Source organism: Cryptomeria japonica, chromosome 3 (assembly GCF_030272615.1).
Source record: "Cryptomeria japonica chromosome 3, Sugi_1.0, whole genome shotgun sequence".
Taxonomy (NCBI): Eukaryota; Viridiplantae; Streptophyta; class Pinopsida; order Cupressales; family Cupressaceae; genus Cryptomeria; species Cryptomeria japonica.
The window spans coordinates 750,853,640-750,925,728 of record NC_081407.1 but is presented as its reverse complement, the minus strand read 5'-3'; the positions used below and the strand labels follow the sequence as shown (position 1 = coordinate 750,925,728).

Genomic DNA, 72,089 nt, shown 5'->3' with positions numbered 1-72,089 from the left:
GTCCAATCTTTCTTATTATCCAACAAAAATGTACATCAACCTTACAATGCCTTAAGCATCCCAGCCACTTATAACATGCGTTTTTAGGGGAACAAACAAAGTCAGCCTTTTTAGGGTTTTATTACAATGTCAGTTTTCATCAATTGAGTGTATAGCACTTTGTTGATCAGTCGCCACATATCAAAAGAGTCTCCATCAGAATATTTCATACTCTCTAATTTGATCCATCAAACATCGATATATCTTTTCAAAAGATAGCTCCAGAAGAACTGGATGAACTTGAAGTATTAGTGTCCATAGGATCTTCCTCAAGTGGTTAATCTTTTTGTAGAGAGGACCAAATCTATCATACCAATTGTTAGACAATTCAGATAATTGGAAGACAACTTAGAGGGGGGGGGGGCGGTGAATCAGTTATCATAGATTACCAGAAGCGTTAAGCAATTTAAACTTTAATACCAGAACCCAAAACAATAATACCAAAATATTAGTTAATCCAATTAAGCATAAACAATAATAACAAAACAAAAGCCATTCAAACAACAACAAGATTTATACATGGAAAACCAAGTAAAGGGAAAAACCACGGTGGTAAGCCTACCCACAATTAGATAATACTTTTGCAGTAAGTATGTGATTCACAATGAAGGGGTTTTCACTTGTAGGAAGGCCAACAGCCTAGAGCACATTGCTCATTACAAAAGGAGTCACACTGACTACAATCCAGAGAAGTGCTGAACAGCAAAAGATAGCATCTTCTATGCTTGAGTACAGTTCTAGTTAAGTTCATTACCGGAGGACTAAATCCTCATACACCCAATTTGATCTCCAATGATCAACCAACTCCTTTGCCTGAATGATATTACATTATTCACACATTAAATTCTTTGACCATGACCTCTTACATTAACCATGATAATTTACAATGAGATCTTACATCTATTTATACAAACCCTCCACCATAAACAATTAGGTCGGCCACAAGACAATAAACCAATTACATAATTACAAACTATGACAGCCTAAGACCAAACAAATAATATCCAACACATAAGACATCCCAGAAATACAAGAATAGGTCCTATCCACACGTTACTTGAATGTCGATCAATAACCTAGATACACCGAGACCAAGTATAGGTCCACGCGCTTCAACAATGATCTCTAAATGCCAAGTCTCAAAAATGATCACCAATAGCATCTTGAAAAATTATCAGAAGCTACACCAACACAACTTATGCAATTCATGGAATACCTCCACCAAAAGCTCTGCCGGTGAAACCCTCGTTGGAACCAGAAACCAAGCTTCTCAACAGGCAAGGCAACATCCAATCACCAGACTAAAACCATCTGACCAAGTATGAGTATAAGTATCATGAATAATCCAATTCCATCACCAGATAGTACTGAAGTCTACAAGATCATGCCGGATCCAAGTAAACTAGAAAACCACTCAACCTACCAGAACTAGAAGGGTGTCGGTAAAGCATCCAAACAGATAGTGTTGACATCAATGCAGCACATAATCAATTCCACCAAATGGCCAATAGTATCCTTAGACTTGGTAGATCTCAACAAGATTTCAATGACTAGATTGATCGAAATGGAGTGCTTGAGGTGGAATTTAGGGAGAATAATTTTACTTGGAGCAATAGAAGACTAGGGTCCATCAACATTGTGGAGAAGATTGATAGGTTATTCTGGCTGGGTGATTTCTTCAATCTTCCTTTCTATCTCGATTGTAAAATCCTTTTGTGCTTAGGCTCAGACCATTATCCTCTGCTATTGAATTCTCAAGACTCTTCCTCTTTGGCCAAACCTCCCTTCAGATTTGAGAATATGTGGATGAAGGATCCTAATTTTCTCTCTCTCATTGAGCTCTAGTGGAAAGAAGCTATCTTTCATCGGTCTAAATTATACTATTTTGTATCCAAGCTGAAATAGACCAAGAGGAAACTCCTTCAACAAAATGTCAATCATTTCAAAGACATCTTTGTAGCTAAAAGGCTTTTAGAATTCCAACTGAAGGAGCTAAATGAAAAATTCATCCAAGATGGTATGACCTAGACAAAGTTTTTGAGATAGAAAGAGCTATTAGCTAATTATGAAGATATATTATCCAAAGAGGAGATCTTCTGGAAACAAAAATCAAGGAAAAATTAGTTGCAAGCTGGGGATAGGAACACAAAATTATTTCATAATGTGACACAACACAAAAGGTCTGTCAATAGAATTGACAAGATTTAGATTTCAAGCAATCAAATTATTGAGGATCCGATCATCATTCGGTTAGAAATCTATTATTTTTTCTTCAATCTTCTCAATAACAAGGAAGGCTCTAACCTTGGAGATCAAAATAGATTTCTTTCAACCATCCCTAAAGTCATCACAAGTGCTCAGAACCAAAGGCTTAATGAAATTTTTACTATGGAAGAAGTGTCATTGTCTTTAAGTCAGCTCTGTTTTGATAAATCCCCTGACCCAAATGGGTTTCCTTCAAGTTTTTTAAAGAAATGTTGGCATATCTTGGGAAAGGAACTAGTAGAGGCTCTTGAATCTACTAGGAAATCAGGTCATATCCTAAAGGAAATCACTAATACCTTCATAGCTCTCATTCCTAAAAAAGAGAAAGCAGTTAGCCTAGGAGACTTTAGAGCAATTTCTCTATGCAACACAATCTACAAAATTATTTCCAAACTGCTCACCAATAGGCTCAAACACCTTATGGATAGAATAATTTGTAAAGAGCAAATAGGCTTCGTGGTAGGAAGATCAATTTTAGATGGGGTCATTTTTGTTAGAGTATTCGTGTATTTACTTGATTAATTAAACAATATTTGTTTAATTATTTAAGTTCCCTTTATCTCTTTTACACTTAAGCTAACTTTAGGTGCATAATAATTAATTCTTTTATTAATTATTATGTGCAAACATAGGTTTTCCCTTTTAGGGTTTCTTGACCTATTAAAGGTTGAGTGAGTTCTTTTCATTGTAAGAAGGATTATTATTGACAATACATTTTTGGAGATTATTGAGCTCTCATCTTTTGGAGCATATTTTTCTTGTGTTTTTATTTCTTCTGTGATTTGCTTCCTTGCTTCTCCTTGCAACAAGTTTTTCAGCTTGCAGAGATCATTTGGGTTCCTGTGGTGTTGTATTTTCTCAACTCCAACATGGTATCAGAGCTTCAGATCTGTAGCTACTTGTTCTTGTTTTGAGAATTTTTGCTTTGGAAGCAGATCTGGGTTTTCAGGATTTTTTTTATGCACCTATGGATAGGTCTTTTTTTCTAAGCACTTTGGGCCTAAATGGACCTCACCAACATGCTCAGAAGGCCTAGAAATCCCTATGGTCATATAAAATTTGACCTATTTTGGTTCTTGAGCCTCTGCGAGTATTTTCTTCTCAGATCCAAGTTGTATGGCCCTGACACGCAGTTTGAGAAAAAAAATTCAAATTTTTTTTTTTGCCTTTTTATGGCATGCAAGCCGAATTTTTGATTTTGTAAAAAAAAAATCACAAATCAAAATTTTTTTGTTGAAATAGGTGTAAGTTTTTTTTGAAAAAAAAAATATCAATAGTTTTTTTGGAGGGTACCTCGTACCCCCCCCTGACAGTTCGGCTGCTAGCTGTCAGTTCGACTGACTAGACCTATCAAGGTGGGCCCCTTCCCACTGGTCCCTTCTGGTCCTTGCCTTCCTGGCCCTCGATGGCCACCCAACAGACCTTCCAGCATTACCCGGCCTACCGGCCCCCGCCAACTCGGCCCCCTTCAGTAGCCATGCTACTATCGCCGGTCGCCAGTGTCTCCACTGCCATGACCCGCTTAGCCTAGTTTGGCCAGCTCCACCATCAGTAGTTCAGCCCCTACCGCCACTTCTCCCCGATCGCCGCTCGGTCCGCCCAACCCGCTTAGCTAACCCTGCTGTCGTCGGCCTCCCTACGGCCCCCACCACCCAACCATGCTCCACTATCACCGGTCTTCCTCTGGCCCCACCAAAATCCACCGCCTAGCCACCGTTGCCTACCCCTGGCCATTGGAGCTTTGCCCAACTACCACCAGAGCACCACCCACTGGCCACCGGAGCACTGCCCAGCAACCAGACTACCTTTTTTGCCTCTTTCAGGGGGAGGTTTAGTTTTTTGGTCATATCTTGGGCATAAGGAATCATTTTTTCAAAAACAAATAGGCTCGGAAAGCTGGTTTCGAGCCGGACCTCGTCATGTCGGTAATTTTTTCCAATTTTCCTATTTGACTTTGTTTTTTTTTAGTCAAAGTGGGGTCTCTTTTTTGCACTCTGGGAGACGTAGAATGAGTATCTGAACTCCATTTTTTGAAAACCTTATATCGTTGGAAATTTTGTTTTGTGTAATTTCTAGCCATATGAGGTTTATTTCCAGATTCTGCTCCATGCATATTTTATTTAGTTTTTTGCTTTTCAGCACTTTGGTGGATATCTTGGTTGTTTCATGTCCTAGGATCTCTTCTCTAGGTAGGATGTCTCTATTTTGGTTCTCGTTTCTATTTCTAGTCTTCTTATCAATGTAGCATTATAATTATACAAACGCACTGAGATAAAGTGCCATCATACATTGTTTACTTGGAATCTTGCACATCTTGTGCCTTGTTGTACATGTACTATTGATAAAGTGCCATGAGGGGGTTGATGTTTGCCTATTGTTTGCCATCTTCCTTTGTCCAGTGAGTGTTCCTTCCATGACATTCACCTCATGATGTATGTCAAGTGAGTGTTCCTTCCATGACACCATGTACTTTTCTCAGCACCTTTGATGTTCCTGGTTCTTTGTCATGCAGTTCTTCTTGTCTATTCTTTTCAGTGTTCCCATCCCTCTCCCTCTTCCCCATTATGTGGAGGTTTATCCTATTGGTTCTAATGCTTCTATGGTTCGATTGATCAACTCTTCAGGCTTTGGTGTTTTCATGCCATATGTATCTTTGATTTCAGTTGTTTTCCTTGTTTGCCTTCTGATTCGAGTATGGCATTCGAGGGCACTCATACAGATTATAGTCTTCTCTACCTAGTCATGTTCTATTTCAATGGAGGTTCTTCAGATCAGTAGTTATTCTTCGACAAAGTTTGTAGGTTCTTCATGCTTCAGTGGTGTTATTTTCCATCTCTTTTTGGAGTAGAGTTTTGTTCCCATGTGGATTTCTCTATTTCTCCAGTTCATAGAGATTTCATTGTATTTGGGTACCTGATCAGGCATTGTTGTTGGGACCCATCTTTATTGCTTTCAGTAGCTGTTCTAGGTTTTAGCTTCTCCCTAAGTCTAGCTTAAGGGGGGTTGTTAGAGTATTCGGGTATTTACTTGATTAATTAAACAATATTTGTTTAATTATTTAAGTTCCCTTTATCTCTTTTACACTTAAACTAACTTTAGGTGCATAATAATTAATTTTTTTATTAATTATTATGTGCAAACCTAGGTTTTCCCTTTTAGGGTTTCTTGACCTATTAAAGGTTGAGTTCTTTCTTTTCATTGTAAGAAGGATTATTATTGACAATACATTTTTGGAGATTATTGAGCTCTCATCTTTTGGAGCATATTTTTCCTGTGTTTTTGTTCCTTCTGTGATTTGCTTCCTTGCTTCTCCTTGCAACAGGTTTTTCAACTTGCAGAGATCATTTGGGCTCCTGTGGTGTTGTATTTTCTCAACTCCAACAATTTTTGCTCAAGAAGCAATCCATACTCTTTAGAACACTTACAAACTAGGGATGATCATCAAGCTGGATATCACTAAGGAATATGATAATGTGGATTGGAGTTTTCTTTGCAAGATTATGCAGGCCTTTGGCTTCAACAAGTAGTGGATCAGCTGGATTTTTGAATGCATTTCTACTTTGAGGTTCTCCATCCTCATTAATGGAAGTCCAAAAGGATACTTTCCATCTTGTAATGGTATTAGCAGGTGGACCCCCTTTCTCCATTTTTTTTCATAATAATGGTAAAAGGCCTAGGTAGGACAATCAAAGATGTGCATATAAAAGGCACAATAAAAGGCATTAAAATAGACACAAACTTCTCAGCAACACACCAACAATTTGGTGATGACAACCTCCTATTGGAGGAGACCAAATCTAGGGAAGTTTCTCATTTCCAAAGAACTTTATCTTCCTATGGGAAGGCTTTGAGTCAGGTAGTCAATATAGAGAAGTCTGAAATATATTTTTTCTCCACCTCCCCCAGCACTGAAATTAGAATTATGAATATCTTCAAATGCAAGAAGGGGAACCTTCCTTGTACCTATTCTGGAATCCCGATAGAAAGAGGTTTGTGCAACACTAAGATTTGGGACCCTTTAAAGACTAAATTGGGGTGGAGTTCTAACTTTTGGAAAGGTAAATGGTTGTCTTGGATGGGAAGATTGGTTATGTTGTAGAGAATCATTTCATCCCTTTCCATATATCTCCTCTCTTACCTCACCCTTATAGCAGCCATGAACTCCTTTCTTATTCAGAAAATGAGTAATTTCTATTGGCAAAATTCAGAGGATAGGCATATAATTGCTCTTATAGCTTGGGATAAAATTTCTAAGCCAAAGAATTTGGGTGGCCTGAGTACTAAAAATAAAATCTTACAAAATCAAGCCTTAGGAGCTAAATGTAGTGTCATAAAATTGTGACTTTAGCAATTTTTTACTACATTAGGGTCCTCACACACATGAGTTTGAATCCTCTGGCTTGATCGAAGACCGGATATTGGTCATCCTTCAGAAACAACTTCTTCCTTGGCATCTACATCACCCCGTCTGCTCTCTGCCCTGGAGAAAGGGGTAGGACAGGGGTGTGGAACTACTGTCCCCCCTAGGAAAGTGGTGTGGTGCCCTTGTTCTTGCCCTATTTTGGGGAAAGAAACTTCCCAGAGTTGCATTGTTCGTTGTGCATCGGGCGGGACACTCCCCCGATGTCTACCCGTGATGAAAATAAAATGCACTAACATGTATTTAAGGGGCATTCATCCTCTCATTTGTAGAAGTTCAATAAGGTTAAGCTGGATAAGATTGGATTGTGCACAAGCGATCAAGCAATCAAGAGCATTCAAGCATTTAAGCATTCTTTTCCAGCATTGAGCATTCTCAAGTCTCCCTTCAAGGCTAGGTGTTGCACTCAAGTCAAGGATTCGACCATTGAAGAGGACATTGATTTCAACAATAAATTCCATACAAGAATTTCTATCAACATTGCTACTACAACCTCCGTTTAGGTAATTTACAATTCAGTCTTTCATTTACAGCTACTTGCAAGTACTTTCTTTCATCACTTGGTTAATTCCAAAACAGGGGTTTGACCTAAAAGCAAAACCCCAATCTCAATCTATTTTCCTCTCTTTTTGTGTGTAGGATGTAGGTGCACAACTGTACTTTCAGATTCGAGCTTCATTTGTAGAGGCGGAAAAACCCTTTTCGTTTCACATATTTTTAGAGGACCATGTACATTCCCACCATGGTTTGGGAAACTTTTCCTCAAATTCAAAGGGTAACTTCATCTTGACATATTACTGCTAGATTCAGGTGCACAAATTCATCCCATTATCCAATCTCAAGTTATAATCAATTCTTTGTCACTTTTGTACTATATAATTCAATCAATTCCTTTCCATTTCAAACAAGGAAGAGGGGATCAACTTAACATTCCCAATTCATTCAGAATTCAATCTAGGATCTTCATGTCGAGAGATTGAATCTAGTGAATTATTCTTTCCTCTTTCTAATGTAACATGGTGAAAAGTGTTTGAAGGATAATCAATAGCGAAACTCTCATCTCTCTTTGAGGGAAAGGGTAGTTTTTCTCTTGATATATCATTCACCATTTTTCACCATTACACTAAACTAGTGTGGAAGATAACCAAAGATACTTTAGCAAGATAGGTTAGGCTAATGTATGCAAAATACATTATGGTGGGTCCTCCTTCCAATTTCATGAGAATGAATAATCCACCCAAAGGATCAAAAATTTGGAATTTCATTATCAAATGTAAACCTATAGTGGTTGAATACATATCTTGGGGTGTCTATGAGGACTCATCTTGCTTATTCTACAAGGATTCATAGGGTAGTTACCCAAGTATTGATAGCCAAATTGATATCCAAACTACAAGATATTGGCTAAGACACAATTGGGGAGCATTCATAAAGGACTATATTGTTCTCTCCAAAAATGAACCCATGAGATGGCATTGGAAATTTTTTGAGGGGCTCCCTCTTCCACAACTGAAGTTGATCATCTCTCAAACATCTTAAAGAATAGCCAATTATTTTCAGAAATGGCCAAAACTCTTTAAATTGGATTCCATCCAAATTAGGTCAATATACAACCAAGGATATACCCTTCTAGCTAACAAAATGGAACATTTTGACCTCCAAATCAATGCTAAACTCTTTTGGAACAATAGAATCATCCCAAAAGTATGGGTGTTTTCTTGGCTAGCCACGGAGAAGAAAATTCTTATAGTAGAAAAATTTAAGAAAATAGGCTTTCAAGGCCCCTAAAGATGCGTACTCTGCAAGGCTCATGAAGAATTAGTGGACCATCTCCTTCTTAATTTCTCTCTTTTGGCTAGGTGTTGGAGGTGGCTCTGTGCTAAATTAGGATGGATCGCCACCCTCCCTAAAGACACTGTTTCCAATTTTTAAAGATGGCCAGTTAGACCCAAGGATGGAATTCTTAGTCCACTATGGAAATTCAGCCCCTCTAGTCTAGTTTGGCAAATATGGAAAGAGAGTAATAGGAGAATCTTTGACAATAAGGCCAGAAAACTAGAATTAGTCATTAATTCTATTGAAAGCTCCATTTTAGAGATTGTCAATTACAAATTGGCTCTCCGCCCTAATCATAATAGGGACTCCACATATTGGGATGGCAGGATTAGACTCAGATATAATGGAATCAAAATTCCTCCCTTTACAAGTAAAAACAATGAAAACTAGAACCATTAACATCTACAACTTTGCCTCAATAGGAAATGAGCCTAAACCCATTTAAAAATAAGTCATCTTGGTTTAATGTAGAGATTATAGGTAAATGCAATTGTAAGGTCACCACCAAGTGAAACACAAATTTGGTATGTTCCTCAAAGAAATTGGTTTCATGGAACACTATAAAAGGTAGAGATTGGATATTCATAAAATGGAATTACTATAAATTCTTTAAAAACTAAAAAGAAAATTGTAGAAAAAGAACATAAATATATAACCTCTAATAGAATTATTTTTATGTGAGTTTTTGTTTCAACTTTTCTAATCACACTTTATGATATATTATGAAGAAGAGGAAAACAACTCCCACAAAATACTTTACACAACCTTCCCAACTTTAGTGGATTCATATTGCATTGCTATTAGTGGTTTGATTCTCATTAAACTTGAAAACCAAGTCACTTTAGTCTCTTGTGGCCTAAAACCTAAAGCACTTTCACCCTCCTCACACAATATTTGAGGATTGTTTGCATCTACAAATTTAGATATTTTAAACTAATGCATTTCTTGAAATATAATCACTTAAGAACATATAGTTTTAGTTAAATATATAAACTAGATCGTAAAATTTTCAACTATGATTTATAGTGACTTTTCTATATACCAATTTACTTTGATGACATGCTTCTTTAAAAATACATGAATATTTTCTAAAATGACAGTCAGATTAAATTCTGATATTAACACGTTATCCTATATTATCTTATTTGAAATAATTGAGTTAGTTATTAAAATCACAGTACCATTAGTTTTCTATTTTTATTCATATTCATCTTTTCCAATCTAATTTACTTTGCCTGTTTGCATTAAAATATACATACATACATACATACATACATACATACATACATACATACATACATATATATATATATATATATATATATATATATATATATATATATATATATATATATATATATATATACATACATACATATACATACATACATTTATATATATGTATATGTACATATATGTATATATATGTATATATATGTATATATGTATATATATGTATATATATCTATATATATGTACACACACACACACACACATATTGTAGACACCTAAAATTGTCATGTCTAATTAAATAAATATATTTTTTATTTAATTATTTGAACCTAATTGTTCTATTAATTAAATAAATCTTTATTTATTTAATTAATTCATTTATCCTCTTCTAGCCTTATTTCTCATTTAAATAAATACATTTATTTATTTAAATTATCCTTTTTCTGAATTAAATAAATATCTTATTTATTTAATTGATCCCACTTCCTCTATTAATTAAATAAATATTTATTTAATTAATTAATTCATTAGCCTTTTCTACCTATGACACATCTCATTCATCTCTTAATTCATACACTACCTACCCTCTCATTATTTTATTATTTCTTTTACCTACCCTTTAATCATAGCCGACCATTTATCTTTTACACCTCTCAATCTTATCCCTCCATTTCATATAGTGTCTTCTATATAAGAGGATACCTCCTTCATTATCAACCCTAACTAATCAATCTATGCATCCTGATCAATTGACTACACTCTTTCATATGCAATCAAGCCTACTTGCAACCACACTTCTGTTCTTTGTTGAGCTCTTGTGCATACATAAAATCTAAGAGAAAATTTATCAAGCAAGATCAATGGAGATAGGAAGAATGGAGATCCAAATCTTATTGGACATGTGATGGTATAATCTTTGTGATTTCATTTGATTTGCATTGTCTTAGGTAATCTTCATATGTTATGGTGGATCTTTGTTGTTGTTAGGCTAGGGTTTTGTGGTTGAATTCATTTAGTCTTTCAGTATTATTATTATCCATTTTCCAAATACCTACTATCACTTAAATATACAACATAAAACCTAAAACATTCAACCATGATTAACAATGATATTTCTATTTTCTAATTTACTTTTACTATATACATGTTTCAAAATTCAAGAATTTTTTCTAAATGGTTAGTAAAATAATATTCTCATATTAACACATTATCACCTTTTATACCATTTTAAATTAATTTGTTTTCCATTCAAATCAAAGTACCACTAATCACTTTTCTATTTTTGTATGTATTCCTCATTCCCAATCTAATTTATATTTATTGTTTGAGTAAGAATACAAAACAAAAATTGGGTGCAATTGTGCACATTAAAAGCAGACTCCAAGTCCCCATAGATTCCAAGTCCTCGTATATCCATGCCATTTTCCTAACATTGAGTATCACTTAAATATTTTCAATCATGATTTACAATAATTTTTCTACTTTCTAATTTAAATTGACTATATGCTTCTTTGAAAATTCAATTCAAGACACTTTTCTTAAGGGTTAGTAAAACCGAATTCTCATATTAATGAATTATCTTCTTCATATTATTTTAAATTATTGAACATGTATGTTGCAACTATGCATATTGCAAGTAAATTGCAAGTCCCCATGTATTCATTCCATTGTCCTAACATCTAATATCATTTAAACATGCACTCTACAACCTAAAATTTTCAACTATGATTTACAATAAATTTTCTATTTTCTAATTTACTTTGACTATATGCTTGTTTGAAAATTCAAGCAGTTCTTTTGAGGGGTTAGTAAAAGCATATTCTCATATTAATGCATTATCATATTTCATCATATTTTAAATTATTGAGTGTGTCATTCAAATAATAATATCATCATTTTTTTTATTTTTCTTCACATTTGTCTTTCCCAATATAATTTTCTTTGACTATTTGTATAAGAATCCCAAAAAATTATGTGGTACAATTATGTATATTAAAAGCAGAATTCAAATCTCTATCATTATAATTGTCCCAACATCTAGTATCACATAATTAGGCAGTCTAAAGGCTAAAATTTTCAACCATGATTTACAATAATTTTTATAAATTTTCTAATTTACTTAGATTATATGTTTGTTTGAAATTCTATTGTTTTTGTGAAGGGTTAATAAAATCAAATTCTCATAGTAATTTATTATCCTTTTTTGTCTAATTTTAAATTATTGTGTGTGTTCAAATGATCCAAATATTTTTATATGGTACAACTATCATATTAAAGGAAGATTCCAAGTCCCCATCTATCCACACAATTGTCCTAACATCTAATATCACTTAAATATGTATTCTAAAGCCTAAAAAATTTAATCATAATTTACAATGACTTTTCTATTTTCTAAATTACTTTCAACATATGATTGTTTGAAAATTCAAGAATTTTTTGTGAAGGGTTAGTAAAATTAGATTCTCATATTAATGTATTATCCTCTTTTTTCTTATTTTAAATTATTGTGTTGTTCAAATTAACTTACCCTTGATCTTTATTTTTTTCTAGATTCCTCTTTTCCAATTTATTGAATTTGACTAGAGTCCAAAACAATTGTGTGATGCAAAAATCAAATTTCAGGTTCCTATCTATTCATGTCATTGTTCTAAAATCTAATATCTCTTAAATATATAGTCCAAAATGTAAAATTTTCAACCATGATTTACAATGACTTTTCTATTTTCTAATTTATTGTGACTAAATGCTTATTTGAAAAATCAAGAAGTTTTTTGAAAAATGTTTTACAATGGCTTTTCTATTTTCTAATTTATTGTGATTTACAACCATTCCCTTTCTAAGTCTAATTTTCTTTGATTTTTGTCTAAGAATCAAGGAATTTTGTTGGTTTCAATTGTGCATATTAAAAGGAGATTCCAATTCCCCATCTACGCTTACAATTTTTCTAATATCTAGTATCATCTAAATATAGTCTAAGGCGTAAAATTTTCACTAATGATTTACAATCACTTATCTATTTTCTATTTTCTTTGGCTATATGCTTGTTTCAAAATCCAAAGAGTTTTTGTGAAGGGTCAATAAATGAGATTCCCATACTAATGCGTAATCTTCTTTTGTCTTATTCTAAATTATTGAGTGTGTGATTCAAACCAACTTACCATCACTTTTGTATTTTTCTTGGCAGTCCTCTTTCTCAATCTTATTTACTTTGATTGTTTCCATAAAAATTCAAAAAAATTATATAATTCAATTGTGGATATTAAATGCAGATTCCAAGTCCCCATCCATCCATGTCATTCTACCTTAAAATCTAGTACCTCTTAAATATATAGCCTAAAACCTAAAATTTTCAATCATGATTCATAATAAATTTTCTATTTTCTAATTTACTATACCCTTGTTTGAAAATTCAAGATATTTTTCTCAAAATAAATAAAATTAAATTCAAGATATTAATCGTTGTAATCTTGTTTTAAATTTACTAAATATACGGTTCATATCAAAGAACCATCACTTTTCTATTTTCCTAAACTTTAAGCTTTCCCTATCTAAATTATTTTGATTGTTTACATATAAATCCAAAAAAATAATATGATACAATTGTGCACATTAAAGATAGATTCCAATTTCCTATGTATCCATATCATTGAGATATTTACTACACGAATTTATTTCAAATCGCCAGTTTCTTCACGTCTTCCACTGCCCCCACACAGAATATCTTAGTTTTCTGTCTAGACTTGAAATGTGTTATCTGACTTCTTTCTACATTCACCATGTTCCGACAAAACATTACATCCATTCCTTAAATACTGATTTTGAAAGGCAAACATAAGTTATTTGGAATTTGTGCACACAAACATAATGTTTGTTTTCACGTTTCTTTCAACAAAGGAAAAAATGGGCACCACTAAATATTCCTCTTCATCCAAACCACGTGATTAGCTTTTGTTCCCCTGAAAATGAATTGTCCTACACTTTGGAATTACATGCAAGTTGTCAAGCAAATAGAGGGAGAATAAAATATCAATTCTATATTCAAAGCACACATTACAAGGGAACACAATTTTTTATATTAATTTAATAATAAAGTAAAGTTTAATTTAATTTACATTAGGTAGTTGGATTACTAAATGATTAATGATTCTGTTGATAAAAAAGAAAATCAAAAATTTTACTCTCAAAAATAATATACAATCTATTGTTGATGTTAGGCAAAAAGTAATCTATGATTGAAAATCTTAAGCGTCTGGAATTCGAACCAAAATATTTTTGTCTTAGAAATATTGAGAACTTAATGTACCTATTATTGTGAATGTCTCTTTGCTTCCCTTACTAGTACTCTCACCTAGTCTCTATGAAATACAATTCAAAATAATTGAAAACAATTCATCACATACATTCAAACTACTCTTCCTCATGATTTGTTCATATTTCAAAAAATTGGAAATGATATTCCAATGGTGGTTGAGCTTTTCATGAACCTCCATTAATTTCAACTAGAAATCATGACATTAGGATTCGTTGTTCACACATAACTTTATCTAGAATGCATCATGTCCATGCTTCTTCCACTTTCTAATGAAATATGAATGGATTCTTTTTATCTATTTTATATGATATTCCATAGTTTTGGGACAATTGAATATGAGTTGTCAAGAAAATAGAGGCATAACAAAAATAAAATATAAACAAATAAATGTAAATAATAATTACATTAATTAATTTAGTTTAATTTAATTAGTTAAAACAAATGATTAATAATTATTTTAATTAAATAAGATGTTAGGATTACTTTAACACATCAATAATAAGAGATATTATATTAATAATAATAGAATTCAATTGTTAAGGTATAGAAAATTATTACTATCTGTAACAAACCAGGAACTAAATAGATTTAAAAGAAGAACAACATTACACAAATATGACCAAAATCGACTAAATGTATTAGCTTATGAGCACATATAAATAGGAAGTAGAAAAGGCACCTGATCTCAATGAAATGAGGATAGGACTCATCAAACATGGAGTGGTGGTGGGTTTCCTACCACAAAGGTAGCATGAGGTGTCGAAATTGAGTCGACACGTCTCTAACAACTCCTAACTGACTTGACATCTTGCATGGACAAGTGTCAAGAATAAATTCATGACTAAGCAAGCTTAATAAGCCTGTTGACTGTTAGAGTAGAACATATGTTGACTGTTACAACGTATACTTTCTTATACAACTGGCCAACAAAAACAAAAAACTCACATGGCTTTACAGCTTTTCAATTCACGACATTTGTCATTATTAGAGACTTTGATCACTTCATTCATCAAATTTAATCATCCATTTTTAATTTATTTAGTTAAGAAATTTTATAGTGATTTTAATGAACCATTACTAAGTAATGATAGCAAGATCATTTCTGTCAGAGTAGATATGGTGGAAACCAGAAGGGGTTCGATTCTCATAATTGTATCTGAAATGGAGTACGGATGATAGGATACCATTAATGCGAAAGAACCGTGAGGAGTAGATTTCATTCATTAGCAAGTTGGAGACGATGGAGACGATGGAGAAAGGCTAAGAAAATAGAGGTTTGGTGAAACGTTTGGAGGGAGTAATCTAACTAAATTTAAATGGATAAATTTTTCAAAAAAATCATTAATGAAGGAATGCCGGTGCAGCGGGAATGATCTGCCATGGGTCGTTCTTAACTCAATGATATCGGAGGCTTGGGATTCTTAAAGAATTGGACTAATATACGAGAACCCAAACTGGGTCACAGCTCATATATCCGTCTGGAAGGACTCGAGGAGTAAATACAAGTGGATGAACGAGAATTGGTGATTTCGTTAGATGACGAAGACATGGATTGAGCATAAAGAGGTTAGAAGGCTTTGCTTTTTAGGGTTTGAGTCATATATAATAGATGTATATCTTTACAATAGAAGATGTATCTAAGTTAGTTAATCTTTTTGGCTTCTCTGCTTTGAATTTTTACACAAACAATTATGAATTATATAGAATATAGAATAGAAGAGTTTAGTATATGATGACATAAGGGCATCAAGCTTTGAAATTATGTTTTCATTTAGAATCATTTGTAGACAATGTTTAAGTTTTCATTTAATAAAAATGGTTACTAGTTCTTTTAGTAATTTAATTATCAAAATAATATTTTATTACATCGAGAGGCGTCCTACTATCGCAGCAGGGGAGTGAAGGCATCCGTGTACACACTAAAGATTCTGGAGTAGTTGCAATGGCAGATTCAACATTGGATACTATTGCAATTACAATGCAACGTGGATGGTCTACAGTTATAATCGTATATTCAATACTGCATGCTCTACAGTTACAATCCAACTTCGATGGTCTGCAGTTACAATTGTTACAATTCAACGTTGATTGCATGGGTCATGAAAAATATAACTAAACATGAAGTGACTCAAGCGACTTGTTGATGAGAAACGAAGATGAAGCGACTTGAAACGAATTTTGCATGCACGCTACATATACATCCTCGGGGGACTTTCTTCCATTTCATTTTTCAACTATATCCATTTTATTCTTACATTAAACTTCTAAAGTCTCTGCCAATCGTCTGCATATTTATCAGACATCTTCCTAAGCGAATTGAATCGCACTTGTGCTTTCACGGCTCAGCAAGACTTGGCTTTGTGGTTCCGCGTTCGAATTTTAGGGTGTGACACTATTTCTATTACTGGCAAGATCTATTTCAGTGATTTATGGATTTCAATGATTATTTTATAATTTTGAATCATTTTCTAACATGCTGATAGCACTATATTGACTATACATTAGGAAAGAGTTATATTTAAGAAAAAAGGTGATGCCAAATGGAAAGAGTTATATTTAAGAAAAAGGGTGATGCCAAATGGAAAGAGTTATATTCCAATACACGCAAATTTTCAAATTTATTGAAAAATATATATACATAACAAATAGTTAAAAATATATTTTTGCACTAAAGTTTCAAGTTATCAATATACACAAAAAAAAATTAAAGAAAAATGGAAAAATTTATTATATAAAGTGTGACGCCTCATGTAACTTCAATTTCAGCATTTTATGAGCAACTAGATTATAGTGTTTACTTTATAAAAAAAACATATTAAAATTATTTTTAATTTTTGTTTTAAATTAAAAACATAAAATACACAAAATATACATTTTATTAGTTCACATCATTTCAAAATTTAAAACATATATTTCACTTTTTGTTGATTCAATTTAAAAAGTTGAATCAACATTGGCCATTTCACTTGTAAAAGTATGTCATTGCTTTGTGCTTTCACCCCATGATGTAAATCCTAACCCTAATCCTAACCATAGACATGACCCTAACCCTAACCATGATGTACAGCCTAACTATAATCCTAACGCTAACTATTAATCTTAACACTAAGCCTAATATTAATCCTAATCCTAACTACAACCATAATCTCAATCATAACACTAATAATCTTAATCATAATATAAACCTAACCATGATGTAAACTCAAATGATAATCCTAACCCTAGCCCTAATTCTAATATTAAATGTTTGAAATATGTTGCAAATATATATAAAATATTAAATGCGTGGTTCATTTTTAAAAATATTTTTTGACAAATATTTAACATGTAAATTAGAAATATTTACCAAATTTCTTTGAATTATTTTATAATATAAAAGATATAATACCATTTAAAACAAATTTGAAGTGGATGTGTGGAAATGTATAAAACTTCCACTACTAATATTTTGAATTTTTATAACATATGTTGTGCTATTATTTATTTGTAATATACATGATTTTCTAAGATTGTGACATTAAATAATCATACATCAAATTATAATCCTAACCCTACCCTGAAATATAATTCTAACCCTAACCCTAACTATAATTATGGTTACACTAATAATAAACCCTAACCCTAACCATAAACTTAACCCTAACACTAAACCCTAACCATAACCCTAACCATAATTAAAAACCTAAAGAAAACCCTAACCATTATCATAACTCTAACGCTAACCCAAACAATGATGTAAACCTAAGTAACCATAACCATAATATTAAACTTGACCCTAACACTAAACCCTAATCATAACCCTAATCATACATTAAATAATCATAAATCAAATCATAATCCTAAACCTACACCCAGTTATAATTATAACCCTAACCCTAACCCTAAATTGTATAAAAATTCTAAATATAATTTTAACACTAATAATAAACCCTAACACTAAACCCTAACCATTATCACAACCCTAACCCTAACCCTAACAATGATGTAAACCTTAACCATAATCATAATACTAAATTTAATCCTACCACTAAAACCTAATCCTAACCCTAACTGTACATTAAATAATCATAAATTAAATCATAATCCTAACCCTACCCCCAGGTATAATTATAACACTAGCTCTAAATTTGATATAAACTCCAAACATAATTGTAACACTAACAATAAAATCTAACCCTAACCATAACCCTAACAATGATATAAACCTTAGCCATGACCATAACGTTAACCTTAACCCTAACACTAAACCCTAAACCTAACCCTAGCCATGCATTAAATAATCATAAATCGAATCATAATCCTAACCCTACTCCAATTATAATTATAACCCTAGCCCTAACCCTAAATTTGATATAAACTCTAAACATAGTGATAACACTAACAATAAATAGTAACCCTAACTATAAACTTAACACTAACACTAAACCCCAACCATAACCCTAATTATAATCCTTAACCCTAACCTTAACCATAATCCTAAACTTAAACCAAAACCTAACATTGATACTAACCCTAACCATGATATAAACCCTAACCATTGTCATAACCTTAACCCTAAAACCTAAACCTAATCATAACCCTAACCCTAACAATGATGTTAGCCTTGACCATAATAGTAACCTTGACCCTAACCCTAATTGAAATCCTAATAGTAATCCTAAATCTTAACCCTAACCATAATTCTAAACCTTACTTGAACCCTAACCTTAATGTGAACGCTAATCATATCCCTAACAATGATGTAAACCTTAAGTCTAAACATAATACTAATATTAACTGTAACCCTATCCGTAACCATAATACTGATTATTAAATAATAATTTATACTATCATTAAATAAAGTCTAATATATATCTTACATTTTAGTACATGCTTTAATCTTGCAAGACATATATTTATTAAAAAATAGTCTAAATGGATATTTTTCATATATCTCTACATAATAATATAATAATATTATAATACTATAATATAATTCAAATCAAGAAAAAGATACTATATAATTATATATTGCATTTATTTTATATTGTTCATGTCACGTCACGCGACTACCACTAGCATATATACCTGAAATTTGAATTTAATCTATATAAAATATGCTAAGAGATATCCTTCTCGATGCACCTATTTGACTTTATGGTGTAAAATTGATTAGAAAAATAGGTACCTGTATTATACTATAGAATTATATATATACCTAACCCTAACCCTAACCCAACCCTAACTATAACCATAATCCTAACCTTATCCCTCAGCCTAATCATAATCTTAAGCCTCAATCCTTAGAATAATCCCAACCCTAACCCTAACCATGGTCTAAATCCTAACCTTAATCACAACCCTAACCCTAAACTTGACCCTAACCATTATGTAAACAATAATTATAATCCTAACGCTTACCCTAACCATGATACAAACCATAACCATAGCCATAATATTAATCCTACCCCTAAAGTATAAGCCTAAACATAATCCTAATCCCAACTAACCCTAACCCCAACCCCAAGAATGATATAAATCCTATCCCTAACCATGACCACCTAATTATAATCTTCAACAACAACCCTAACTACAATCCTAACCATAACCATAACCCTAACGATGATGTAATCCCTAATCCTAACCCTAACCCTAACCCTAACCCTAACCCTAATCATAACACAAACCCTAACCATGATGTAAAATCTAACCCTAGATATAATCCTAAACATAGCCCTAAACCTAAACCCTAAGTATAACCCTAATCTTAACCCTGGAACCATGATGTAAACTATAACCCTATCCATAATCTAAACCATAACATAAACCTAACCCTAATGATAATCCTATCCCTAACCATAACCATAACACTAAACCTTAACCCTAACCTTAATGCTAAACTTTACCCAAAGATCAAACCTCAACCATAATTCTAACCCATATATGTTTTAATCTTGCAACACATATATGTTTATTAAAAATAGTCTAAATGGATACATAAAATTTCATATATCTCCACATAATAATATAATAATACTATAATATAATTCAATTCAAGAAAAAGGATACTATATAATTATATAATGCATTTATTTTATGTTTTCCATGTTGCATCATGTCATTGCTACTAGCATATATACCTTAAATTTTAATTTAATCTATATAAAGTATGCCGAGAGATATCCTTCGTGAGGTGCCTATTTTTAATCAGTTTTACACCCTAAAGTCAAATAGGTGCCTCGAGAAGGATATCTCTTGATGTACTTTATATAGATTAAGTATATATGCTAGTTTATATCATCTATGAGAGTAAAGGATGGTTATAGATTACAGATAATATATTGCCACATGCAAAGGGAGTTGTCTAAGTGATATTCATGAGTCAATTCAAGCTCCACATAGAGCATTATGTCAACCACATTTTTGGCTTCATGGTATATGTGCCTATCATTTGATTCCTCAAATACATGAAGGACACTCAATATATTGAGAGGGGGGGGGATTAGTATATCAAATTTCCACTCTTAATCAAATATTTATTATCATTAATAAACTTCTTCAAGTAATTATTAGAAATCATTCAGTCTACTTAACTCAAATTATTAAATGATGTAACATTTAAGCAATATAAGTGAGAATGCACTCACAAAATAAACAACAAATATATGTGGAAACCTAATATGGGGAAAACCACAACGAGAGTAGCTCTTTGGATCTATTGTCCAAATACACCATTACAAATATAATGATTCACATACATAGATTAAGTAGGCACCAAGCTATTAGAGACACCAGTCCCCTTAATGCATTTGTGAGCACCAAACCACTAAAGACACCAATCTCATATGCCCAAATTTGAGAAACAACTCACCAGGACTTCAATATCAACAATATGAATGATATACAATGCAGACCTTTCTATTGCACAAAATAGCTTTCTCTTGATTTTATCACTATCTAGACACTTTTTCATAGAACTTATGATGTTTTGATAATGGCTCACATGAATTTGGATACAATTCTCACCAAAACACTCAAATTTGCATGATAATTACTTGTAACCTCAAAAGTATGCACTTACATAGAGAACAACACACAAAATAACCTAGAACACTTATATATGTGTAACAACTACAATAACAATTAAAAGTTGGTACAAATACATAATTGGCCATTTTCAAGTTGGCCATGTAAAAATTACGTCACCAAACATGTTGTAGGCCAGATCCAATTAGCCCACACACTACAAAAAATAAAAAATATGTCACATGCTTCACATGAATCTTAATTTGTTCCCAATGGTTGTCCATGCATAATTTCTAATGGAGATACATGCTACAACTCATCAGCAAGTAGGACTCAAATGATACTTCATCAAACATGTGATAGATTTGATCCAAATGTACAAAGTTCCACATAAGGAAACACATCTTGTAGATCCTATTAACGATCTATATGATCTCAAGGAACACCCGCCCTTAATCTCCAATAGCACAAACATCAAAATGTTTCCACATCATTCCAAAACACACACCAAGTTCTATAACAACATAGGAACCATCAGTTTTCTATTTTTCTTCACATTCCTCTTTCCCAATATAATTTACATTGATTGTTTGAGTAACCAATAAAAAAGTTGTATGGTTCAATTATGCACATTAAAATTAGGTTCCATGTGACCCCCACATATCCATGTCATCGTCCTAAAATTGAGTATCTCTTAAATATACATCTTAAAGCCTAAAATTTTTAATCACAATTTACAATGACTTCTATTTTCTAATTTAATTGACTATATGCTTCTTTGAAGATTCAAGAATTATTTTAAAGGGTTAGTAAAATTAGATTCTCATATTAATTCATTATCCTCTTCAACTTATTTTAAATCATGTAGCATGTTTCATTCAAATCAAAGTACTATCACTTTTCTTTTAATGTCAATATTTATCTTTCCCAATTTAATTTACTTTTATTGTTTGTCTAAGAATTCAAAATAATTGTATGGTGCAACTATACATGTTAAAAGTAGATTCTTAGTTCCGATCTATTAGTTTCATTGTCCTTACATCTACTATCACTTAATTATGTAGTCTAAAACCTAAAATTATCAATCACGATTTACAATAACTTTTCTATTTTCTAATTTATTTTAACTATATGATTACATTTAAAAATTAAATAATTTGTTTTAAATTGTCCTATTAATGAAATATCATCTTTTCATTCAAATAAAAAATACAAAATACTTTTCTATTTTTTTCCACATTCCTCTTTCCCAATATAATTTACTTTGACTATTTGCCTAAGAATCCAAAAAAATTGTGTGGTATAACTATGCATATTAAAAGTGGAATCCAAGTCTCCATCTTTCCATAGCATTGTCCCAACATCTACTATCAAATTATAATATATAGCCTAAAGCCTAAAATTTTCAACCATGATTTATGTATTTTTAATTTTATTTTGACTGTATGCTTGTTTAAAATTTTAAGAAATTAAGATAATAAAATCAAATTCTCATATTAATTCTTCATCCTATTTTTTCTCAATTTAAATTATTATGGGTGTCATTCAACTCAAAGTACCATCCATTTCTACTACTTGGCCAATCCTCTTTCCCAATACAATTTATATGGTGCAATTGTACATATTAAATGATATTACAAGTCCCCACTTATTCATGCAAATAACATCTAGTATCACTTAAATATGTAGCTTAAGGCCTAAAATTTTCAACCATGATTTACAATTAATTTTATATTTTTCTAAATTACTTTCACCGAATGATTATTTGAAAATTCAAGAAATTTTTGTGAAGGGTCAAGATTCTCATATTAATGTATTATCCTCTTTTGTGAGTGTTCTATTCAAATGAAAGTACCATCAATCTTCATTTTTTTACTAGATTACTATTTTTCAATTTAATTTAATTTGACTCTTTGCATAAGGTTCCAAAAACATTTGTATGGTGCAAAAATCAAATTTCAGATTTCTATCCACTCATGACATTGTTGTAACATCTAATATCACTTAAATATTTAATCTAAAACCTAAAATATTTCATCATGATATACAAATATATTCAATGAATTTTCTATTTTCTAATTTATTGTGACTATATGCTTGTTTGAAAATTCAAGAAGTTTTTTAGAGCACGATTTACAATAAATTTTCTATTTATTAATTTACTGTGACTATTTACTTGATTAAGCACATCGCTTTGAATTTTTGTCAAAGAGTCCAAAATTTTTGTTTGGATCAATTGTGCATATTAAAATGAGATTCCAATTCCCCATCTATCCTTATAATTGTTATAAGATCTAGTATCATTTAATTATAGCCTAAAGCCTAAAATTTTCAATCATGATTTACAATGTTTTTTTGTTTTGTATTTACTTTGACTATATGCTTGTTTAAAAATTCAATGATTTAAAATATCTTTTTTGTTTTGTATTTATTTTGACTATATGCTTCTTTAAAATTCAAGAATTTTTTTGAAAGGTCGATTGAATGAGATTCTCATGATGATAATGCATTATCATCTTTCATCTTATTTTAAATTATTCAGTGTGTGTTTCAAATCAAAGTACCATCACTTTTTAATTATTGTTGACATTCTCTTTTCTCAATCTAATTTACTTTGACTATTTGCAAAAGAATACAAAAAAATTGTATGGTGCAATTGTGCATATTAAAAAAAGATTTCAAATTCCCCTTCTATCCATATCATTGGACCTTCACATCTAGTATCTCTTAAATAAACAACCTAAAATTTAAATTTTTTACCTATGATTCACAAGGAGTTTTCTCTTTTCTAATTTATTATGACTATATGTTTGTTTTAAATTCCAAAATATTTTTTTAAGGTTAGTAAAATCAATTTTTTAAATTAATACATGATTCTCCTTAATCTTATTTAAAATTATTCTCTTTAATCAAATCATAGATCCATCACTTTTTTATTTTTTGAACATTATTTTGTCTATTTTTCTTCACTTTCCTATTTTTCTTCACATTCCTCTTTCCCAATATAATTTACTTTGACTATTTTCCTACTAATCCAAAAAAAATTGTGGTGAAAAGTAGAATCCAAGCCTAAATTTTTTAACCATGATTTACAATGATTTATGTATTTTCAAATTCACTTTTACTATATGCTTGTTTGAAATTTTTAGAATTTTTTTTTTGAAAATTAGATTTGCATAATTATGCATTATCCCATTTTGTCTTATTTAATTTTAAATTAATGTGGGTGTCATTCAAATAAAAGTACCATCACTTTTCTATTGTTTGGGCTATTTTCAATTCGATTTTTTTTAATAGTTTTTTTAAGAATCCAAAAAATATATATGGTGCAATTGTGTGTATTAAAAGGATTTCCAAATCCCCACCTATCCATGCAATTGTCCTAACATCTAGTATCACTTAAACATGTAGCTTAAAGCTTAAAATTTCAGCCATGATTTACAATGACTTTTCTGTTTTTCTAAATCACTTTTACCATATGATTATTTGAAAATTCATGAATTTATAGTGAGGGGTCACTAAAATTAGATTCTCTTATTAAATGTTTGTCTTATTTGAAATTATTGAGTGTGCTATTCAAATCAAAGTGCCATCAATCTTTAATTTTTACTAGATTCCTATTTTCCAATTTGATTTAATTTGACTATTTGCATAAGAGTCCAAAAAAACTGTATGGTGCAAAAATCAAATTAAAAATTTTGGACAATGATTTACAATGACTTTTCTATTTTCTAATTTATTATCACTGTATGCTTGTTTGAAAATTCAAGAAATTTTTTAGACCATGATTTACAATGAATTTTCTATTTACTAATTTAATGTGATTATATACCTATATGAGAGCATTGTTCAAATCAGACTATCATTATTCTCTTTACCAATCTAATTTACTTTTATTTTTTGTCTAAGAATCCAAAAAATTTGATTGGTTCTATTGTGCATATTAAAAGGAGATTCCAATTTCTCATCTATCCTTACAATTGTTTTTTATAAAGATAAATGGGTTTTACATGGACCTGAAACCAAGAGTTTTACAAAAAAAGCAAAAAGAAACAACATGCAACAAAACAAAGCTCAGATAAACACTTAGTTAAGCGAGTGGACCAACTCCTTGTTCTTCTGGATGGTAACCTTGTTGATCTCCTACAAGTCCTCCATAATGAACCTAGAGGTACCCTTATTGCTTCTCTTGCTTCTGGTCCTAGAACTAGGGCCCGTAGTTTTATTGCCACCCACGGTGGAATCTTCACTACCGAGTTCTTTCTTTTTGTTAATGTCACTAGGATAATCATTGTCAGTAGGATTGGATCCGTACTCCGCCACCATGGCATTGATCTTTTCTAGCCCCTCCATACTATTGCTCATGGCCTTTTTGCTTATGTCTACCAAATTCTTAAGGTTATTCTTGATCTCCTCCATAGATTGCTCAACCTTATCAATTATTTGTTCATGATTACATTTCATAACTTCCACATCATGGGAAAGCTTCTAGGTCATGATCACGAGCTTCTCCATTTTGTTAGGCTCAGGGGAATCAATGAAGATATCAATTATCTCCTTAATATCCTCCTTGAGGGTATCAATCTCCTTCCCCACCTACTTCCAACAGTTTTCCTGGCTTCTAGTTGCTTCCATCACTAGATTCATCAGAGTAATTTCCTTCTGTAAGCCACTATCCACATCTTTAGGTGGAGTCCCTTGCTTCTCCTTCTGGATAGGAAGAGGAATGTCCAATTTGATTTCTTGGTCCAAGGTCTTGGGACCATAGTCTTTAGCAACCAACTTCTTCTTTTTGAAATAAGGCTCAGTTTGAGAAACCATCTTGTTGGTTGATTTATATTTACTTGCAGCCCATCTGGGGGGGGGGGTTCTTGCTGCTATGGGTTCCAAGAGTGACCAACATCTCATACTCTTCAACCAGCTTGTAATCAGGGTCAACAAGAGGTTTGGTGCTCCCACTATCCTCCATCTCCATATCCGTATCAAAGACATCTTGAACATCAATATTAGGGATTTGGCCTTTCTCAGATAGAGAGGGCACAAGTTAATGAGCTTTGGTGCACAACTTAATGAGCACAATAAGCCCTTCATGGAGGACCAGATTATTTGGATTCTCTACATGTTTTTCTAGAATAATCTCCAAAGAAGAAACCAGATAGAATGGAATCAAAATAACTTTTCCATGCCTAAAGTGATTTAAGATGGTAAAATGATAAAAAAAGATATTGGCATATCTGCCATCAAGTGTAATGTACCTCATAATGAAATCGGTCATATCCGCCCAAGGAGTCATCAGTTCCTTTCTATTGTACCCACCATCTGCCATTTTATTAACTCTTAAACGCTCTTTATCTTTATCAAAAAAATTCACCATGTCTTCCTCCCCTGTTTTTCTATCTTTGTAAATCTTTTTGTCATTCATAGCCAAACCCATAACCGTAGCCACCAGAGTTTCATCCACCTGAAATTCAGGACCATAAGCCATCAAAACCCCTTTCTTCCACTCGTTGACAAACATTTCCGTGAGCAAAGGAGAAGGGCCATGGAGTCTTTCCAAGAAGGGAACTATTCCCCCATCTTCAATTTCTTGCCACACCTCCTTATTTTTCTTCCATTTATCAAAAGTGGGTTGTTCTTTCCTATTCTTGTCCACACCCATAATGGTCTTCGTCACCAAACAGAAGCAGGAAATGGGCCACACAAGATAAGTCTCCAAACAGAAGCAGGAGAGGGGCCACACAAGAAGACAGAAAATCCAGGCACAAGGGAAGTTTCTAGATCTTCGAATAGGGAAATCGAAAGGAAACCATTTCCCCAACACCTTAATCAAATCATGACTGTTGTTCATTAACTACCGCAAGTAGAAATGGTATCATCATATGTCAGGTCGCACAAGTTTTTTGGGAAAGAGTTCCGATTGCTCCACCATTTTGCCTCCACGTAGCCCACCACCATATTGGCCAATAAATCCGCCACTTTATTGTCTTCCTCAAAAACACGAGAGATTTTGAATTCATCCAACTCTTTAATCATATCACAACAATCTTTGATCAAGTTGACAATAATCCAGATAGGATCCGTACGCCCATTCAAACAGTTGATAATATTAAGTGAGTCAGATTCCAGCCACCTTTCTAAATCCTTACTATTGTTATAACATCTAGTATCATTTAAATATAACTAAATTCTGAAATTTTCAATCATGATTTACAATGACTTATCTATTTTGTATTTACTTTGACTCTATGCTTGTTTGAAAATTCAAGAATTTTTTTTGAAAGGTTGGTAAATGAGATTCCCACCAATGCATTATTATCTTTTGTCTTATTTTAAATTATTCAGTGTGTGTTTTTCTGTGTTGTCAATCTTGATTAGATGTGATGAATGGCTGATATGCGTAAACCTCTCTTTCAAATCGACTGTTTCTTCACGGCTTCCACCGTCTCCACACATAATTTCCTACTTTTCTGTGTACACAAACTTGAAACTTGTAACGTATCTGACTTCTTCCTGAAAATGACATCGTACATAACTTTATTTCCATTCCTTGTATACTGATGCCCAAATTAAGCCTAACAAAAGTTATTTGGAATTTACGCACACAGACATATCGTTTGTTTTCACGTTTCTTTCAACAAGAGAAAAGTTATGCACACGTAATGTTCCTCCACTTTCTAACCACACGCGATTAGATTTTTTTCACTCTAATTGAGTTATCGCCATTCCTAGATAATTTCCTACATTTCCGGGACAATTGCATGCGAGCTGTCAAGGAAATAGAATAGAGGGATAATAAAAAACAATTATAGATTGAACGAAGCATTATAAAAGGATACAATTTTTTATATCAATTTTTAAAAAAAATATATGTTTAGTTTAGTTTTAATTAGCCAGCTGGGATACTAAATGATTAACGATTGTGTTAATCAAATAAGAAAATGAGAAACTTTTAAAAATAGTTTACAAAATATAGTTGATATTAGATAGAAAGTAATTGTTAATGCATATAAAATTATTATTTCTGTTATGTATAAAAACATATTAGAGGAGAGTCTAGATCACTAGGCTTAAATTCTTTTTATGTTAACCCATTACGTAGCATGGCTTTATAATTATAAATGAATGATTGAAAATAAACACACGGGACTTTCAAATGGCTTATATGATTTTAATGTAGATCAAGTTTCATTTTTCTTAACAAATGAGATATTTTGTAGATATTGCTCTTGTCCTTAGTATCACATCATTTTTTGATCATTTTAATTTGACAAGTTAATGTCTTTAAAGAGTCAAGGGATAAGTGGTGAAAATGGAAGGGAATATGAAACTACTCTTTGGGAAAATAGATGAAAGGAGTAAATATGGCCCTTAAGCGAGGTCATGTCCCTATAATGGCTATGTTATACATGAATCATACCACATTCAATAATTATCACTAGTAGGGGAGGGTATTTCTTTAAATACATATGTTTTTTGTGTACTTCAATTGAGGTGTTCCTACATTGTGTGCTCTAGATTGCTCAAGAAAATCCAACTGTTGTTGGACGTAGATTGATATCCAAGTGTTCATGTTTTCTAGTTCTTTTTCCTTTCATTACAACTCATCTTAATACACCTTTTATATCCCTTCATAGTATTTTTTTTTGCCTTAGCATTAATTTTTAGAAAGAAATAATTCAACATAGGTTATATTCTCATGACCCATCAAATCTCACTAGTCCCCTATTTACAATGCATGGCCCTCTTGTTTTTTGTCAAATAATTTCATTTCATTAAAGTACTTTATAAATTAGTCATTAAGGTGGTTTTCAATTTGGTATTGCATCAAACATTGAAACAACGATGCCATCTTAAAATTTATGGAATGAATGAAAATTATGACAAATGACCTTTTTTTAAATAAAATTTTAAAAAAATTTTATATACAATTATATAACTTATGTAAGTTGTATATCAATACCTACCTTATGAAAAACCACAACATAATATTCTCTAATTAAATTGAAATGTTTTGTGAATTAGTCAAAGTCATCTAATTTCTATGAGAACTATAAAATACAAAAATAAGACTCACCAACACTTAAGTAATTCCCTCTAATTGTTCAATGACCAAAAATTTATAATCACTTTCTAAAAACTAAATTTTAATTAATTTTAAGAAAACAATTAATTTTAATGTGTTTGATGAATAATTTTTTAAATTAAAATATAAATTAGATTTCTCAATATAAAATGAAACTTCAAAATATTTACAAAATTCCTTCCAACTTCTAATTACCACCAATATTGAAAAATTGAAAATCTTAAATAATCTATAAAATACATATTCGATCTACACCAATGAATTCCATCCAAAAAAAAAATTGTTATTATTATACAATAAATTACATTTACAAATATATATTTAATATTTGCACTGAAGATGTTTGCAAACTTAATGTTCTTATTATTTTGAATGTATAAATGCCTAAACACCACATGAAAATAGCATTTTAAATATTTACTTTACTTACTGAGTAGTCTCTCCTATTCTCTATAATTTCAACTTTAAATCATGACCCTAGCATTTGTTGTGTGCACATCCTTTCTCACATAACTTTATTTTGAAATAATCATCTACATGCTTCTTCCACTTTATAATGACATATGGTTAGATTTTTCTAATATATTCTCCCATACTGTCCTACACTTTTTGGGACTATTAGATATGAATGGTTAAGAAAATACAACCATATCAAATATAATCAAATAACTTTTTTGGACTATTAGATATGAATGGTCAAGAAAATACAACCATATCAAATATAATCAAATAAATTTAAATAATAATTATACAGTTAATTAATGTAATTTAATTATTAAATAAATACTTTTAAAAATAATAATGAAAACTATTTTTGATGATAGTAAAATTAATTGTTAAGGTATACAAATTTTTTGGTGAAATTTTTTGTTTTTTATGAAAGAAAGTTTTCTTTTGATATTGAATATTTTGTTCACAATAATATGCAACTAGGTTTAAGTTTTCATCACATTTGCATTTGGAATATTACTAGATATATTATGTAGATGAATATGAAATGAGGAAGAAATGTTGGATGAGAAAATATTTGAGATAGATTGTAACTGAAAGCTATGAGATTTCCACAATCCATATTGTTTACTCATAATTTTTTTGGATTCAATTGTGTATGTTTTTTTTATCATCAATGTTTAAAATCACACTCTTTGATTCATCATCAGGATTTTTCATCTACTTAGAATTATTTTTCATCCTGATGATGAATCACAGAGTGTGATTCGAAAAATGCTGATGATAAAAAATACATACACAATCGAATCCAAAAAAATATGAGTATAGATTGTAACTTTCAAATTGATTTGGGATAGATGTTAAAGATGTTGAATCTAATTTTGTAGATCCCATTTTCATTAATCATGTGCAGAAACAATTGATTGTGTCAATTGATTGGAACATTAACAAGTTGGTATCATTTAAGCCAAATGATTTCCTTGTATTTATACATTAGGATTAAAACTAATTTTCCAATATTTAACAAATAAATTCTACAATCACAAAAAAATTGTTAACTAGAAAATAAAATAACAATTTTATGTAATTTCAATACAAGATCAAAAAGAGGAAGCAACCAAAATAACTCAAATGGAGAAACCTATTTTTAGGAAACAAGCACTTTACATTGACATATATACATTGTTTCATTTTCTATATGATAAAAATATCAAGAAAATTATATCTAATATATAAATTATGCATCCTAGTTGTTTGCCTTGTCTACAAAATCCAAAATGGAATTGCGATGGAAAATACCAGAGAATACAAAAAAGGAAAATGAATAAAGGTTTAAAAAAATTATTTAAAGAGAACCAAGAGATGGAAAATAATGAGAAATAGAGATATCAACTAAGTCATAAGAATCTAAATATCTTTGCCCAAATAAAAACTTGTAGCTCCAACAAACAAGAAAAATTGTTAGGTTTATTTATATTTTTTCCTTTTGATCAAACCCTTTGGTATTTCTTTCTCCACAATAGCCAAGGTAGATAGATAGAAAAATAATTTGTGGATGCTCTTATCTGAAGTGTGTTTGGGAATGGTCAAAGCTATGAATATCTGATTGTAAAAACTAAAATCAAAAGAAGGGGATGTGACCATTCCAAGGTCCTTAGGTGCACAACAAGAAACAAATGTCACAATAATAATGAAAATAAATATCAACCAGAATAGTATCACCTACAATTTATTTTTAAGGAAAAAAGTTGTGATGTTGGCATTTCATGAAGATTATATTAATGAAGTATAAGTGTTGTCATTGATGTCAATTATAATTGGTAATGGAGTTATATTACAACTGGTAATGATGAAGTAATGCAGCCAGTAGTTGAGAAAGTAAAGGAAAATGATATTACTATTGAAGCAGTGAGATCAACCGGTAACCCTAACCTATTAATATATCGAACCCTAACTAATGGATCTTGGTGAATTGATTGTGTTGATCTATGGTCGAATGGTGATCAGAGATGATTATGCCATGTATGCATGATGCACATGATGAGTTTCAAAGTGGTTTTGACATGTAGAGATAACTGTTTTATCTTGGGAATGAGTGAATGCATTGCATGAAGTGGAAACCGCATGATGAGTTACAGGATCCTATGTGCGGTGATCCATGAGCGGTCGAGGTTTTCTTGAACAATGTGAAGATGATTATTTTGTAATCTGATGGTCATGTTTGAACCGATTTGTTTTTAATCTCCATGAGATATTAGGTTTTGGGATGTGTTACCGGCCTATTGTGTTTCTTATCTGGTCGATGAGTTGTTTTGTAGTAGTGTTGGCAATTTTGGTTAAGTGTCAATGTGATTGATTTCTGAACCAGAAGGAATTTCTTCAAAATGAGTGAAGGAATATAGGAGCATAAAAAGGATTTGATTAAGTAGAATAGTGTTATTACTAGGTCAACAAAAACACTATTGTTCTCTAACAATTACAACAGTTAAATCCCTTAATCAAGTAAGCTTTAACAAGCTTGGTATTTTGCAAATCCTCTAACTAGGTGATCCATTAGCTTGGATTTCAAATCCCCTATCAAGGTTACTCCTAATAGGGCATTGTAGTCAATCCTTTGACCGGATTTGTTCCTAACAAGACATTTTTGTAAAGATTTAATAGGCTTGGCTCCTAACAGGGTGAACTTCAGAAGAGTTTAGAATACTTGTGGGTATTCATCCCCGTCGTGCTTTTTCCCATTTGGGTTTCCACGTCAAAAATAATTATGTTAAGTGGTGAATGGTTTTTGTGGTTATGTTTTGATATGGTTAATCTTTTTAACTTGTAAAGCCACTTAGATGTGTTAAGATCACCAGAAGTGATCTGAAATGTGCTATTACTAATGTTAGTAAAGTAGTTTGATGTTTTGGTAAAATGGTTTAAAAGTTTCAGATCTGTTACACTATTATTTTGGTATTTAGTCAACTAGTAAACTTCATAGTGTAGTTGCAGTTTATTGTTCATTTTTAAAACCGGTTAGTTCAATGATTGATTTGTTAGTTGGGTTTGAGTTTGGTGAAAGTTTTGTTTGTTTTCTATCTACTGGTTTACCCCACTCTCAATAGTTTACTGGATAATTATTGATTCATCATATCATCAATTGGTGTCAGAGATTTTCAGGTCCTTTAGTGTCTAAGCCTAACAACTTGAGGTAAAGATCTAGAAGAACTTGATGAAGAAAGAAGGTCTGAAGTTCAATAGGGAAAATTATAGAATCTGGAGTGATAGGATGAAGATCTATATGAAAAGCTTAGGAAGTCAATATTGGGAACATGTTGTGACCAAATATAACTTGCCTAGTGGGATTTTGTCTGATGATCAAACGGAGTAATAGGAGAACAATCAAGCATTGGAGGCCATTATCAGTTCCTTGTCTGATTCAGAGTATGTTGATGTCCATGGTTTGGAGACTGCTTATGATGTGTGGAAGAAAATTGAGGATATCTATAGTGGTGATGAGCATGTGAATATTGCCAAAGAGGAGAGTTTGAGAGGTAAATTTGATGACATGTGGATGGGTGAAGTTGAGAGTATTCAACTGTATGATTAGGGGATCAAGGAGATAGTCGATGAGATCAAAAGTACTGGTGGCAAAGTGGAGCATACCATAGTGGTTAGCAAGGTGGTGAGAACCCTTCTACCGATCTATGCTATCTGAGTTGCAACCTTCAGGAACTCAAGTCTATTGATAAAACAAAGGTAACTCTTGATTCCATCATTGGTAAACTAGCTACATCTAAATTAAATAGTCTTGATGGAAGTGTTTAGAAATTGAAATCTGCATTTAGAGCTTCATTTTCTAATCTACTGGTAAGGAAAAGCAGAAAAGATAGTCACAGTCATGAGTCTAGATCCAACAGAGAAGTTGATGATGCAGACAGTCTGATTGAGCTTGAAGCATTGTTGGCCAAGTGGTTACCTAGAGGTACCAGTAAGTATAGAGGCAAATTACCTTTGAAGTGTTTTGCATGTAACCAGATTGCACATATTGCAGCTAATTGTCCAAATGGAGACGATGAGCATAAACATGAGAAGTATAAGAAGTACAAAGACAAAGGTAAAAGAGATTGCCTCATTGCAACTGATGGTGGAATCACAGATGAGGAATCTGAGGGAGACACAAATGAGGACATTGTCTTTGTTGCCATTAAAGAGGAGACATCATATCAGAAGGCACTAGTCTCTCACATGGATAGTTTTGATAATTGGATTATAGACAATGGTTGTTCACACCACATGACCGGTGACCAGAGTAAGTTTCTTACTTTGAAGGAATTTGATGGAGGTGTTGTGAGATTTGGAAATGACTCACTCTGCATGGTAAAAGGTAAGAGAACCATTTCTCTTAATGGAAAGAGCAGTGGAGATGATGTCTACTAGGTTGAAGGATTGAAACACAATCTGTTGAGTGTTGCTCAACTCAATTATAGAGGATATCTATTGGAATTCAAAAATGGAATGTACAAAATCTATGGAAGCAAAGGTGAACTAATTACAACTAGAAAATAGATAAAAGGTAACCTATTTCATATAAATCCTAAAGTCAACAATTGTTTAATTGCTAAAGTAGAAGATACTTGGCTTTGGAATTGAAGATTTTGTCATGTAAATTTTGATAACATTGTAAAAGTCAGTAAGTCCAAATCGGTAAGAGGTTTGCCTTAGCTGGACAAACCAGTGAATGTTGTATGTAAGGAATGTCAGTTAGGGAAGATGACATCCTCAACTTTTAAAAGAAAATCTCTCTCAGCAAAACATTTGCTAGATTTGGTTCATACAGACCTATGTGGACCAATAAGGACTATAAATATTCAAGGTGATCGGTATTTTATGATCTTCACTGATGATTTCTCAAGAATGATGTGGGTCACATTCTTGAAGGACAAAAAGGAATCCTTTAGCAAGCTTAAGGCATTCAGGACCTTACATGAAAAGGAAAGTGGAAAGAAGATAAAGTGCTTAAGAACTGATCAAGCTGGTGAATTTACTTCAGAGGAATTCACTAGATACTGTGAAGACAATGGAATTAAGAGGATCTTTCTGCACCTAGGACACCATAGCAAAATGATATTGCAAAGAGGAACAATCGGTTAGTCATTGAAGTAGCTAGAACAATGCTAATACAAGGAGGTGTAGCCAAAAAATTATGGAGAGAAGTTGTCAACACAACTATCTACACTATAAACCAAATATTAGTTAAAAGAGGTAAGAATAGAACTCCTTATGAATAATGGTATGGTAGATCACCTAATGTCAGTTACTTTAACATTTTTGGCAGTAAATATTTTATCCAAAGAGGTGACTATGTTGGTAAGTTTGATGCTTAGATTGATGAAGGCATATTTCTTGGTTACTCCACCAAGAGAAAAGCCTACAAATGTTACAACAACTAGACAAAGAAGAAAATTGAAAGTGCTAATGTCTATGTGGATGAGTGTCCTGAAGATATAGGAGAAACCAGTGAGGAGAAGAAGGAAGATGAACCTTACATTCTGATTTTTGGAGCCAGAAGTTGGTGAAATGAATGTTGCGGCACCAGTTCAACCTAAACAAGTAGATTCTATAGAAGATGAATAAAGTTAAGAAGATGAAGAACATGATTTTCATGATCATGTTATTCCAAGGTATGTAAGACTCACTCATAATCCTAATCAAATTATTGGAGATAAAGATGCTGGTGTGTTAACTAGAAGAAGAATTAAAGAGAATTCTTGTATGATCTATACTATTGAGCCTATAACAACAAAGAAAGCTTTTGGAGATGCTCATTGGATCAAGGCTATGGAAGAGGAGCTTGACCAAATTGAGAAGAACAATACATGGACCCTAGTACCTAAACTGGTGAACAAAAATGTAATGGATACTAAATGGGTATTTAGAAATAAATTGAATGAAGATGGAGTAGTAGTTAGAAACAAAGCCAGATTGGTATGCAAAGGTTATGCAGAGGAAGAAGGAGAAGACTATGGTGAGACATTTGCACCAGTTGCTAGATTGGAGGGTGTTATGACTCGACTTGCATTTGCAACATATAGAGGATTAAAAGTATATCGGATGGATATGAAGTCAGCATTTCTAAATGGAATACTAGAAGAGGAGGTCTACATTGAATAGCCAGATGGTTATGCTTTGACTGATGCAAAGGACATGGTGTGTAAATTACACAAGGCACTATATAGTTTGAAGCAAGCACCAAGAGCATGGTATGAAAGACTACATTCACACTTGGTGAAGATAGGTTTTTAGAGAACTAATGAAGACAACAATATATATCTCAAGATTAAAGGAGATAAGATACTAGTTAGTGAGGTATTTGTCGATGATATCATTTTTGGAGGCAATTATTACATGAGTGATGACTTTGCAAATGAGATGAAAAGTGAATTTGAGATGTCTCAGGTAGGAGAGATAAAATTCTTCATAGCTTTACAAACTCAACAGATGAACAATGGTATCTTTATCACAAAGTCCAAATATGTGAAACAAGTATTGAAGTCATTTGGAATGGAAAAATGTAAACCAGTTGGGACACCAATGGTTACAGGATGTAAACTGTCTAAGGAGGATGATGTTGCATCTGTGGATGAAAAGGAATATGGGTCTATGATAGGGAAACAGCATTATGTTTTTAATAGCAAACTGAATATTGCTCATGCAGTTGGATTAGTTACCAGATTTTAGAAGAACCCAAAGGAAACACACATGGTAGCAACTAAAAGGATATTCAGATATTTGAAAGGTACAATTGATTATGGATTATGGTATCCATATATAGGTAACTTTGATTTGAAAGTCTATACAGATGTAGACTAGGCAACAAATGTTGATGACCGGAATATCACAAGCGGAGGTGCATTCTTTTTTGGAGGAAGGCTTGTATCTTGGAGCAGCAAGAAGAAAAGTTGTACATCACAATCAACTGTTGAAGTTGAATATGTTGCAGCATATATGAATTGTACCCAAGTAATCTGGATGGAAGACATTCTGGAAGGATTCAAGTTGAAGATTATAGAACTGGTAAGGATTTTCTGTGATAACACCAGTGAAATAAATATTTCAAAGAAATCGGTGTTGCATGATAGAACCAAGCATATTTAGCTGAAGTATCATTTCTTGAGAGAGAAAGTGCATAGTAAAGATGTGTTACTAGAGCATGTATCTACTAAGGAATAGCTAGTGGATATCTTTACTAAACCTCTTCCTAAGGCCAATTTTGAGAATATTAGAGGTCAGCTAGGGGTTGTGGCCCTACATGAAGTTCATTGAACAAATGTGGAAGACATCAGTCCTAAAGCTTATTGAAGATCTTGAAGAAGGATTGGTGTAGAGTGGTGCTACTCCACAGGGGGAGCAACAAGTTGTAGAATGGTGAAGTATGACACTATATGGTTTACTTTCACTTTGGCATTATTTTCAAAGGGGGAGAAGAACTGTAGCCAGTTACCAGCTGAAGACATTGAAGACATGAAGACTCACTTGAAGGAGAGTACATGGAAAAATGTAAACCAAGATTCCTATACCTATGTATGTGCATTACTCTCAATCATCACAATCAAAGGATAATGATATTTATTTTGCCATCAATGCCAAAGAGGGAGATTGTTGGCATTTCATCAAGATTGTGTTAATGAAGTATAAGTGTTGTCATTGATGTCAATTGTAATCGGTAATGGAGTTATATTATAATTGGTAAAATATTGAAGCAGTGAGATCAACTGATAACCCTAACCTAAAAATATATCGAACCCTAATTGATGGATCTTGGTGAATCGATTGTGTTGATCTATGGTCAAATGGTGATCGGAGATGATTATGCCACATATGCATGATGTACGTGATGAGTTTCAAAGTTGTTTTGGCCCACAGAGGTAACTATTATATCTTGGGAATGAGCGAGTGCATTGCATGAAGTGGAAACCACGTGATGAGTTATAGGATTCTATGTGCAGTGATCTAGGAGTAGTTGAGGTTGTCTTGAACAATGTGCAAATGATTGCTATGTAATCCAACGGTCATGTTTGAACTGATTTGTTTGTAATCTCTATGAGATCTTAGGTTTTGTGATGTGTTACTGACCTATTATTTTGCTTATAAGGTTGATGAGTTGTTTTGTAGTAGTGTTGGCAATTTTGGTTAAGTGTCAGTGTGATTGATTTCTGAACTAGAAGGAGTATTTGCAGAATGAGTGAAGGCCTATAGGAGCATAAAAAGAATCTGATTAAGTAGAATAGTGCTATTACTAGGTTAGCAAAAATCCTATTGTTCTCTAAAAATTACAACAGTTAAATCCCTTAGTCGGGTAAGCTTTCACAAGCTTGGTGTTTTGTAAATCCTCTAACTAGGTGATCAATTAACTTGGATTTCAAATCCTCTATCAAGGCTACTCCTAACAGGGTATTATAGTCAATCCCTTAACCAGGTGGTCCTTAACCTAACAAGACATTTTTCTAAAGCTTTAACAGGCTTGGCTCCTAACAAGGCGAACTTTAGAAGAGTTTAGAATACTTGTGGGTATTCATCCCCAGAGTGGTTTTTCCCATTTGGGTTTCCCAATCAAAAATCATTGTGTTAAGTGGTGAATGGTTTTTATGGTTATGTTTTGATATGGTTAATCTGTTTAACTAGTAAAGCCACTTATATGTGTTAAGATGCCCAGAAGTGATTTGAAATGTGCTATTACTAATCTTAGTAAAGTAGTTTGATGTTTTCATAAAATGGTTTAAGAGTTTCAGATCTGTTACATTGTTATTTTGGTATTTTAGTCAACCGGTAAACTTGACAATGCAGTTGCAGTTTATTATTCAATGCTTAAACTGGTTAGTTCAGTGATTGATTTATGAGTTGGGTTTGAATTTGGTGAAATTTTTTTTTGTTATCTATCTATTGATTCACCCCCCTCTCAGTAGTTGACCAGATCATTATTCATTCATCATATCATCAAGTGAGAGATCTTAAATGATAATATTATAGATAGTTTTTCAAAGTTATAGAAGTTGTAAATAATGCTAGTAAATCTTGAGCATTATAGATAGTTGTATAAAGTTATTAAAGTTATAAATAGTGCTAGTAAATCTTGCGAGTTCAAGGGAGTTTAAATAAAGAGCCTTGAACTTATTCAATATGAAAATATTTATTCAAAAATAAGAGAGGATGCTTCAAGAAGAGGTTGATGAGATGTTTTGATTGATCCTAAATGGATTCCACTAACTTTAGTAGATGAGAAAGAAAACAATTCTCAAAATAATAAAAATATTATTGAATGATGCTAGTGCATCACATAGACATCCATGTGTTGTGCTAGTATCCTAACAATTTGAGCTTAAAAATAATGAGACACTATTAAAATTTAAAGGTTGAAAAAAAGAAACATAAAAATTAACAAAAGTAGATTGTAGAAAACATGAATTGAGCATGATAAGAAGGAGAAAAAGCTAATGTGGGGGTTAAAATGAGCCTACAAAGATGCTAAGAAAATAGACATCAAAGCAAGCACAAATGTAGTGTGCAATTGTAAGGTATACAATTTTCAATGTTAAACAATAACTTAAACTTAATTATCTATTTCTTATTTCTCATGTTCAAATTGGTCACACATAAGAATAAATTAAATACTTATCTCTCTTATTAAATTTTGCCATGCTTTCAAGTGAAGATGCAATAGATATGTAGTTTCATTGTGTCTACTTTGCTAGAGCTACTACATGCTTTATTCTTCTATAAAATCCATAGATTATTCTTTATTGCTATTTATTGTATTCTAGAACCTTTGTCTTTTTTCTTCTAAATATTTGTATCTTTCTTTTCTTTTTTTAATCACCTTTTTCCCACTTTGACTAGTGCTACTAATGGTTATTTTTGTCATATCCTTGTATGTTATATTTGTGTCGATAGCTTGACAACTTGTATCTATAAGTTTTTCTTCTTAATTAAATTAAAGGAATAAATAAAGAAGATGACATGTATAAATTCTTTTAGGAGTCCATTCCTATAATTTCTTAGAAAGAGAATGACTATTCCCATATATATGTTACTTACTAAATTCAATATAAAGATAGATTGAAAATCAGATTTGTCTTTTTCATTCACTCATATTTTTTTATTACAAATTCATTTCCTCTCAATATTAAGGATATTTATACCATTTATCATATCATCTAAAATATCTCAACATAATGTTAATAGAACACACACATACACACATTTGATGAGTCTCATGAAAAAAATGGTTATGAATAAATTCTTCAACATGTCTATGTTGTGAAAATAATTAAAAACATTGAAACTTTCAATATTTATCATGGACAAGATGATTACGCAACAATACATGCTTATTCCATAAGATACTAAGCAAATATTTACAACTCTAAACTAATTTTAAAAATTGATAGAGACAATATGATAGTTGACTATTATGAGAAGGGCATCAAAAAGAAGTGTGAGGCTTGATCTCAAGCATTGTGTAGGCAACCCATTAGGAACATAGATTGAGGATCTAAATTATGCAAATAATTTATTAATGACTATGGATTTTTTGATATTTCTTTTTATTTCAATTTGCCTAACAATTTAAGTGTAACAAAAAAGAGGGTGCAACTATTAAATAACTAAAGTAGGGATTTGGAAATCAGTAATGCATGGTATGTCACAACATATAAACCTACTATTGGTTTTCCCAACTCTTGAGAATGACAAAAATGACATGAGATAACATGACACATTAATAATCATAGGGTGGGTAGCTGCGAATGTTCATGGAAGTGAAGGATCAGGAAAAATGTGAAGACTCATAAAATTAACATTAAAATATTTAGTAGATATAATAAGAATCCACAAAGTTTTACTAAAATAAAATAAGAATAAATGAAAAAAGATTGCACAAAAATTTGAGATTAAGATTTAATGATTATTACATTTTTAAATTATATATAGAATATTTATATTATAATTTATAAAATAATATTACACATTTAAAAAAAAAATCACAACCCTAAAAACAATACTCAAAACATAAAAATATGACCTAGCATTCCTTCCGCATACTTTAAAGATATATATTCTTTTTTTTTTTTTTTTGATAAAAGTGGATGACCCATTGAAATTATATTAAATCTTTATATTTTTTACATGGTGCCTGGTTCAATGGGCATTGAAGGGAAAGAAACAATAAGAAAACCCTTCAGTATTGCTCAAGAAAACAAAAGCCTATCTACCCATTACAATAGCCCATAGGCGACCCAAATACAAGCCCATATTACAACATCAATCGCATTAGATATAAAGGAAGCTCTGAAAAGCTTGTAGGACCCAGTGAAGAAGAACATCCCAAAATGAAGCCACCATATCTTAAACAAAATTAGTGCCAACAACCCAAAAAGCCAATCTACCTATGCACCACATGAGTCCAAGGCCCTACAGAGAACAAAACACACAACCGAAAGGGAACCAAGAAAAAGAAATCTTGTCAACATAAAAATGGCTAGCATACATATGCCTATCCATATGAGAAGTAGAGAAGGATGGAGAAAACCCTCAGGAAATAGGGTGAGGCCAATCCATTAAATAGTCCAAAGCAAAAAGCCATACTAGTAACAACATGATAAGGAGCCATCTGCACCACCAAATAAACTACACTTTCCAATTCCTCAGAAAAAGCCACCAACCACCAATTTTGCCAAACAATCTCCAAATGATGCAGAGCATTGTGTAAATAGAAAAAAGAATGAATGCCATACCTACAGACCTATCCAGAGTATAACAGAGAAGAAGATAACCGTTGTATGATTATCTTGTCATCATAAAAGAAAATGTCCAACAAGAGACCTCATAACAGAAGATGAAAAATTCCCTCAAATCATAAACTCTTTCCTTAATGAGGAGATTATCCCAATAAATGTCAATAGAAATGATCTTGCCTCAATGGCCAACACCCTCATTATAGGCACTTATGAAAGAACAACCACACCAAGAAAAGAGAATGAAGGAAGTTTCTGAATGGAAGGAGTGTTAAGAGAGAAGTTTCATACAAGAGATAGGAAAGTCCGAAGGGGCAAGTTCTATATAATCAATCCCTTTAGCAACAACCTTATTTGCAAGAAAATCCGCAAAAACATTAATCTCTCTAAAATAGTGAGAAATAGAGAAAGTGGAAAAACCATTAAGTTGGAGGAGAATGGGCTCCAAAAAATACTGCAAGTGCCAAGAGAGACACTTTTTAGTAGCAACTGCCTGAAAGACCAGCATTGAATCACCCTCAATAACAATATCCTTAATATTTAGAGAAAGAGCAAGATTAAGTCCAAAGGATAAAGCCTGAAACTCAACCACGTTATTAGTGCCAAAACCAATATATTTACCAATTGCTTTGATGATTTTTGAAGAGTGATAAAAAATAATTACCCTAATCCTAGACTTCCTCGGATTACCCTTAGAGGCCCCATCAAACTGAAGTTTGAATGAAGGGAAAGGAGGAGGGCTCCATTTAGCCATCTTGTGCTTAAGAAGCGAAGGAAATCCATCTGATACAACCCCTTGAGAAGGCATCAAATGAACTGAAGACCATCACCAAGTAACCCAATTATCCCAATGAGAAAAGGACCTTAGATGATCTAAATTTTTATGAATGAAAGAAAGTACCACTTCACTAATAGAGGTTTGAATTTTACCAATTATGTCTGCAAAAGATGCAGACTTATGTTTGAAGATTCTTGAATTCCTTTCAAGCCAAAGATTCCAAATCACTAGAGATGGAGCAACAACCCAAAGAGATGAGTAGAACGAAGAGGGAAACAACAAGGGCCAGGACATAAATTGTGAAAGTAGATTTGGACAGAGAGCAGAAGACCATCCTAACACACCAAACAGTCAATACCAACATTCAGAGGCAAAAGGACATAGCAGGAAAAGGTGATCCATCAATTCCATACAATAACCACAGAAAACAGAAGGGAAAATTGTTGTAATCCCAAGCCTATCCAATCGCATTCCAGTAAGGATTTTATCTTGGACTGCCAACCAAGCAAAAGTCCCTACTTTTGGAAGACAAGCAGGATGCCAGAAAAGCTTAGTAGGCCAACAAAAGGCATAGGGGCTTGAACCAAAGAATTGTACCCCTCTTTTACCGAATAGGAGCCTGAAACACTTTTAACCCAAACCAAAGAGTCCTCCTTGTTATGGAAAACTAAAGGTCTCCTATGAAGTTCTTCTACAAAAGCTAAAATAATATCATTATTGATAGACAGGGGAGGGATATCCTTCCATTTAGCTAATAAACATGGACCGGAGGTGACAATGTTAAAATAATCTACAACAAAAGGTCCCCAAAGATCTGATAGGATATCCAGAAAAGGGGACCAATCATGAATAGCTAAGAGAGCCGAATGCCCATTCCAAACTTCATCCCAAAAATGGGCCTTTCTCCCATTATGGACAACCCAAGATAAATGTGGTAGGACCACCTCCGTACAAGAAATCAAAAAATTCCAAAATGCAGAACCCTTCGGAAGGGATGTTGTTGGAAAAATCCTTTCTCTGGATGCTCCACTTAAATACTTGGTGAGCATGACAGAGGCCCATTTACTACAGGGGGCCGCATATAACTTCCAAATCAATTTTGCCCCTAATGCTTTATTCTGAACAACCAAGTCACGGATACCCACACCCTCTAGCTCCTTGGGACAACAAATTTTATCCCAAGCAAGAAGAGGAATCTTGTGTTTCCCTCCTAAATTATCATTCCAAAGGAAGGTTTTAAGGGAAACCTTAATTTTCTTAATGACTTGGGAGGGAGCCTATAGGATAGACATCAAATATGTAGTAATGGCATTCAAAACTGATTTGATTAGAAGGATCTTACTAGCCATTGTTAGCCACTTATGATTCCAAGAGGAAATTCTGGAGGTAATAGAATGAACAACTTTATCCCAAAAGGAGGTCTTATCTGATCCCAGAAAGAAAGGAATGCCTAAGTACATACAGGGAAAAGTCCCAACTTGAAAATTCCAAAAGCGAGCAAGATTGTCTCGAACTAAAGTGGGGACATTCACAAAAAAGACTTTGGACTTCTGATTATTAACCTTTTGACCAAAAAAGGTTGCATAATCAGAAATAATTTTCTTAATAACTCAAGCTTCCCTCATAGAGGCCACCCCAAACAAAAGCGTATCATCAGCAAATAAGCAATGAGATTGTGAAGAAGGGAGGCCATCCACTTTGATGCCTAACCATAAACCCGATGCCATAGCCTTAGATATAGCCCTGCTTAATGCTTCTGCCAACAGAATAAACAAAAAAGGAGATAAGGGATCTCCTTGCCTAATTCCCCAGGAGGAAGCAAAAAAACCTGAGGGAGAACCATTAATCAAAACTAAAAAGCGAGCAGAGGATATACATGAAAAGACCCACTTAACCCAACTACGGAAAAACCCAAACCGATACAAGACCGCCACCAGGGACTGCCAATTCACACGATCATAAGCTTGAAGCATGTCTAGTTTAAGAATCATTGCTAGGACCTTTTGTTGAGATATGGAGTGCAGGATTTTATGAGCTACAATGGCACCTTCAGAAGTTTCCCATCCAGGCACAAACCCACCTTGCTCCAAGGAAATTATCCGAGGAAGGAGTTTAGACAGCCTAACCGAGATTGCCTTAGTAAAGATTTTATATAAGGTGGTACACAAGGCAATTGGACGAAAGTCCAAAAAAGAGGTGGGGTTATCTACTTTCGGAATAATAGCAATAAGAGTAGTATTAATTTCTCTTAGTATCGACCTATTCCTTCTAGACTCCTCCAAGGCTTGTAGCACATCTTTTCCTATAAAGTCCCAACATTTCTGAAAGAATAAGGCCGTAAATCCATCTGGTCCTGGTACCTTTTCTGGACTCATGGAAAAGACTATGTCTTTCAATTCAGCCAATGAAAATGGGGCCATAAGCATCCTAATGTCCTCTTGAGAGACTAAAGGGGGAATCGAGTTTACAAACTCATCATCAACCACCACCGGCTCTGCTGAAAGAAGAGACTTAAACAACCCAATAGCTTCGGTGACTATATCATCCTCCTCTATCAGAGTATTACCATTAGATTCAATAATACAAGAGATTCGATTGCGAAGTCTCTTGAGCTTAGAAGAGGAATGAAAGAATTTGGTATTTCGATCGCCTTCAGAAAGCCAAAGATCCCTAGACTTTTGTCTCTAATAAGATTCTTCCCTAGCCAAGGTCTCACTCAACTGCATGTTTAACAATTTTATCTTATCGTACATTGCAGAAGACATACCTGAAGCAACAATACTTTCATTAAGTTGCTCAGTTTCCTCCTGAATCCTGGCCTTTTCACCAAAAATATTCTTAAAATGCAACACATTCCAATCCTTTATCCTTAACTTTAAAAAACCCAATTTCTTAACAAGTTGAAACATCCGAGACCCAGGAAAAAATGGAGCTGAATTCCACCAATATCTTAAGTAAGGCAAAAATGATTGATCCCTAAACCACATTGGCTCAAACTTGAAAGGTAACTTTCTAGGAGCCCTATCCTTGAAAATATTAAATTGTATAGGGAAATGATCAGAACCAGAAAAGGGGAGGATTGAGGACACAAAATCCTATCCTGAATTGAACCAATTATCCAAAACCAGAAAACAATCCAACCTTTCTGAGATCTAACAAAAGTCCCTTCGCATATTAGTCCATGTAAATGAACCATTGAGAGGTTTACAATCAACCAAATTCAAGGAATGAATGAAGCTGCAAAAGTCTGACATAGCATGTTTATTCAGGATGATTCCCCTAACCTTTTCATCCATACTAGTAATTGCATTAAAGTCTCTCCCAAAGATCAAAAAAACATTCCGCAGAGGAGTAGCAAGAGAAACCAAGAAGTTCCAAAGTGTTCTTTTTTCTAGAACCCTGGAAGGACCATAAATATTGAATAACCAAAATTTTAAATTTGATGCCCTGCTCTTAATTAGCCCAAGCATCCAATTAGATGAGGAAGCAATTAATGAGAAATGTATAGCAGAATCTCTCCAAAGAACTACTAGCCCACTTGAAGCACCTGAAGAGGGAGATGGGCAAAAATTCCATGCTTTCCAAGAAGAAAATAACCTATCAGCCGAATACAGATTTAGCTTAGTTTCTTGTAGCAACACCAAATCACACTTCATTAAGTCCAATTGTGACATAATCAAGCGTCGTTTGTTAGGGTGTTTAAGCCCCTCACATTCCAGGATATAATCCTCATTGGTCCTGAGGGGAAGCATCAGCTCCCCTCGAAACATTCAAAGAAACTAGAGAAACCAATCCTACCGAAAAAACCTTATGCAGACTTCGTTTAGTGGCAAAGGCTCTTGTGAGAGGTAGACTAAAGGGTTTCTTTGATCTTTTCTTTCTAGAAGTCTCCAAAGAAGAAAGAATAGTTGATTGGATTCCCGCATCAATTTCTAGTTTAGTCTTAGTATGCTTGGGCTTGCGACCCCTTTTCCCTAGAGTAGACAAGGCTGAGGTAGGGAGAAGTGGGGTTTGTACCAAAGGAAGCCCAAGAGTAACCGCCACAAGTGCCTTATCTACCCTAACCTCCTCCTTCTCTAAGACTAAGGGAGCCAAGGATGACACAAGACCTAAAGCCACCAAAGCCTTATCCATATTGAGAAGCTCAAAAGAATTATTGATGGGAAAAGTAGCCAAGTCATTCTCCAAAGTACCCAGATCAACCGAGATCAAAGAAATTACCTTATTAGATAAAGGAGAATCAAGAGAAACCTTATTAGGATTAACAATTTCCTGTACTTGAGCAATGAGATGCTCATCTGGAATAACATCAACTTCCACTGGTTTGTCACTATTTATCAAAACCTCAAGGATTTCTGATGTAGCTTGTAATAAAAAACCCACATCTGAAATAATATCAACACCCATGTCCTTATGTAGAACATCAAGGATTCGTGACTCAACCCCTAACACATTACCCAACTCAACCATGGGCTTGGAAGACAGGCCCGAGGTTAAAGTGTTATTAGGATTTTTCAGAGGAGAGGCATTCGACCGCCCAATCCTCGGGGAAGGAACATAATTTTTAGGAGCCACTGCTAAAACCTTAGAAGTGAAGGTCTTCTTCACGGGGGAAGAAGGATTAACAACAGCACCAACCAATTGGACTTTATTCCAAGCAAAAGTGTCCACATTCTCATCAAAAGGAGACTCAACTCCCCCTAAACCAAAACGAATGGATTTCATATGAAAAGATATATATTCTTATTAAGATCTGATTGGAAAATAAATTTCTATTTTTCCCTACCTCTTCCATTGATCAGTATATCTTTCGGAAAAAATCCCATGCCAATTCATAAAAAGGAAATGAAGTTGTGGTTTTTCAAGGTTGCACCATTGGTAGAGATTCATGTTCGAATCATCGAGTAACACAATACAAATGCATAAATGTATAAAATAATATGCAATGCTTGTGTGCTAATTTAATCGAGCAACATTGTTTCTTTGACATGGAACTAATTTTAATATATAAAAATGTAAAAACTAATGAATGTGAATTAATAGAAATCTAAGCTCTATAAAATATATTTACAATATAAAATAGTTTTAAAATCTATCAATGTTATCAATTTAAGAAATTGATTACATGATCTAATTAAAATAAATAAATTTAATATTATAATAACTAAAATATTATTATTCTTTAAGTTTTTTTTAATTTGTCTAAACTTAATTGTCATTATCCACAAATTCAGTACTTTTTCTATTCATACAAAAATAATAAATCATTCAGTTTTATTAATTATTTTAATTAATCATTACAAAGAATTAAAAAATTTAGATAATTTTTTTTAATAATTTACCTTTAATTTTTATTTTAATATAAAAAATTCAAATTTCCTAAAAAGAAAATCTTTAATCTAAAAATGGGAGTTGTTTGTAATGCCCCCATAATATCAAGGTAAAGTATTTAGTCTTAGAGACTTATTCACGTGATTCCAAAGGAAGATATCAAGGAATTTCACACCATTGGCCGAAGATGATGAGGTGGTAGGCAAAGAGGCCCCCAAGGATACAGCTGGCTTATGCACAAAGAAAAACACTATTTTAATTAAAATTGATTAGAATAATAATTCAGGCTGCATATCAATTTCTGTTTCTTTTCCTTCAAAGGTTAAGCTGCGATTGCCTTTAATATCTGATATAATAGTGAGTTCTTTATTTATTCAAAAGTCAAGTCATTAAATTCAAAATATGTTAAATATTAAATCTCATGTTTAATATTTCATATGAAAAGTCAGTTTAGAAAGGTAGGGAGCAAATGGAATGGAATATACTAGTATACTTAAATTTAAAACAATTTATGTATAAGATGCAGAGAGATATTTAAAAAGATGTATTAATCACATTGTTATATATAAATAAGTTTTGTTTAGAAATACTATCTTAAAAAGATTTAAAACATTATTTGAATATATATGAACAAAATTTTTATAATAAAAATCCTTGGATCTCAACACCAATTTTCAATCCTAAAAAACTACCAATAAATCATTAGAAACTACCAATTTTGAATACAAGTGCATATAATTCAGACATATCAAACCTGATGAGAGAATTTTCACCTCGGAATGAAAAGCTTACAGTTAAAAGCAGTCATATATTATATTGGATAGATCAATCCCTTTAAGTATGGTTTAATAGGAAATCTTGATGAATTGAATTTCAGAACAGGAACTCATAATTACTAAAACCAAAAAAGGTTGCACAAAATAGTGCTATCAGAATCTGTTTTTTTATTGCAATGACAAGTTGACAAGTAAATTTGAGGCTAACTCCCATGATCCTTATCACATTTGAAGGTTTGACAAAACTAGGCTTAAGGTATTGGCAATGTGTGATTTTGGAGTCTTAGAAACGAGGGCCAAACAGAAGTGGAGGAAAATAAAACATTATTTCATAAAATAAAAAATTAATTTTTGGTGTAAGAATTTTGTAGGTCAATAGACTCCAAGCTTCTGTCTATTTATGGTTAAGAAGCACCTGAAGAAATATATGGCATGATTTGAATCGAAGGTTTGCATGGGAGCTCATTTATATGAGTAAATGTCAAACGGTCTTTTTTCTGGGTTGGCTAGACATTTGCTGTACAGAGGAGTTCCAACTACAAGCAAGCATTTAAATTGCTTTACCTGAAATCGATTGGTGCTGGGAAAGAAAATTAACAATTGTGCTCAACAAACTACCAAAAACATATACAAATTGAATCATCATTTTTACCCATTTACTATCTTCTATATGATGGTGCCCTACCTTACATTATTTCCTAAACCAATTCAAATATTGAGCAGCCTATATAGATATATATATAGTTAAAATTTTGCATCACGAATGGTGCTTTCTGAAACAATTCTCACTTGTTTTCTACAGAAAAAATGAACTAAGAGTGCAGCAAACACAGTTATAAAAGCTAATGCGACCCCTTGTCTCAGTATAAGCAAGCTCATACTAGAGCAAGCTATTGGAAGTGTTACCTCACTGGTGGAGAGTCATTCTTGACGGCTCCATATGCCAATTTTTCTGCAACTCGTCCAGAACAGCCTACCCGCCCATGTAAACACAGAAGTGCTCGAAGGCGAACTTGAAGTAGGGTTTCATCTAGAAATCCTTTCAGCCAATCAAGTTCCCAGGAAAAGAAGCTTCTCGGACAGGGGCGATCAAGGTACACTCCTCATGCGAAATATTGAAGTAGAATTTGCCCTGTACACCATAGGTGACAAGTATTGAAGCCCCTGAACCATTACGTTTCATATGCACGAGCTTATGCACAGGTGAGCGACTGTCATTTTAATTGCAAAGAATAAAAATGTACACGGATTCCTCAACTGCGCTGCGGCTATAGACAGCCTCTCGGCATAATCAAAGTGCAGGGCAAAAATGTAAGAGCTTTGGTGAAATATTTCATAAGAGTGTGAAATCTTTTCTAATGAAAAAGTTATAGTGGACAATGAAAATATTTCAATCTAAATATTAGTGTGAAAATGTTGCATGGCATACAAGATAAATATATAGATATATGGAGAAATGCTATTTGCTTTTATCTCTCACCATGACAAGGGCAAGGGTGACATTGCAATTTTAATGCATCATAAATGGTGAAAGAAAGTTGAAAATCATGCTGCCTCCCCTTGCAATAGCCTAGTCTGGGTGGTGTTTAACAATGCAGGAGAAAAATTTGGCATATGCTTTCTTTATACCTCAAATGACTATAGGGAAAGGACGAATCTTTGGAACTAGATGGACACAAAGCTTCCTAGTGTCCTATGGGTTTGCATCAGAGACTATAACATGATTGTGATAAGAACATAAGAAGCATGGGAAAGAGGCTTTGTGGAAAGGTGATGAATTGCTTTTCTCGTCCAAATTGAAGCGGTCTCTCTTGATTGACCCCTTTTGCAATGAAGAAAGGCTCTTTTAGATCCATTTGGTATACATGGTGTAACATCCAGGCTCAGGCTAACAGAGTTTATTGAAAACTTGATAGAGTATACGCAAATAAAAGTTATACGTCCTTCAAGGCTCTTGATGATGCTAATGTCGTCTTTGTTGGTCCATCGTTCATGTCAGACCATTCTCCCATTGTGACTTCTATCTATTGGAATAATGTATCATCCCCTTAAAAGATTGCCCCTAGGCATGGCCTCTTCAAACTAAATACTACCCTCTCTACTTAAAGATGGGGATAGCTCAAGAGCCATTAGAGCAACCAATACTATCACTAAAGCCCTCAACAAGAGTAAGATTCATATTCAAGTTTCGGATTCTTTTAATAAATTTTGGAGGAAAATTTTTCCAAATTATGGCCAAAAAGAAAGCTTTAGATAGGAATATGATTGATAATTTATTGAGTCAAAAGCTCCTTTTTCTGGAAAGTCAAGTACAAGTTAGCAATCTCGACCCTCTTGTAGGAGCCAGACTGGTCAGGACTAGGACTTTTCCTAGGAAAATTCAAAACAAGAAATTCTAATGATAGAAAGTTAGGGCCAAAATGAATTGGTTGAAAGAGAGCGACAAGGGCTCTAGATATTTCTTTAACCTTATTAAATTTAAGCAAAAAAGGGAAGTCATTGACCCTATAAATCATGATGGTCAAAGCTCTAGTCATCTTGTCTTTTTGAAGATGGCTTTTTTAGGAGTTCTTTCAAAATCTTTTTCACCTCAGAGTAGGATGGCAAGAGCTAAGAGGCTAAGGAATTTTGTTTGAAAATTATCCCCAAGAAAGATACAGATCTGGATGCAATTTTTTTGGATATGGACATCTCAATTCAAGAGATTGAAACGCTACTAGATCCCTAGGCAATGGAAAATCTCTCAATTTTGATGGTCTTTCTCTTGAATTTTGTACAAGAAAAATATTTATTGGATTTCTTATAAGCTTATAGATCTCTACAATGTTGCATTCTCCTACAAATCCCTAGGAGAAAATATTAACAAAGGGATCATAAACCTCAGCTTGAAGGAGGGACACAAGACTCAAATTAGGAACTAAAGGCCTATAACATTGTTAAATGTTTCATATAAGATATTAGCTTAAAGAAGCTGGCTAGAAGGCTCACTAGGATACTGGGGAAAGTTGTCTCACTGACTGAAAGTTAGTTCATTAAGGGGAGTTACATTTTTGAAATTTTTTTCACCAATTGGGAAAGCATCCACTAGGCTAGGCAGGAGAATTAGAATGCAACCATGATTCTTTAATATTTTAAGAAGGCATATGATCATATATAATGGTCTTTTGTGCTAGACATATTTACATGCCTTTTGATTTCCTCCTAAATTTTGCATGTGGATTAGTACTTTTTTTAAAGACTCATCAAATGCCATTTATATTAATGGAGACTTGTTAGAGCCTATTAATTTGCATATATCTATTAGGCAAGGATGTTCTACTACTACAGATACATTGCACTATATCTTTAGAACTAATCTAATCTCCCTACGATTAAAGGGCATCACACTTCCTAATAAAGAGCAACTTCTTAATGCCCAATTTGTTGATGATACAACACTCTTTTTTGACCTTTTTAAAGATAATTTAAACAACACCATGAATAGACAAAAATAATTGTGAGGCCTTTGGGTCTAAGGTGGCACCCCACAAATCCATACTTATAGGTTGGATTGATGACCCTCCTAACTAGTTTTCTTCCAAAGGGTGGGGGTGGTCTAATCCCCATAAAGTGGTTAGGTATCAATAGGCCTAGCTACAAACTCTTGCGAGAGTTGGGCACAATGATTGATTATTTTTCTTTTCGTTATTGATATGATTAGATACTTGATAGAATGAGGAAATTCAAGAACTAGATGTAATGATGTAAATTTGACAATAGTTAGCATGAACAATAATCTAAAAATTACAAATGCAAAGTTTGAGATTAATCTAGAAATAGGAAATAGAAAGGAACATGTCTCTATAATTTGAGCCTCAAAGTGCTAGACCATGGGGCTAAGAATAGTTGTCTTGGAGGTGTCTAATGCAAATATTATGAATAGATTCTGAGATAGGATTTTGTAGAGATTATCTCTATGAACATCTATTAGAAAAGTGTCAGTCTATGGGGCTAAGCCATAGACTCCATGCTTTCTTGCTATTTCAAAGTTTGAATCTCTTTGTCTTAGTCTACACTTTATGAATCTATAATCCTTCTTTGTAAGATTTGAATCCTAGGCACAAAAGAGAGATAAAATAGTGTTGGGAAATATAGGGTTTTTTCTTATTCAAACCCCATGTTGGAAGTAGCATTACAACAATGAGGACTATGAAAAGAGAGCTCACCCCTAGTAAGGCATAAGGCTAAAGCTGAAATGAAATTTTGAAATAGAAATTTTGAACTAAAAGGATTATACCTTTGATTGGTGATGCAATTTTATTTGGGAAAGTCATAAAAGTGTTGATACAATAACGTGATAAATCATAAGAAAATATTGATCATGAACACATACTTAAAGACAACTTGTTGTAGCTTGATGCTCTGTGCTTAGATCTTCTCTTGAAGGAATAAGGAAAGGTTGAAAATGAAATTTCTGGAGGATAAAATTAATTAAGGATTATGGATTTATATAGGGTTCTCAAGGTATTTTCACATTTAGGCCAATTTCCAATGGTCATATCAATTTATCAGGATTGGATCACAAATGGTAGAAATAGGTACTCCCACAAGTTCAAATTTGGGCTCTTTTGGGAGGGACTATGGCACCTAGCACCATAGGCCATCCAAAAAAGGGTGGAACAAAGACAAGTTTAGAGTGCACCTTCATTTAGTTGCACTTACTACATTTGTATATCCATCTTATTCTTTTGAGATTCTTTTGCTATACGACCTTTCATAGAGCATACTTTACACACATTTAGTTTTGCTAATTTCAAATTTTGTCTCCATATACTTTGCTCAACTCTAATTTTAATTTATTTTGGTAAAGGCCATAGAGGTTGCATGTTGAAAAAGATTCAATAATACATCTTGTAATCACTGTCTTCCAAATTTGCATCTATCATTATAAATGATCCAAGTTGGTTCTCTATGAATTCTATTGTTCCCAATGATCCTAATTGGTTCTGAATGAATTCTATGGTTGCCAATCCCAAAGATTTAAGGGAATACTGTATAATCATATTCAAATTGTGACATAAATAGATTTCCTATTTTAGAGAGTGAAAATTTGCTTCCTAATCCTTGATAAAGAAACCTATGCCTCTCATCATATATGATACCTGATTTAAAATTTCCCACTTGATGCTCTGAAAAGGACATACCAATAGAAAGAAACCATTCGGTAGGGTTCTAATTTTGACATCTTTGCTCAATATGAATCTCATTCATTCCTCAATTTGGTTTTTCCAAGGCAATCCACTGCCTACTTAACAAAGAAAGAAAGCTCCTTTAGCTTAGAATTAGATATATGTAGTTTATCTTCTTCAAGAAAAAGTAGTTTCTCAATAAATAAAACAATTTTTAAGTAAATTTAAATGGTTTTTCAAATAAATAAAATATAAACAATGTAAAAATCTAAAATAATTCTTAAATAGTTATATAACAAGTAAAAAAATATTTCGGTAAATAAATTCATGATTGGTCTATGGCTTTTTCTTAGATAATGTATTAAAGATATCTTTACTAGTTTTCATCCAACACCACACTATTTTGATCATGTTTGTTTATTGATTCTCCATAACCCAAAATATTAATTATCAAAATAAATATACATATTGTAAATAAATATACATATTGTGGCTGCTCCAACTTTTTTTATTTCATGATATATGAGTGAAAATTTGAATTCCTCAAATATTTTCAACAATTCCCAACAACTTATTGACATATTATTGATTTTCTAATTTAAATTTTATCTATTTTCAATAAAATTGATGGTGACTAAAGAGTCCCCTCTATTATTTAACTATTTAATATAATTTATACAAATGAAATGTTTAAAAGTTAAAACATAATTTTTAAATAATATTAATGAAATATTATGACGTATACTTTATTATACACTCCTTAGTAGTCATAAAAGAGGATATTGATAATCTAAGCATACTTTATTAATAACTTATGCTTTGAATACTATATATTGTGTGTGAGAAAAAAAAATACAAAATTTAATATTTTTCACATAATATTAAATACTAGAATAATAATATATGACAGGCCACATATTGACATAACTCTACGCTTTGAGGACATCCACTCCTTTACCATCCAATCTCAAAGTATTAAAACACAAAGCCTCAATTTATTTATTCCTCCATTCCCATTCTATCCTATTCATTCCTGTGCTTCCCACTGCCCCAGCTTGGTCTACCATGGCTCCTCTTTGGTTCTACTCTTTCATCATGCTCTTCATCTTTTCAATCTCCGCTCTTCCTCACTCTCTCAATACCTCTCAACAGCAACAATTGCTCCTGCAATTCAAAACGGCTATTTCCAACAACAACAGCTCTTCACTGCCAGATTGGACTCCCCTTCACCCCCTCTGTAATTGGTCTGCCGTTACCTGCGATCCCTCTTTCCACTCCGTCGTCGCCCTCAACTTATCCCACATGAACTTACACGGCACCATCTCTCCTCTGCTCGGGAATCTCTCCTCTGTTCAATCCCTCGATCTCTCCAACAATGCCCTCACTTCTACCATTCCACCTCAACTCGCCCAACTTACCCATCTGCAGGTACTCTTGCTCTACAACAATCAATTGCAAGGAACCATTCCGCCCGCTCTCTCCGCTTGCCGCAGTTTGTATGTCCTGGCGCTCTCCTATAACCAACTGCATGGCAGCATTCCGCCTGAGCTGAGTCTCCTTACAAGATTGAAGTTCCTCGCCTTGGGAGGAAACAATCTCACAGGTGTCATTCTCCCTTCTTTCAAAAATCTGTCCACTTTAGTTAAGTTGTATGTGGGAGAAAATGATCTGACGGGCACCATTCCCAGCTCTTTAGGAAATCTGTCTTCCTTGACCTATTTATATTTGGCAGAAAACGATCTTCATGGCCCCATTCCCCCTGAACTGGGCATGCTCACTCACCTGCAGATACTTTGTCTTTTTACAAATAACTTATCAGGCACCATTCCCAGCTCTTTAGGAAATCTGTCTTCCTTGACCAATTTAGGTTCGGCAGAAAACGATCTTCATGGCCCCATTCCCCCTGAATTGGGCACGCTCACTCACCTCCAGACTCTTCACCTTTGGGGAAATAACTTATCAGGTGCCATTCCCTATTCTTTAACAAATCTCTCGAAATTGAGAGACTTAGGTTTAACTCTAAACCAGCTGAGTGGACATATTCCACGGGAAATCGGTACCAAGCTCTCCAATTTGCAATTACTCGGTTTAATGGGAAATCAGCTTAGTGGAAAAATACCAAACTCTCTTGGAAATTGTTCCAACCTCACAGGGCTTACTTTAGCTAAAAACCAGCTCAGTGGAATAGTGCCAATGGAGCTGGGCAAATTGAACCTCCTTACCCGGCTTCACCTACATACCAATCAACTTGTTAGTGATAGCAGCAACACATTGTCTTTTCTAACTTCTCTTACAAATTGCTCCCACTTGCAAGAAATAAAAGTGTCGGATAATCATCTCACTGGTATATTGCCCCCATCCATAGGCCAACTGTCTTCCAATCTCCAATTCTTGGAATTATCAAACAACATGATAAGCGGAAGCATACCACAACAGATTGCCAATCTAACAAACTTAACCTACTTGAGCTTAAGCGATAATCTTTTGAGTGGCAATATTCCATCTGGAATTAAAAGATTCCAGAAGTTGGAAAGATTGTATTTGGGTGGGAACAAATTAGAAGGAAGCATTCCAAGTGAGATAGGTCAAATGCAACATCTCGGACTCCTAAAATCTTAGTCACAACGGGCTATCTGGGAAAATGCCTTATTCTCTTTGTAGCCCCCAACAGCTAAGACGTCTTTTACTTCAGCACAACAACTTGTCAGGGGAGATCCCTGTTGTTTTAGCAGGATGTCAAAATTTAGAGCTCATTGACTTATCTTACAATAAATTAGGTGGAAGGATACCTCCTGATTTCATTGCCAGCCTCAAAAATCTGGTTTTCTACCTCAACCTTTCGTGGAATTCTCTGGAAGGGTCTTTGCCACTAGAGATGAGTAAAATTGCAATGGCTCAAGCCATAGACATCTCTGGAAATCGGCTTACTGGGCTGATTCCGATTTCTCTTGGAGACTGCACAGCATTAGAGCATCTAAATCTTTCCCACAATGCCTTTGAAGGTGCAATTCCAGATTCGCTCTCCAAGTTACAAAATCTCCTAGAAATGGATCTTTCTACCAATTCTTTATCAGGTTCAATACCAATGTCCCTTGAAAGACTAAAAGTACTTCAATACATGAATGTTTCATTCAATAATTTGTCGGGGCAGATTCCGAAAGGAGGGTTGTTTCCAAATAGAACTGTTATAGAATTGTTTATGGGAAACCCTGGCCTCTGTGGACCAGCGAATTATTCATTGCCTCCATGCCTAAAGAAGAGTCAAGAAAAGCATTCACTGCTTAAAAAAATAGTCTTATCAGTTGTTGGAACTATTGCGTTTATATTGTGCTCCTTCCTCTTACTAATTTTATGGAAATATAAACTTTCAAGCCAACTATTCCATCCCTCAAACTTTATTTTTCGAAGGCTTAGCTATCCCAAATTTTCTTATCAAGATCTTGTCACAGCAACAGCCGAATTTGATGAGTCAAACTTGCTTGGAGTGGGTAACTTCGGATCAGTCTACAAAGGAATTTTGAGGGATGGTAAGATAGTTGCAATCAAGGCTCTTAATTTGCAGAATGAAGAAGCTCATAAGAGCTTCGACACAGAATGCAAAGTATTAGGGAGGATTCGGCACCGTAACCTGATCAAAATCATAAGTGCATTTTCCTACTCTGGCTTCAAAGGTCTGGTTCTTCAATTTGCATCTAATGGGAGCTTGGAGAAACATTTGCACCCTGCAAGAGATGATCAGGAATTTTGTAAATTGGGATTGGAGGACTGTTTGAGCATTGCTGTGGATGTTGCCCATGGCATGGAGTATTTACATCATGATTGTCCTTTGCAAATTGTGCACTGTGATTTAAAACCTAGCAATGTGCTCCTGGACGCCAACATGACGGCCCTTGTGACTGATTTTGGTATATGCCGTTTGATTACTCCAAATTCCATAGATTCATTTAGTGCTGCAACATTTGCACTCAAAGGATCTATTGGCTATATTGCTCCAGGTAATTTATTTGAGATCTTCTATATTGTCATTATCATTTCCTTTTAATAGCTTTTCTAATTTTTCATGAATGAAATTGATTACAGAGTATGGATTGTGGGGGGGTGTTTCCACAAAGGGAGATGTTTACAGCTATGGAATTCTGATACTAGAGATGGTTACAAGGAAGAGGCCAAGTGATGACATGTTTGTGGGAGACATGAACTTGCAGAAGTGGGTAAGGTCAGCTTTTCCAGACAGACTAGCAGATATTGTTCATAGTGGGCTATTGAGAGATATGAATGAAAGCATGGAAGACAATAGATGTCTTCTTTCATTCATTCATGTTGGTTTGCTTTGTAGCAGTGAATCACCAAGAGAACGACCTTCCATGAGAGATGTAGCCAGGTTCTTGGAGAGTCTCAAGACATCTTCCATGGGGGGTGTAGTTGCTTCAAATTTAACAGCCACCATATCAGACCTCCTGCGCAATACCAATCGCGCAGAAACATTGGCATCTGACAGTCAAAGTTCTACATTTTAGATATTTATAAGCTCAATTAGTAAGTTTTAGTCCTTTTATGTTTGGTAGTTTCAAGTTTGTTTCTTTCAATGTAAAATCTTTCCTAGGATAAATTCTAGTTCTTTCGAGTCTGCGAGGTGTTCCAATTCATGAATAAGCATTATACTACTAGGATAATGTTGTCTATATAAACTTTCTGAAATACTGTAAAACGTGTAATATATTGTTGTATTCAAATCACTCTCTCTCATAATAGGCTATCAGGCCATGTTTAACATTCTTGGTTTTGTATAAAATTCAATGTTTGCATATTTCCACCTACAAAATTAATACAAAACTGATGTTTCGTCCAATATCAACCAAGTCCCAATGGATATTTATTTAGAAGAATCAAATTATTGTTTAAATTGTGACTTAAGATTATTTTTATTTACATTTGCAACTATCTTTTTATGTTCAGACTTACTAGATCTTCGAAACAGATAAGCACTTTGGATACAATAGTCATTTTTTCTGAAATTTTTTCTTTGTGTTATTGGAAGGACAGATTCCACTCGTGATAAAGAAAACATATTAAGAAGTAGAAATAACAATTACAAGTTTTCAAGCTTCAAACGACCAATCCAACTGCTATACAGTTAGACGTCAAGGATACGTTCTAAACAGTTGATTATTCTTCGTATTTTCATTGCACGTTTGGGTTCTGGCTGTATTGTATTCTAAATTAATGTTGTGAGCTTAATAACAAATAATATTATTTGCACTTACGTTCATGTGAAGGAGTTTGTAGTTTTAACACTCTTAAATAAGATTATAATTAATAAAATGTATTGATATATAATTTATTTTAATTTTAAAAATATTAAAAATTAAATAGTTAAGTAATTTGTATTAATAAAGAAAATATTGAATAAGGAAGATGTATTAGTTGTTGTATTAATTTTAATTTAGAAGTTTATAATCTTATTGAAATTGTAGATATATAATAATGGTCCTTTTTATTGCAAATTTTTCTTTGTTTAGATCTTCCTTAATAGTTAGTGACATTTTAATTTCTTTATATTATCTACCTTAACTTTTTTTAATGCATCCTCTCTCTATTTTTTTTTGAAAATTTTTATGCTTTCTATGCTTTCTTTTTTCCTCTTTATTTTCTTTGTTTATAAATATTTTCACTTTTCTTTATATTTCTGAGTCCCAGTTTCCTATCTTCTTCTTTTATTAATTCTATATATATATATATATATATGCGCCCCTTCTTTGTTTCCGTTTTATTTTATCCTATATTGTTTTTATTTATTCTATTCTTCTATTCCTTCTATTTTTTTTGTTTCTAATAATATATATATTTTAGTTTATGTATGTGCATGTGCACACACACATAAAATAAATATTTATGCAATTTTTCTAAATTTAATTATATTGTAGAATTTATTTTTTTACATATTTATATGAGTTATTTTTATTTTTTTTTCAGTATATTAAAATTTGAATATTATTCATTTCCACACATGATGCCTATTGTGTGTGTATCTAGTTGGTGAGGATTGAGGTGGTGTTATAGGTTTTCGATGTTGGATTAACGACATATTGACCTAATATGCAAGGAAATTTTCTCAATTTATCTCTCGTAACTACTAATTAATTTAGTAGTTTCTCTCAAAGATGGCTCAATGTAATATTTAATTGGCTAAAGGATATTTTTTATAACAAGCATACAATATTGTTAGACATTATAACTTCTAATTCATATTAATGTGTCCTAAAAATGTATCGTATGTCACAACCCTCCTTGATCACTTTTTGATTTGATACAATTCTATTATATTTTTGGTTGAGCTATTAAAAATGATTGAATAAATATTATAAAAGAATAAAAATGGAGAGACACACACACACTTGGAGAATATAATTCAAAAGGCATTATTTTTATTTTTATTTATTTTTCCCACTCCCAATTATGGCACATGTTGTAGGAGGAATTAGAAGCTTCTAAAGGAATCTTCAATGCCTTGCATGTAACTCCCCCACTAGGTTTTTTATCAATTTGCATGAGACCAATATTGGAAAAGAATCCCATTCTTAATTAATATCTCTAGATAGTGGAATTAAGGGATTTTTCCTATATACTGTATGCAAGTTCTCAAAAAAGGGAGTTGATTATGTTTTGAAGAAATTTTCCAAGTTTCCTTGTTGTTGATAGTAGGATCTCTTTGGTAGTCTCATTTTCGTTGTAGGAATGTTAAGTTGTTCTTGAAGATTTCTCTCAAGTTGAAAGGAAGGATCTAAAAGGGATAGCTAGAAGATTGGAGAGGATTCAACATCGAGCTTCGATAAGCCAGGTTCTTTTCTTTTATCATCTCTCATTTACATATGAGAAATTTGTGTTATCAAAAATATATAGCTTCTAAATTATTAGATTGTAAATCTTTTCTTCTTATTTAGGGATAAATATTGATAAAAGTATTTTTCATACAATGAATGTAAAAGATAGCTTTATCATTTATTTAATTTTTCTTTAGAAAATATATATATGATCTTGCTTTTGCTTTTCCAAAAGATTTTTTTTGATATGTGCAAAACTCTTAAATTTATTTTTCTGAGATTAAAACTCTTCTCTGTGTATGAATCTTGTTCCTTATTATTTCTTCTCTTAAATTCATTTCTCTCACTCTTTGAATGGAAATCTGAATGTAAATCTCATTCTTTAATTAAATCTTACTTCCCTGTGGAAAATCTCGCCTCTATGTGAATACAAGTCGATATTCTGTATATGAAGTTATTAAAATATTTTTCCTTTGAGTATAAACCCATTTCTCTCTCTGAAAGTAGATTGGATCATAAATCTTAATTCGCTTAATTTAATTCATCCTCCTCTAAGAGCAGTCTTACTTCTCTGTGAACAAAAAACGTCTGGAAATAAAATATAAACTTCACTGTATCCTCTATGGAAATAAAATATAAATCCCTCCCTATGAATATTAGCTCCTAAAAATCTTTCTTTGAAAGCTTTGTTTATCTCAGCATAATCATCTACCTATCTCTGTGATAATTTGGTTACCTGTACATTGCTGAGACAAATTTATTTCTCTATATTATTTCATTCTCGTAATTAAATTCTTATTTCTTTTTTGTCATTAACATTTCTTTTCCTTATGCACGTATCTTTATATATATTTCTCCCTTATATTATAAAATAACCTGGAATGAAAAAAAGAAGGAATAAAAACCCATATATATATATATATATATATATATATACACATTTACGTTTCGCAAAAATTTCAAACTTAACGAAAAAAATATATACTCAAGTTGATGCGCAGCATTACCGAAAAGGTATACATGTCGGTCAGCGCATGGGGGGGAGGGGCGGCGGTTTATTAAACCGCCGGGGAGTGGTACCCTCCACTACCCCCTGCGGTCACTGCTATGACAGTGGCCACAAAGGGAGTGGAGGGGACCACAGCTGTCCCCTCATCACTGCGGACCTGTACCCACAGGTCCACAGTGGTGATGGGACCCGTGGGCCCCACTCCCCAGTAACCCCATTAAATATTAAAAGCAAAGTTTTGCTTATTATTATTTTTGTTAATTAGATATTTTTTTATATATATTAAATTAAAATTTAAAAATTGTTAATAATTGCTTAGTTAAATTTTAAGTTTAATTGTTATAAATTTTAAGTTAGTAAAATTAAACTTAGGAAAATTTATAAGCAATTAGGATCATGGTGTAGTGAGTTTGTAATTTTTAAATTTATGTGTATAATTGAAATCTCTCAACCCATTGGAGATTTATTGGGTTACTTAGTCGATAATTTTCAGATTCATTTAAAACAATTAAGTCATAATATTATGATTTGATCCAAAAATGCCCAAAGTCTAAACTAATTGTTCATTTTGAACTAGTAATGCTATAATTAAATTGTTCTTGTGATAGAAGTAAACATTGCTTTATTTTGCATGTAAATGACACTAATTTTACATCATCGAATCACTTATGTATTAATTTGCATTCATGATCAAGTTACATTTCCATCATTTTCATGCAAATTACACGTTTTAATATGTGAGTTCATAATTGTCATTATCGTGCAATCATATATTAAATAGTTTAGTTGTAGAAGAATGGTAATTCTATCAAGTGGTAATTGAATGCCATCGAAGTAGTTATTTCTATTAATTAAACTTCACAATTGTGTACATTCAATTCATAGTTGTTTTCAAGTATGATGTTTTTCATAGCTTCTTAGTTAGAAAACTAAATAAAGGAAGTCGAAAAACCAAAACCTAGCAGCATTTGGTATATACAGTGCCTCTGGGTCACGCTTACAGGTAGTGCCGTCGTGTTGAACTACTACACTTAACACCTAATAAAGTTGCGTCAACGATGTTTGTGGCATCGTCCCTATAAATCATCGGGGAGTAATAAGGGACACTTGGAAGTTAAAATCCAAGGGGCGGGTTATCCCCCTTGGATCGATAATCTAATAAGATAATCCTTAAATAATTTTACATCCGCTGAGTTAAACCATAGTAAACCCCCTTAAGGTTGATTGAGTGAAATTCTTTTATGAAATTGATATAATCTTGAAGAGTTGTTGATGATTGACAATTTGGTCAAGGGTGACACTTATGATAGGTATTAGGATCTAGTTGTTTAGGCCCCAAGCAATAGGCCATCTTCAGCCTTTACTTAAGTGCTACCACCATGGGTAGCAACTGTAGAGAAACTATCTGGGACATTGACCCTAGAAAGGGTTGTGTACCCAATAATTAGTTTACAACAAACCATAGAGTAGAAAATAGAACTATATACTTTACGCCTTGATCCCGTGCCAAAACGGGTATGTAGGCAGTCTTGGGACGGAGTTGTCCCTAGTACTCAGGCGTTCGTGGGTGGGGTCTAGTTTGGTAAGAAGAAGGATTGAGTAAGAATCCTAATTTGAAAGATAAGTATAATAAAAGGGGAAAAATAATTCAATGCATACTCGGAAGGAATCCCATATGGATTCGCTTGACTTCCTAAGGCTTTAAGCCAAATTCTGAGGCAGAAATCAAGCTTGTGTAATGTTATTTAAATTACTCCTAAGGACGATGACCTTGGTGCACTCCTATTAGAAGAATGTAGTACTTAGTAAGTGGCTCAGGACCCGAATGGTCCCGATGAGTCTAATTCTTTGGCCAAAGCACCTCCTATCCCAATTGGATAGATGCCTACCCCGTATGGGTAGATGCCTATCCCATATTGGATAGATGAAACCTCCTGCTCTGTATGGACAGATGCCTAACCCGTATGGTTAGATGCTCATCCTAGATGGACGAATGCCTAATCCAAATAGATGGAAGACCATAGTATGCGATTGAATCAAACACAAATGATTAAAGTAAAAAAAAAAAAAAAAGTGGTCAAAATTTGTTGGGTTATTACACCGTAGGTTACATTTCTAGTAGACATTAAAAAAATCAAACCTAGAATTCTCTTTGTATTTCAAGAAAATTGAGCTCGAAAAGTAAATGGAAATTATATTAAATGATAATATCCTTGTCTCTCATTGTATTGAGCAAGGTTTGTGGAAATGAATCCCTTCATTAATCTATGACAAGATTTTTCTGCAAATAAATTTAAATCTAATGTTAAATTATTATATCTAAATTAAAAAAACACATAAACAGACAAAAATAAGAGCCTTTTTCATATTTGAAATATTTTTCATAATTTTTGTTCTTTAAATATTATAAAAACTATCTCATATTCACCAATGGCAGAGGTGGAGCGGAGCAGAGCAGGGTGAAGATTCTTGAGGTGAAACCATGGTTGCAACGAAGACTTTAGGCAACAAGGAAGAAGATTTCAAGCACAACAACGTATAAAAGGACATCGAAAACACCTGCTTGATAGAGGAAACTTTAGAAAGCTTGGAAGAGTCACTTAATGTAAGGGGAAGACAATTGTTAGAAAAAGGAGATTTAGAAAGACTAGTCAAGGTCACAAACCCTTCTATAGTTTGAAGAATTTAGCAACCTTTCTAAATAATATTCCAATTTTTTCCACTTTGGCCTTCTGAGATTTTAGTAAATCTTCCCTTCTCGAAGAAGGCATGGCCTCCAAAATATTGGGATTTAAAAAAAAAGAAGAAACAAAGCCATGAAGACTTTGTATGGGAATAGGAATAAGGAATTCGAGAAGGAATTGATGAATTTTCATCCTCCTCTTGTCTCTATAAGTTTAGGAGATCAAGTGACTTCAACTTTCAACTCTCCTTTTCAAATAACATCCCATTATTTCATAAGTCTCTTTTAAATCCTCTGAGTAGTTTAGGAGTGAGGGAAAGAAATCTTGGGAGAAGATTCAATATGGGATTCAAAAGAGGTAACCAATCCTAGATTTTCAAAAGGTATGGGTTCAGAAGGATCAAACTTTTATAATAGAGAAAGTAGTAGAAGAAACATCCCAAATAGAGATCCTCCACTCAGCTATAAATTCTCCCTTGGACAAAAAAGAAGATTAAAATAGCTCACAAATTGAAGTCCCGAATCTTCATTCAAGTGAGGAGGTGTCAATGGAGTAAGTGACAAGGATTCTAAAAATTAGGAAGGAATTGAGCAACACCTTCTTAAAAGAAACTCTATCTTCTCAGATTCTAGATCTCCCACAATGAGCTATAATATGTAAGTTTTGAAAAATCCTTATTGATAAAAAATGTTTATTTAAATGGGTACATGCGAATTGGTCTAGAGTATCAAATGTTTTCCTAATAGAACAATGGAATGGCTTCTTTGTCACTCTATTTGAATACAAAGAGAGCATAGATTCTTTTTTTCAAACCAAGCATTGGTTTTATAATAGTTTAGGTCTTCACATGCAAGATTGGCATATAAAATTTAATCCAATTTCAACCCTTCTAAAATTCATCTCTATGTGGGTCTAGTTGCATAATCTACCACTTGAATATAGGGAGATTGAGATTCTAGAATCTATTAGAAATAGACTAAGTATCTTCATAAAAAATGATTTAATCTATTATGAGAACCCAAATCTTCCAATTTGTTTATGTTTTCTTATGAACACTACTAGAGTTTTCCCCTCATATTTACAAATCCATTCTAGGTATGGATGTTGGAATCAAAAACTAATTTATGAAGAGCCTTCTTTGTTAATGGTCTATGCCACTTGTTGGATCACCCTTCTTCATCTTTCATTGATATTTATTGTTCTAGCAGTCATGACCATTATGATCTAGACCCCATTATTCCCCTTTTCCTTGTCCAAATATTTTCTACTTTTGAAAGGATAGCAATGTCATATCTTTTCCCAGAAAAAGATACAATAATATTCCCCACAAAAAGCCAAGGGGATTTAGTAAAGACAACCCGAGGATGGCCTCTATGAGTAAAGATTCATTAGGTTTGAATGTTTCAATGAAAGACATAGAGTTATTTGTCCAAGCATGCTATTAAGAAGCTCAAGACATGCTCATTAAGGAGTTGGTAGACCAAGAGCTAGGACAAGACATGGAAAATGAAGATCAAAGTATTGGATTCCATGTAGTTAAAGAAATAAATCTAGAGTGTCCCTATGAGGTCCCTTTCATTCTGATTCAAAAAATCCAATGGAAAAGGAAGGAAATTCTCCATATTGTCAATCTCGGTGATGTATTGAAAATTATTAATCTACCTCTTTCATCTTATTTGAATAAGTGGAAATCTACAAGGATCTAGTATACGGTAATAGGGACAGCAAGGGTTCACCAAATAAGATGATTGATATCTTAATTGATAAATAGAACTTACCTATAAGTCCGGAAGGTGCAATTTGGAACCTAGATCACCTTGAGATTAAGGGACTAAAATTTATGATTGATGCAAGAAATTGTCTTGTGGAGGCAAAAGGTCATAAACTTTGAGGGAGTAAGGATTATAAAGAATTTGAGATATTTTTAGATAGATTTCGCGGAAAGAAGGGTTTCAAATATAGTTATGAAGGCTTTTAGTCAAATGTATGTTGAGGAAATTTAAGATAGACCTATAGAAGATTTGACAGAGCATATTTCATAAAAAGATAAGGAAAACAATTTCCCTTCTAAAACTTCTGAAATGGGATTGATAGGGAATTATTTCTCTAGCCAACTAAAGGCAAAAAGAGGTAGACCATTAGAATGGTCAAAGAAGTAGAAGCGGAAGCAATGTATTGTAGAAAATTTACAATCAATATCAGTTCAAAGCCTAAAAATAGATAAATTAATATCTCTTAGGTTATTCAATTTTTTTTTTGAAAGGATCTTAGTCTATGCCAATTAGGATGCTTGAATCCTCATCTTCTTGTGATATTGCAATGAGGAAAGAGAATAAACATCGATCGATTTATTATTTAAAGGAAAAGGAAACATGGGATTTCAAGGGTTGTGGTGATCATTTAGTTCAAAAAAAATTCTCATTGAGATCATAGGGAGTTAGAGTTACCAGAGGAAGAGATTTTGATTCTAATGGAGCTTGCAGTAGTTTGTAATTTTTGAGATATGTCAGATCCTCAACCTATAGAAAGTGAAGACTCTTAGAAGGAAAAATAATTAATAATCTATAAAATTTTAGATCTTGAGGAATTAGAGGAGGAGGATAATGGGATGATATGCATAGAATCAGAGAAATTAGAGGAAAATATATGTAATAAGGAAAAGGAAAAGGAGAGGTGGGAAATCCTTTCCAGACCTCAAGAAACTAGATGGTGAAGCAAAAGATTAGATGAAAATCATAACCTTATGGAGATCAAGGAAGGGGAAGGTCCTTCCCCTAGAGCAATGAAAATCTTATCATGGAATGTTAGGGGAATGAATGCCCCTAACAAACAACATTTCGTCAAATGTTGTATAAGTTCTTCAAAAGTAGAAGTTTTTAAGCTTCAAGAGACAAAATTGAGTGGATAATAGATGATATCTTTTAAGAAGTTATGATTATGGGAGGTTGAATTTGTAGAAGTAGTGGGATCTTTACTGGATTTGACTATCTTCTAGAACCCAGGGAGAGTATCTTTTGTGAAGATAGAAGGTAATAGATATTGGCTTGGAGGCTCTTTAAGAAGTAATAGTGGAGATCACAATCTTGTAGTTGTGAATGTAAATGGGCCAACTTATAATAACTAAAAATTGGAATTGTGGAGGGAATTGGAAAAAAATTTCAAATTGTCCCCTATGAAAACATTATCTTAAGAGGAGAATTCAATGCTATTCTAGACCTATCAGAGAAAAATGGGGGCATTCAAAAGGATTCCCAGTCTCAAATATCCTTCAATAATTGGGTAGCCAGGAATAATATAATGGATAAAGAAACTGAGAATGGCATCTTTACATGGAAAAATAGGAGATTAGGCTTCATCTATATAGAAAAAAAAATTGTTAGGATTTTTTCAAAGGTGACCACTTGAATTTCCCTTTTGAGTTTAAAGAAAATATCATACTAGCCTCGAGATTAGATCATTTTCCAATTCAACTTAAAATTTTGGGGAAGAAAAAACCTTTGAATTTTCCATTCAAGTTTGAGAAAATGTGGATGAAGGATCAAAGGTTTCTTGAGACCAAAAAAAAATGGTGGAAGAAAGAGCACATTGAGGGTTCTAAACTATTTTTCTTTACGTCCAAACTTAAATCAATAAAACAAAAGTTATTAAAATGGAATAGAGAACATTTCTTAAACCCTTTTTTAATTAAATCAAAAGTAGAGGAGGAATTGGACACTTTGAATGAAGAATTAATTAGGTAGGGCATGGATCAAAATAGGTTTGTGTTGGTGTAAATTATTTCTTCTAATTACACTTTACTTAAGTTGACTTAGGGTAATGCATTTCATAGTAGTTTGGATATGAGACACTTAGGGAAGTATGCACATAGGGATGATATATGTAGGAGAAATTCCACCTTTTGTAGTCTTATCTTGTTGTTACATTCCACCTTTGGTGGGTGATCCACCTCTTGTAAAATATTTTATTATTTCTCCTACCTACTCCTACCTACCCCTACCTACCATTATATCTCATTAAGCCACATGTAATTATTGTGTGCTCACATATCCATATGGCCTTGCCTTTATAAGTACCTCGCTCATGTACATTGTATGTAATTTTGAATTATCTAGTTGATCAATATTTTGCATCTTGATTAGAATATAGTTTATTCTTATCAAATCTATTGTCTCTCTTATTGTGCTATTCAATGTGCTCTTGATCTTGGCCATCTTCAACAAATTCTTACATGGTATCAAAGCCATTGGGGATTAATTGAGTAGTCTATTTGGAGACATTTTGGACAGTTTTTTTTTTGGATCTGAGGAGCAGTGGAAATTAGAGGCATTCTATAGTGGCTTTGACCTCACTGTTGTGTCTGGGAGGTCGTTTCCATAAATGTTGGCTACAAATATGCCTATATTTTAGGTAAAACTAGTTTTGTAGAAAAAAAATTTAGTAGGAGGGCCATTAGGCCCCCTCCCGAACAACAGCTTGCAAAATTTCATTTTTTGTTATTGTTTTATTTTTACAAACTTTAATTAGATCTAGGAAAATATTGTTTTAGGTAACTATACACCTCTATTTCTATTTATTTGTCGAGCATGATTAAGTTTACCTATGATCCACATTGTTGTTAGAAGAAAACTTTTTTTGTAGTTTGTGACCTTATTTGTAGGTCAGATCTAAGATTTTTGTTGCAGTTGATCTGCAATAGCTTCATTGTTTGCGTTGGCTGGGAGAATATTTTGTAGGGTGTTTTCAGTAGTTGAGACAACCATGTTGATGGGCTTTCTTCCGGATCGACATCATTGGTAATATTATTTAAATTGGCCTTCATCTGTAGTTGGATATTTCAGATCTAGGCGCAGCTTGCTTTGTAAGCCCCTATGCATTTGATCATTTGTGCTTGGCCTATTTAGTGGACAGTTATTCTGTCATACTTTACCAGTGCCCATCATTACTTGGAGCTTACTTTTATCATATTGGACAAATTCATGAGCTATTTGTCTACTTGGGTCGGGCTTTATTACCTTTGTTTGTGCTTCATACCAACGCTTTGTTGATTTGGAGCATGGCCTTTATGATATCATGGACACCAACTTTTCTTTATGCTTGATGATGGTTTATGCAAGGTGGCATTCTTCATTGGGCCAATTCCACATTGTATGATCATCAATTATATTTGTTAGTAGATATTTTTCAAAGGGCTATGTACCATTAATCTACAGCCTTCTCTTTGGAATGTGGAGTAAGGAGGCCCCACCTGGGCCTCTCCACTTATTTTGATGAATTTTTTTAATAATTTTCTTTTTTTTAAAAAGGAGATTTATCATATGCATTCAAGATATTCTCAGATCAGAGAATATTCTCTGTTGATGTCATCATATGTAAGATATTTTTTTTGCCCCCCTCTCCATTTGCATTTTCTGTCTGATAGACTATTTTCAAATGGCTATATCTCGGGCTCAAGACCTTCTTTTCCAATGCAATTTTTTTTATTTGGGCTATAATTTCTTTCTCTCCATAGTGTTGTAGGTGGTCTTCCATTTTGATCCATATATTTTTCAAAAAATTCAGATTTTCATTGTTGTAGCTGAGCAATCCTCATTTTTGAAACTTCAAAGGCTTCGTTCGGGCTCATACAACCTTCTTTTTAGGTTCTGTTTATTTTTAAAGTGTATAGTTTTTTTGTCTACTTTCACGTGGTGCCATCAAATTTTTCACCATTGTGAGTAGACATTGTACTTTCAGTATTTGGTCATTTTTGGCCTATTTGGTACATGTATTTTTCTTGGATCTCAGCTTAGATCACTTACAATATTTTTTGGTGTCTCTTATAGCCTATTTAAGGCAGTTGTAGAGTTGAAATCAAAATTCCACCTTTCCTTGTTTTGCTAGTGGCCATTGTAATTGCACTAAGTATAAAGTGTCAAATCCTCATATTTTTTTTTTTTGGGGGGGGGCGGGTGTTTTGTGTGATTGTGCCTCTTTCTATCTTGCATTTTTTCATTTTGGTGCTATAGGTTTTCTTAAATTTCCACTTTTAAATCCACATAATTATGCATCCTGAAAAATTAAAGCACAGAGTAAGTTAATGGAGAAATAGGTCATTCATTATGTAAATGGAACAATAATATTGACACCTAATCCTAAGGCTGATCCTAATGCTCAAGTTGAATGGCTCATGAAAAATTCTATGGCACTTTGAACTTTGAGAAAGTATGTATTAGATGACCTCATTTTTCACATTAAGAAATGTACTACAGTTAAAGAGGCTTGGGATATTTGTGAGAAATTATATGGTTAAGTTGATGAGATTAAGGGCTACAAGATTGATGGTGAACTCATAATATTAGATCCCAATAATTTTGATATAATCCAAGATTATGGCATGAAAACAAATGAGCTACGAGGAAAGCTTAAGGATTATGGCATTGACAAAAAGGATGCTCAATTGGTTTACAACTTATTGGACAAGCTTCCATCAGAGTATACATCCTTTGTTTATATCTTTCACACCCCTTGGTTGGACCAAGGTGCCTCATATACTCCACCATCATTGGATGCATTCATAGAGATGTTGATACTTGAGCAATCTAAGTTGACCAAGATTGGGATTCTCAAATATTCAAAGTCACAAGCTTTGGTGGCTAATAAAGGGAATCAAGGAAATCAAGGAAAAGGCAAGAAGCAAAAGTAGTCTACACCAAAGTCACAACAAGATGAAGCACAATCATTCTCTCTACAACATAGTGATTCTACATCCTCACCTAAGAGGAAATCATATATGGACAATCTTTTTTGTCCATATTGCAAGAAGTCAGGACATGATAAACAATATTGTTACAAGAAGGATATTGATGAATTGAAATATCTTCTAGAGAAGAATAAAATCAGTTTGCCTTCTAGAATGTCTACTTTGGCTTCTTCTTCCAAAGAAAAGGATAAAGGAAAGGATCACACTTTTGAGTCAAAAGGAAAAGGACAAGATCTTTGTGGTACTACTATAAGTCATGATTCAAGGAGATGGCTTCTAGATTCAAGGGCTCCTCATCATATGGAATCTTCACAGTCTATGTTCTCTTCATTTGAGCCTTACCACATGCCATAGATTTTGATGGGCAATCATACATACATGGATGTGATTGGGAAAGGATCTATTGACATTGGGGATAACTCCTTCAGTGATGTGTTGTGTGTACCCCATTTGACAAACAATCTTCTTTTCATCTATCAGATCACTCATGGTACAACAAGGAAAACTGTGGAGTTCACAATTGATTTAGTTATCATTAGAGACTTGGAAACTAGATCTATCATTGCAACTGGGGTAGTTAATCTTGCACCTCAGTTGTACTCTTTTTCACATTTTGGTCCTATTGATGAGGTTGATTATTCCTATGTTGATTACACTTCTTGTGATGATACAAATATTGAGGAGAACTTTGGGTACTTGAACTTGGGGATTCTCACATGTGACCCCGTTCTTGAGCCTAGCATACCATCTCCTCCTATTGATATAACACCACCTATTGCACCTGATAATGCAGATATTATTACAGTTTGGTCTTCTTGTGACTGAGTGCAACATGTTATACCTTGTCTTCCATCTTCAGTTCATTGGGCTGACTACTTGACAGACATTGCAGGTTTGTTTGTGGAGCCCTACATTGCAGATTTGGGAGACATCATTGATGACATACATATTCTCTTTGTTGAAGATGATCCTTCATCTATTATTGTGAGGGAAAACTCTTCCCCTCTTGTTCATTCTCTACATGATCATCCTTTTGAGGTTGACATGATTGTGGATACTTATGTACAACATTTGGAGGAGGTCTCTTTATCCTTAGAGGAGACATGTGAGTCTTTGTATCTTGTTCTACATTCATCTCCACTAGATATTGGAGTTCCTTTTTCAGTAGTGCGAACCAGTACACCACATTTGGAGTGGATAACTTTCAGCATCGGCATGGGGACACTTTAGCAGTTTTTGGAAACTCCATTCATTATGATTTTTTATCCTACATCTTCCCTTCATGATTGGGGAGACTTCATGGATACACCTTTGGTTTTGTTTCTTCCTAAGGGGAGGAACATTGTTCGATGATCATGGAGCAGTTTCT

The 72,089-nt window shown here is 33.2% G+C and overlaps 2 protein-coding genes across 2 annotated transcripts; both read left to right on the top strand.

Moving 5' to 3' along the window:
• Positions 1 to 54,432: 54,432 nt before the first annotated feature.
• LOC131037007 (LRR receptor-like serine/threonine-protein kinase RGI1) lies at positions 54,433 to 56,086 on the top strand. Its single transcript, XM_057969031.2, has one exon. It carries the CDS (start codon positions 54,533 to 54,535, stop codon positions 56,084 to 56,086), a length of 1,554 nt encoding a protein of 517 aa, XP_057825014.2. The 5' UTR covers positions 54,433 to 54,532.
• Positions 56,087 to 56,108: 22 nt separating this feature from the next.
• LOC131037011 (putative leucine-rich repeat receptor-like serine/threonine-protein kinase At2g24130) lies at positions 56,109 to 58,240 on the top strand. Its single transcript, XM_057969034.2, has 2 exons — positions 56,109 to 57,462; positions 57,548 to 58,240. Exons 1-2 carry the CDS (start codon positions 56,109 to 56,111, stop codon positions 57,982 to 57,984), a joined length of 1,791 nt encoding a protein of 596 aa, XP_057825017.1. The 3' UTR covers positions 57,985 to 58,240.
• Positions 58,241 to 72,089: the final 13,849 nt, after the last annotated feature.

Excerpts from the sequence above, each read along its gene's own strand:
- LOC131037007 (XM_057969031.2), top strand. The coding sequence starts at position 54,533 with ATGGCTCCTCTTTGGTTCTACTCTTTCATCATGCTCTTCATCTTTTCA.
- LOC131037011 (XM_057969034.2), top strand. The coding sequence starts at position 56,109 with ATGCCTTATTCTCTTTGTAGCCCCCAACAGCTAAGACGTCTTTTACTT. Across the intron at positions 57,463-57,547 it reads TATTGGCTATATTGCTCCAG|AGTATGGATTGTGGGGGGGT; the intron begins GTAATTTATTTG and ends AATTGATTACAG.